The 72,089-nt window shown below is 34.3% G+C and overlaps 6 protein-coding genes across 13 annotated transcripts; 5 read left to right on the top strand and 1 right to left on the bottom strand.

The window, feature by feature from the left end:
- The first annotated feature begins 11,734 nt into the window (after nt 1-11,734).
- On the top strand, nt 11,735-20,368 carry LOC145015355 (uncharacterized). 8 transcript variants are annotated; one of them, XM_078973820.1, is made up of 8 exons: nt 11,735-11,893; nt 12,831-13,105; nt 13,180-13,401; nt 13,485-16,589; nt 16,685-16,869; nt 16,957-17,108; nt 17,812-17,863; nt 20,142-20,368. In XM_078973820.1, exons 2-6 carry the CDS (start codon nt 12,899-12,901, stop codon nt 17,036-17,038), a joined length of 3,801 nt encoding a protein of 1,266 aa, XP_078829946.1. In that variant the 5' UTR covers nt 11,735-11,893; nt 12,831-12,898; the 3' UTR covers nt 17,039-17,108; nt 17,812-17,863; nt 20,142-20,368. The 8 variants fall into 8 exon arrangements, with proteins under 8 accessions (XP_078829946.1, XP_078829945.1, XP_078829948.1 ...); XM_078973819.1 differs by having other exon boundaries at nt 20,113-20,368; XM_078973822.1 differs by having other exon boundaries at nt 17,809-17,863.
- A 14,677-nt stretch (nt 20,369-35,045) lies between these two features.
- LOC145016064 (uncharacterized) lies at nt 35,046-35,688 on the bottom strand. The gene is made up of 3 exons (XM_078974493.1): nt 35,641-35,688; nt 35,246-35,533; nt 35,046-35,156 (listed from the first exon to the last, which is right to left on the bottom strand). Exons 1-3 carry the CDS (start codon nt 35,686-35,688, stop codon nt 35,046-35,048), a joined length of 447 nt encoding a protein of 148 aa, XP_078830619.1.
- Nucleotides 35,689-40,752: 5,064 nt separating this feature from the next.
- LOC145018275 (tubulin beta-1 chain-like) lies at nt 40,753-42,977 on the top strand. Its single transcript, XM_078976174.1, has 3 exons — nt 40,753-41,249; nt 41,768-42,037; nt 42,112-42,977. The coding sequence occupies exons 1-3, from the start codon at nt 40,856-40,858 to the stop codon at nt 42,786-42,788; spliced, it is 1,341 nt and encodes a 446-aa protein (XP_078832300.1). The 5' UTR covers nt 40,753-40,855; the 3' UTR covers nt 42,789-42,977.
- An 8,175-nt stretch (nt 42,978-51,152) lies between these two features.
- On the top strand, nt 51,153-52,395 carry LOC145014234 (uncharacterized). The gene is made up of 3 exons (XM_078972611.1): nt 51,153-51,490; nt 51,741-51,783; nt 52,047-52,395. The coding sequence occupies exons 1-3, from the start codon at nt 51,221-51,223 to the stop codon at nt 52,187-52,189; spliced, it is 456 nt and encodes a 151-aa protein (XP_078828737.1). The 5' UTR covers nt 51,153-51,220; the 3' UTR covers nt 52,190-52,395.
- Nucleotides 52,396-56,852: 4,457 nt separating this feature from the next.
- LOC145016063 (uncharacterized) lies at nt 56,853-57,614 on the top strand. Its single transcript, XM_078974492.1, has 3 exons — nt 56,853-56,954; nt 57,032-57,358; nt 57,430-57,614. The coding sequence occupies exons 1-3, from the start codon at nt 56,903-56,905 to the stop codon at nt 57,612-57,614; spliced, it is 564 nt and encodes a 187-aa protein (XP_078830618.1). The 5' UTR covers nt 56,853-56,902.
- A 6,948-nt stretch (nt 57,615-64,562) lies between these two features.
- On the top strand, nt 64,563-66,123 carry LOC145018395 (uncharacterized). The gene is made up of 2 exons (XM_078976286.1): nt 64,563-65,248; nt 65,728-66,123. The coding sequence occupies exons 1-2, from the start codon at nt 64,797-64,799 to the stop codon at nt 65,981-65,983; spliced, it is 708 nt and encodes a 235-aa protein (XP_078832412.1). The 5' UTR covers nt 64,563-64,796; the 3' UTR covers nt 65,984-66,123.
- Nucleotides 66,124-72,089: the final 5,966 nt, after the last annotated feature.

Here is a 72,089-nt window from a genome sequence, read left to right as displayed (position 1 = left end):
ATGTGTGAAGAAAATGAGGGTGGGAGAGGTTCTATTTATAGGGTAAAAAATGACTGAACTTGGTGTCACATGTCACCATCTAGTGGCAAGACTTTGGGAGAAAACAATGATCAAGATTGTGCAACATCACCAATTTTCGCACAACATACTTCCGACTTCTAAAATCCGTAACTTTCACATACGACCTCCGTTTTTGACGTTCTTCATTTCCACGCGTAGGTAAAAATAAGATCTACAACTTTCGTTTTGACTCTGTCCGCTAATTCTCGACCAATCTTAAATTTAACTGTACGAGGAGATTATACTGTTAAATGTCTATGTAAAATTCATAACTTCTACATACGGACTCTGTTATCGTCTGTCTTTTTACCGTTGAGTTCCTATTAATGAGATCTTCAATTCTCATTTAGGTTGCGTAGGCCAAAAACTGCTCGATCTAAAATTCGAGTTTCAGGTTGTGCACTGCTAAGCCAAATCTTAGGGAACTCATAACTTCCTCATACGAAGTCAGATTTGGGCGTTCTTTTTTTGTATGTTCTTGGTTTAACGTATACTACAACTTTTGTTTAGATTTATAAGGCTAAAAAGTCCTCCATCGTAAATTCACTATTTACGTCTTCCGGTATCTTGCCGGTTTTGCTGTAAAACTTCGACGAACCATAACTTCTTCGTTATAACTCGGATTTCAACGTTCTTTATATGTACGAAACCCTTGAGATGTATTATAAAACTTGGTTAAGATTATTTATTCTAAATAATATTTTGTCAAAAAATCATTTTCGACCCCAATTATCTTTAAATTGACTAGCTCGGATCTACGGGCGTTACACATGTTGGATTAGTGTCTAAGTCCATAACTATTTTGGTATGTACTTGACCCGATGGTGCATGGTCCTTTTGGGTTGCCTTCACCAAAGCAACTTGATTGGAGAAATGAATAAAGAGAGAGAGGATAATATGATTTATTAATATGTTATAAGAATAATATATTAAAGGAGAAATCATATTTGTTTAATTAATATTGATCAATAATTAATTAAGAATTAGTTTTGTGATCAAATGTAATTAATTAAACTAGAGGGGCTGATTTGTAATTATGTGATAGTTACAAAACAAGGTAAGGATTATCTTATTTATATGGTGGACGAATTTAAGGTTGGAAAGCCTTAGAATTCGAGTATGATAAGGATTCAAGGATTATCTTATTGGTTGCTTAATGGATAATCAACTAGATAAGGATAATGACTGAAACCCTATCTCTACACCTATATAAACACCCCTAGGGTCATGAATTCGTGTATCCCTTCCCAAGAGGTCCTAGATACGAATTCTAACCTCTCACCTCTCTCTTTATAGCTTCTCCATTTGCTTATGGTGTTTGTAAGCCATTAGAGGAGTGACACTTGTGACTCTAAGCATTCCAAAGTCAATCCAAGGTGGAGTTGTGATTGTTATTGCTATATAACAATCAAGGTATGTTCTTAAACCTAATTATATGTTAATGTCGATTTCCATATGTTAGAATTAGGGTTTATAGTCTTTGATTCAAAGCATGTACAATAGAGAAACCTAGATCCAAGCATTAGGGTTTGTATGAGCACATAGGATGTCTTATGACCAAAACCCATCAACACATTGGGTCCACTAAGACCCAAATCCATTGGGTCCACTAAGACCCAATATACAACCCTATGCCCAATAGGGCAAGACCAACAAGGAATCTAAACTACCGATCCCAAAACCCAAAAATCAAGTCCAAGGAAAGAGTCCAAGAAGTCCATTGATGATCTGAACATGCTGCGTTCCCTGGTGGAGTGTTGGGCGTTTGCCACCAACCCAGACCTTATAATTAAAGATAATTATCAATTAACAAGATAATTAAAGATATATATGACTATATTCTTGATCTAATTAAAGATAATTATCAATTAACAAGATAATTGTTTCCTTATAAGATAATTGATTAATTATTTTGAGTAAATTGATAAATTGTTTTGCAAGAAATCATTAAATAAATCAAATATGGATAATTATGTGATTAAATGTTAATTTAAAATTATTTGTTATTTGATCCTTGTTGTTATGAAAGGTTTCATATTTTCCCTTTTACGTTTTATAGTTTAAATTTGAACCCAAAAGTTTTGGAGTTTTGAAATTTAAATAGTTAAAACCCTAATGTTTTGAAAAAGGTTTCAAAATTTGCCCTCAAGTTTTGGAATTTAAAAGTTGATTAAAAGTTTAATTAGAAATGTTAAATTCTAAAACCCTAGTAATGTTTTGAAAAGTTCAAATCACACCCTTATGGTTTTATTAATTAATTAAGGAGTATAATTAAAAGAGATTTAATAAATTCATAAAAGTTTAGGTTAACCATTTAATTGAATTAAAAGTATAATTGTTAAAGTTAACCACATAGTATTTAAAAAGTGTAAAATACATCCTATACTATATATATAACATTAAAAGTCTAACATTATATATAAAAGTCAGTCTTACCGTTAGTAGGCCTCATTCACGAAGCTGGTCTATAAGGGGTGTTTAAGGAAATTGCCTATAAAATGGCGATTGAATGGGTATCCACTCTTACCCACCGCACTCTTGACTAGTGGAAGGTCGTTAGCCGAACGGGTAGGATAGGACGAAACCTTCCATTATAAGTATAATGAAATACAAAGTAACTAAATGGTTTTCAAATTCCCAACCTTAGTTACTTAGGCAAAAGTGAATTGATGCAATTCCATGAAATTACACTTTGTGCCCTTGCGAAGATGTTAGTGGAGCGTGTGTGGTTTACCGACACACTAAATGGTTCTAAGCAAAGGTAGCAAAGGGTGACTCAATGTTTGTCATAGTTCGGTGGAGCGTGTGTGGTTTACCGGCACATCGAATAGGTGATAGGTCTTAATGATTAAGAACCATATCTCAATTGATCCTCTAAGTGAGTCTTGGTACAATTGTATGTCCAAGAAGAGGAATCAAAGATTGAAGAAATGGTCAAATCAAGAAGTCAATCATGCTTCGTTCCAAAACAAGTCTTAAAGTCAAGATTGTGACATTGAGTGAATAGTATATTAAGAAGGTTTATAACATTCATTAATTATGGAAAGTTGTGATGTCTTGAATAAGACAAAGACCAACTTGGACCAATTTATGAAGTGTTTTGATAAAAGCTACACTAACTCTTGAATATTTGGTTGTCAACAAATGTTTATTGACAAGAGAATCTTATATGTCAAGGAGTCAGTGGGAGTCTTAATGGTCTTGAAAAGTTTCAAGAACAAATCAAATAAACCTTATCGATTATCACTAGCACACGAGTTGAGGTTTACAACCTATCGTGAAGAGATTATTTTGTTTCTGTGCCAATCCAATCGAGTTAATTATGCATGTGAGTCCTATGAGTTCTCATTTGAATGCATAAAAGGCAAGGACCTTGATCAATGGAAAGTACATTGATAGGAAAAGGTGAGCTGCTTAACTACTTGGAAGACGTGGTGGGCAGCTGTGCTACCATAAGGCAAGAAATCAAGATTAAGGAAGTTCGATCCATATGAGTTTGAATTTGTCGTAAACTTTGGTTTTTAACAAATTCACATGGATAGGAACGCATACACCGTTTAAATCTAAGTGTCATAAGATTTCCTCCTTCATGAAAATGATTGTGAGGAAATGCTTTCACTAAGAAAGATTTTAAAAGATAGTGATTGTAATATTGCATTCTCGAATTCGATCATGGTTACGGCATCCCTTTCCATAATTTGAATTGTGAGGTTTGGCAATTAGTCTTAATTGTTAAGACACACATATGAACTATCTAAGGCAAAAGTGTATAAGTTCAAGAAGCCTTGATAAAAGATTATCAAAGCACTAAGTATTAGAAACATGAACTTAAGAAATTCAATAAGTATTGTTTTTCTGAAAGTTAAGATGTTTATGAATACATGTCGAAGCTAGTGGGAGTATAAGTGTTATGTTTTATAATAATCATCATGATAGTGGGAGCATAAATGTTATGATTGTATGATTATTAAGGCAAGTATTGCATAGTTGGCAATATTAATTATAGAAAACAAGAGTCATACTTTGCAAAGTTGTAAGAATTGAAAGGTTGTTTTGCTATAATTAAGGGAGAGAATATTATGCTTCATTTCAAATCTAAAGGATTAGGTTGTGAAATGTTGATAAATTTAGTCAAAGGTACATAGTGTGTTCTTAAAGTTTCGATTATGATTACGGCATTCCTCTTCACAATTCGAATTTTGAGAACATAGAAAATAAAACATTGTGCGTCGTGTCCCATACGCTTCGGGTATAGGATCGATTGCAAATGCTTTAATATTTGATCATTCTAAAATTTTCCAAATGTCCAGCGCATTTAGAGGGAAAAGAGACTAGAATTGGTTCTGACTAAAATAATTAAACAACTATCAAAGGAAGATTCGAAGTTCGACGAGAATTGGTCGCCTGTGAGTAGTTGGAAGTATAGTATTGGAAATTATGGAAATGTTTCCATATTGGATGGACAATATCGACATCATTACGAATAGATAAGATTCTATTAAGAAATTAGTTGTCATATGGAAAATATGAAAGCGTATCCATATTGGGAAGTAAATATTAAAAATCTATGACTAGATTAGAAACCTTTATGCAAAAGGATGTTCAAAGGAATGTGCTTTGAGTGAGGGACATCGTATCTAAGGAATTGTCTTGTAACAATCTCCGATAGAGGACTTTGTAATATCATTGGCAATAGTCTTTGAGCCTTTGGTGCAGTGACATTACAAAAGGATCATTGCATAAAGTGTTAGAATCTAGTATATTTTATAAGTAACAAGAATTTGATATTCTTACACTTAAGAAAATGGATTTGGAGTTGTGAAATGAGAATGATTGGAAATGTGTTCAATTTGTCTATTTCACAAAAGTAAGAACCATAGGTAAACATTGTGTGCATGCTAGGAGCATGGGACAAGTGTAATGATTCAAGTAAAAAGTTGATTACCCGAAACGACAAATAATGAGTAATCGATATGGTGATAAATAAAACGTGTTTTGTTTATACTCAAAGGTTTGAGGCCATATGGGATTAGTATTATTCTTGTGTTTCACTTTGCATGTTTTGACTTCCAGAATAATTGAGTTTATTAAGAATAATCGAATTATTCAAACGGGCCACAGTCGTTCATATGTTGGAAGTAGATATGAATGAAGACTGTCATGAATTGGTGTGTGGATTGTCTAGAAAAGTATTAGACATAAGCAAATGTTTGCTGCAATGTTCACGAGTGCTTATGAATATGATTTGAGCATTGGATTAAACCCACACTCACTTGGATCACTATCTCGAGTGATTAGTGAGACAATAACATCTTATATTCTTGAAACCGAGATGTGTGAGTTGTATCTTGCGAATCGGTTGCACATTGATAATATGTAAACGCACTAGTAACTTGGTGTTATAAAACATATTGTTGTGTGTGATTCGGTGAGTGAGTGCAAGCAAGCATTGTATCAAAGTTTATCCGTTCCTTTTATTCAAAGAATAAAAGCGATATCTTTGGGCCCCTCGATAGTTTAGTGATGACATACGTAAATGCTCGGCCGGGCTAGGGCTAATTTGATTTGTTCAATTAGTCTGTCGTCATAAATCGGAAATCGAGATATAGTACAAAGAGAATGATTTGAAATCATATCTCATACGATATCTAGAATGGAGGAATATATGATCCCTTATCTAAGGACACGCGTATCTGATATGATCAGAGTTGACAACGGCTTTGGAAAGCTACGATTGCAGATCAGGATCTGAATTCATACGCAGAATAGTTGTTAGACTTATCCAAGTGGGAGACTGTTGGATTAGTGTCCAAATCCATAACTATTTTGGTATGTACTTGACCCGATGGTGCATGGTCCTTTTGGGTTGCCTTCACCAAAGCAACTTGATTGGAGAAATGAATAAAGAGAGAGAGGATAATATGATTTATTAATATGTTATAAGAATAATATATTAAAGGAGAAATCATATTTGTTTAATTAATATTGGTCAATAATTAATTAAGAATTAGTTTTGTGATCAAATGTAATTAATTAAACTAGAGGGGCTGATTTGTAATTATGTGATAGTTACAAAACAAGGTAAGGATTATCTTATTTATATGGTGGACGAATTTAAGGTTGGAAAGCCTTAGAATTCGAGTATGATAAGGAATCAAGGATTATCTTATTGGTTGCTTAATGGATAATCAACTAGATAAGGATAATGACTGAAACCCTATCTCTACACCTATATAAACACCCCTAGGGTCATGAATTCGTGTATCCCTTCCCAAGAGGTCCTAGATACGAATTCTAACCTCTCACCTCTCTCTTTATACCTTCTCCATTTGCTTATGGTGTTTGTAAGCCATTAGAGGAGTGACACTTGTGACTCTAAGCATTCCAAAGTCAATCCAAGGTGGAGTTGTGATTGTTATTGCTATATAACAATCAAGGTATGTTCTTAAACCTAATTATATGTTAATGTCGATTTCCATATGTTAGAATTAGGGTTTATAGTCTTGGATTCAAAGCATGTACAATAGAGAAACCTAGATCCAAGCATTAGGGTTTGTATGAGCACATAGGATGTCTTATGACCAAAACCCATCAACACATTGGGTCCACTAAGACCCAATATACAACCCTATGCCCAATAGGGCAAGACCAACAAGGAATCTAAACTACCGATCCCAAAACCCAAAAATCAAGTCCAAGGAAAGAGTCCAAGAAGTCCATTGATGATCTGAACATGCTGCGTTCCCTGGTGGAGTGTTGGGCGTTTGCCACCAACCCAGACCGCGAACCTTAGCCGAAACGTTGGGCGTTCCTCGACCAAACGCATGACGTTTGCATGCTGACTTCAAAAAGAAGAATATTAAGCACTTAATGCTTAAAGCCACTCGACCAAGTCATGGATACAGATCCTAAAGAGCATCTGTCACTGACCTGGTGACTTTGTATGCCCCAAAAGTTTCCAACTCCAAAATATAGCATTCAACTTCCATAAAAAGGATAATCTCATGCATGAGGCTTATACAACTCTAAATATGCAAACTTTATGAATCTTCAATCTCACAAACGCCAAGAGGAGCAACTCAAAGCCTTAAGAGTGATCACAAACTACTATATCTCAACTCTGGGACCAAAGAGGGAATAACATCGATAAAGACCTAGATCTAAACTTTGCATGAGCAAGAATAGAGCTTTATACCTCAAATCAGTTGGAAATAAAGTAGAGAACCAAGATATATTAGCCCCTTCTTGAACCACCACCTTGCACCAAGCTTCTCTTCCTTGAATGAGCTTCAAGCACACACCATAACATGCACAATAGACTCACAACACTCTTGGAGTCTCTAGGGTTTCAAGATTAGGGCTTAGGAGCTATGGAGGCAGGAAATGAGGCCAACACCTAGGACTTAAGGTGTTTAAATAGGTCTTAAACCATAAATATTAGGGTTTGATCTCCACGCGTGAACTCCCTACGTTCCCCAAGAGAACGCCTCGCGTTTGAGCTCTGCCTCCAAAAGTCCGATTTTGGCAAAAATAGTCCCTCCTCCCATTCAAACTTGTAAAACAAAGCCAAAAGAAATATATATATATATATAGATAAATACCTTGGCATTGCACTTCTCCACTACTTGAATTAGACTTTGTCCTCGAAGTCTGCTGCAACAAACAGATCCGGGTAATACTCCCGCATCTCAGATTCTGGCTCCCATGTCCACTCGGAACCCCTCCCATGCTGCCATCATACCTTCACCAGAGGTACTTCCTTACTCCGCAAAACCTTTACCTTTCTCTTCAAAGGAGTTACGAGCTTCTCAACATAGTTCAGGTGTTCATCGACCTGAATTTCATCCAATGACACCACTGCATCCTCATCTAACACACACTTCCGTAGCTGTGAAACATGGAAAGTACTATGGATCTGACTGAGCTTCTCAAGAAGTTTCAACCTGTAAGCAACCTTGCCAACCCTAATAATAACCCGGAATGGTCCAATATATCGGGGACCCGATTTCCCCCTCTTTCTGAAACGAATCACACATTTACAATGTGAGACTTTCAACAACACCATGTCACCAACCTGAAATTCCAACTCAGATCGGAGCCGGTCGGCATAGATTTTCTCTACCTGCAATCTGCTGAATCATCTCGGTGGTCTGAAGAACCACCTCGGTTCGAAGCATGAACCTATGACCCACCTTGCCCCAACAAACTAGGGTACGACACCTCCATCCATACAAAAGCTCAAAGGGCAGAGCACCAATGTTAGAGTGGAAACTATTATTGGAGGAGAACTCTTCAAGAGTTAGGTAGGAGTCCCAACTCCCACCGAAATTTGTGACACATGCTCGCAACATGTCCTTGAGAGTCTGAATCGTATGCTCGCTCTGACCGTCGGTTTGCGGATGATACGATGTGATGAAGTGTAGCCTCGTACACAGTTCTTAATGGAACTTCTTCCCAAAACGAGAGGTGAACCGAACATCACGGTATGAAACAATGGAGACCAAAACCCCATGGCGAGCAACGATCTCACAAATATACACATCAACCAATTTCTCGGCCGACGAGCTATCCCGAATTGCGAGGAAATGGGCACTTTTGGTCAATCGATCCATGATGACCCATATAGCATCAAAACGAGACTTACGAGCCTCCTCCAACACAATCTGTCTAACCCCACCAGACATGGGAACCAATGCCCGACCGCAATCGGTCAACAAACCACGGTTGTTTAGAACAAACCTGGTGATCTCGCCCCTAATCCTCTCAATCTTCCAATTCTCTTCCCGAACACCCTCGACCTGGGCCTCCCTAATCAACCCCATAATCGGATAATCCACATATATCCTCATATATAACACCCTGACAGAATGTCCAACTGACTCGCGGCTTAAGGCATCCGCCACCACGTTTGCTTTATCCATATGGTAAAGGATCTCATAGTTATAATCATTGACCACGTCCAGCCACCTGCGCTGCCTCATGTTCAGGTTCGGCTAATCCATAATATGCCTCAAACTCTTGTGATCTGTGTATATAGCAAAACGGACCCCATAAAGGTAATGCATCCAAATTTTGAGGGCAAAAACCACCACCCCCAACTCAAGATCACGCATGGGATATCTCGTCTCATGCGACTTCAGCTATCGTGAAGCATAAGCTATCACTCATCCTCTCTACATGAGAATTGATCCTACTGGATTTGACATACACACAAAACTCATATTCACTTCTAGAATAACCAATATTTCTTGACTTTTCAATGGAAACAAAGATTCCAACTGCGAGATGCTTGCTTCAATCTATAAATGGATTTCTCAACCTTACATACCTTATTAGGAAACTTGCCATCAACAAAACCCTCTGGCTGACTCATGTAAACATCTTCAACCAACTTTCCATTAACAAAATCAGTATTGCCATCCATCTTCCATATTTCATAGTCATGAAATGCAACAATGACAAGCATAATCTTAATATATCTAATCGTAGCCACTGGTGAGAAGGTCTCGTCATAGTCAATCCCTTGGGTTTGAGTAAAGCCCTTCGCAACCAGTCCTTCCTTGAAAGTATGAACCTTTCCACCCATGTTTTTCTTCTTCTAGAAGATCCATTTGCACCCAACTGTCTTACGACTAGGCACATGGTCAACCAAATTCCAAACTTGGTTGTCATACATGGACTTGGTATCACTCTCCATTGCCTCTTTCCACTTTGCAGCCTCAGGGTCCGCCATCGCTTCCTTGTTAGTAGCCGACTCATCCAAATTTACTAGTGTGTTATCACTGATAAACATATCACCCTCTGTGGTTATATGGAAACCATAAAGTCGAGGTGGCATGCTGACTTTACTGGAACGACGAAGAGGTAACAACATGTCAACTGGTACAACAGGATCTTCTTCCTCTGGTTGAGTGCCAACACCTTCGGAGGTTCCTTCATCGGTTTGTTCTTGAATTTCTTCAAGATCAATAGTGCTCCCACTCTCCCATTTGAATATGAGCTCTCTCTCAAGAAAGACTCTTATTCGAGCTACGAAGACCACGTTGTCACTAGGTATGTAGAACAAGTATCCAAAAGATTTTTATGGGTAACCAATGAACAAACACTTTTCACTTCTAGGTTCGAGCTTGCCGTAAGTTTCTTGTTTAACGAAAACTTCACAACCCCAAACCTTAACGTAAGCTAACGAGGGAACTTTCCCTATCCACATTTCGTGAGGTCTTTTGGCAACCTTCTTGGTAGGGAATAAATTAAGGATATGGACGGCTGTATCTAAGGCATACCCCAATAAATGGATTGAAATAGTAGCTCTACTCATCATGGAACGAACCATGTCCAATAAGTTTCGATTGCGCCTTTCAGCCACATCATTAAGTTGTGGTGTCCTTGGAGGAGTCACTTGTGAAACTATTCCACATTCCTTGAGGTAGTCGTGGAACTCGATACTAAGATACTATTCGCATCTATCAGATCAGAGCATCTTTATCTTCCTTCCTAATTGATTCTCAACTTCATGTTTAAACTCTGTGAAATTTTCAAAGGTTTGTAACATTTCTAAAAAGATAATTTCATTTTTAACCCTAGCCATGAGAAATCTTAGCAATAATGGTCCCATGTGATAATTTCGACTAAGGGTTCTTAGAGGCTAGTTTTTTTTTTTTTTTTTTTTTTTTTTTCAAAAACCCCTAAGACAAAAACCTTAATCAAAATTTCTTGGCCTTTAGTGTTTAATTTATATAAACCCTAATTTAGTCAATTCAATAACTATAACAATTCTATTGAAAACAAAACTGAGGCTCTGATACCACTGATAAATTTTAGGCGCAACAATAAACAAGAAACATTTCCTAGGTTTACATGCAACCTGATTTGGATCTATGTTTTCACTATAGAACATATAATAAGAATTAACAAAAAGAAACCTGCAAACCCTAAGGTATTTTCGAGTACCTAAAAGAAGGTGTAAAATTAAATACATTCAATTTGGAGAAGATGATATCAACAATTTGATCTAAAGGTGGAAAACATAAAATTAAAATACAATCAAGGGCTCTGATTGTTTCGTTGGTGAATTAATGGTTCTCTTTTAATAATATTTAGAGATTACTTGATTGAATGGGATTTACCTTATAGAATAGAAAATTTTGTTTGATAATTGAGAAATTTTTATTGGAATTAAATACATTACATTTCAACGAATGTAAGTTAATTTTATTTGACAATTGAAAAACTTTTATTAAAATTAAATACATTTTATTTTGGAAAGATGATGTCAACAACTTAAAATATAAGATTAAAATACAATAAAAAACCGTAATTGATTAGTTTTTTTTTTTTTTTTTTTTTTTTTTCTAAACGGCAAATCTAACCTACTCCTAAAGTACACCTTAAATCCACCTATGTCCACAACGGGACTTGAACCCTCAAACTCAAAGAGGGAGAGCAACACCAGATACCGCTGGGCTAGAAACCCTTTGGTTGATTAGTTGATTTATGTATATAATTTTTTCTAAACAACACCAATGAATATATATATTTTTATTTATATTTATTTATTTATTTATTTTTTTAAACGAAGGCCAGGCGCATGACGGCATCGGCCACGACTTACATAAATCACCCCATAGTTCCACATATTTACAAAACCATCCTCCTCCCTCTACTTATCTGGCACTCAGGGGGGCTAGGGCATCTGTAGTAGTAACGCCCCACTGCCACCAATATACCCTTTCTTCGCTTCTAACTGATCACGTTGACACCGTCGCGCATCAATCCAGATTTTCATAAACGAGGCCAGAAGAGATCGTAGCTGGTCGTCCTCATCGTCATCAAGGTTTGATTCTCTGGTTGCCAAAACCCTAGTGTTTGGTTTTCGTACTACCGGTTTTTTCCTTTTGTTCATACGGAAATATCGCTCTGTTCCGCCCTCATGTTACTTCGTTAGGCGGTGGTTTTGTTAAGCTTTTATGTATCAAAAAGTCGTTCACTAGCTGATCGTCCATCACGATCAATGTTTTCCTTCCGTACTGCTTAAATCCGATGGTTTTATTTGTTCCATCATTTCATTAACTCCCTTAGCTATCGAAGATAGAATTGACATTTACTCGTATATGATTTCCTTCGAGCTAATGTACCCAAGTATGTTGGTGGTTGAGTGAAGTTTTTGTGCCATTCTAAAAACAAAAGCTTAATACATTCAGAAAGTATGAAAACCTTTATACATTAGGTTTGGTTATGTCTAGTGTGCTGCATAGAGTGGCCAAGGTTTTGATTTTCATGCATATCAAAGCCCAGTTTTGATTTTATTTGACTTTGTTTTCTTGATGATCAATTTTTGTTACTAGTTCTCCTTGATGCCGAGCCAAGCAAGGAGGTTATTTGATAACTCTACGAAGAATTAGAAGCGTTATTAAACAAGCATATTATGTCTGTTAATGCAGTTCACAATTGATGGTGTTCTAGGGTTAATTTTGGTGTTATATCTGTGTTTCATGACTATACCTGGGTTGGTTGGTGTCATTTAAGAAGGGGTAGGGGTCTAGCACTTGATGATGTGTTATTCTGTCCATGTATTGCTGTAGTTTAATATGCAATTTCTTACTTTCTGTAGAAATTAGTTCACCTCGTTCCACAAAAGCTAAAGAATTTGCAGTAATATAATACACGATGTTTCCATAATTGTAATGGGTTTGCTTTGTATGATTTAGGCAGGGTAGTTAAAGCAGACCTACATCTGTATAGCGATCTAACTGGTTGGTTTCTATGTGCAGCAAAAACTGCTCATTTTGAGGTTAGTGTTGATATACTGTGAATGCCCTCGAGGGTATTCTGATGCAACATGGGTTTTGACAATGAGTGCATATTAAACATCCAATCTCTTGCTGGCGAATACTTTTGTCCTGTTTGTCGAACCCTCGTGTATCCACATGAAGCACTCCAGACACAGTGCACTCATCTATACTGCAAGCCCTGTCTGGCATATGTTGTAGGCAGCACTCAGGCCTGCCCTTATGATGGATACTTGGTAACCGAAGCTGGTTCAAAGGTAAGTTTTTTTGTTATTATTCTTGCATTAATTGACTTGTGATTATAACCTTCTTATGCTAATCCTTGTTTCAGCCACTCATGGAATCTAACAAGGCATTGGCAGAAACCATTGGGAAAACCTCTGTACATTGCCTCTATCATAGGAGTGGCTGTGTGTGGCAAGGTGCTTTATCAGAGTGCACATCTCACTGTTCAGGATGTGCCTTTGGCAATTCTCCAGTTGTATGCAACCGATGTGGACTTCAAATTGTGCATCGCCAAGTACAGGAACATGCTCAGACCTGTAATGTCAATGTAATGAGACGTTTTCTTTTTAGCCCTTAAGAAACGGTTTCTCTGTTTTGTTTTCATAACTTGTGCTAATGTGATTGCCACAGGGTACAAATAATCAACCACAAGGGTCTGACACTGCACAGGATGCTGCTGTATCAGTTGATCAAAGCAAAATTGCTAATCAAACAGCAGCACCAGCTTCCCAGCCACATCAAGTGGCAGCTCAGCCTCAGACTGCTACCGCTTCTTCCAATGTTCAGAACCTGAATCAGACTCCACCAACTAATCCTCTACCCCAAGTTGCACCTGCAACTGCTGTGCCAGCACCTGAACAATGGTATCAACAACAACAACAACAACAACAGTATCAGCAATATTACCAACAATACCCTGGTTATGATCCATATCAGCAGCAGACTTATCAACAATACTACCCGTATCAACAGCAGCCACAAAACCAGCCTCCTGTTCAGCCACAGCCTCAATCTCAGCCTCAAATCCAAGCCCCTGTACAACCTCAGCCACAAATCCAACCCCAACCCCAGCCACAGGCCCAAGTTCCACAACAATTTCAGATGTACTCTCAAGCTCAGCCACAAATTCCATCGAATGTACAGCCTCAACCTCTCTATTCTCAGGCTGCAGTGGTTGGCTCAAGTCAAAACCAGGCTCAAGTTAATCCACAACAGCAAGTTCATCCAGGAGCTCAGATTCAGTCACAGAATCAGCCCCTTGCTCATGGGCACATGCCTCCTCAGTCATACCCACAAGTTCAACCACATCCTGTTCAAAGTCACGCCCAATCACAACCACAACCACAACCACAATCACAAATGCAAGTGCCTCAATATCAGCAACCTCATTCACAGATGCACTATTCTCAGCCTCCTCAAGTGCTTCCTCAAGCACATCCACCTTTTCAACCACTTCCTCTTCCTCCACCTCAGTCCCAACCTATGAATCCTCAGCATCCCCCAGTTCACTCTTTGTCTGGTCATCCCTCTTATCCCTCACAACCACACCAACCAATCCAGCATGCTCCACCTATGCAAGTGCAACCACCAACTGGGTCTTTACCACCTACTCAGTTTCCACAACCACCTCCTCATATGCGTCCTACTCAACCTCCTCATATGTTGCCTTCACAAGCCCCACCCACACAGCAGCTCATCCATCCTCATAATCAACCAGCTCATCCGCGTCCTATTGTGCATCAGGTTCAGCAACCAACACCTCAGCAGTATGTGCAGCAACCACAAGCATTTCCAGGACAACTACACCATGCTGGTCCTTTCGCTCAGGTGCAACCACAGCCTATGCAGCAACCTAGTCATGGCTTTGTTCAACCATCGCAGGGTACTGCATTGCCACCTCAAAGCTATATGGGAAGACCACCTATGTTGAATCAGGGAGGCCAGTCACAGCAGTTCACTCAACCCCAATCTTCTGGAATACCAGGTATTCCACCTCATGCCAGACCACCACAGTATGGTCCAAGCCAGCCTTTGGTAAACATGACAAACCAACCACATGTGTATCCGGAGCAGCAACTTAACCAATACGCACCACCTTTGGGTGGTGCATTGGTGGACAGGAAAGGCGATCCGACATTTGAAAGAAGGGTGGAACAACAAGAAGATAAATCACCCTCGCTAAAGAAGTCTGATGAATTCAGAGCTAATTTCAATGAAGTAAAACCTGAAACAGGCATCAACGATGAATTGAAAACTGGAAATGGCGGTGATGATGACCACAGGAAAGATGAAAAGGATGGTGTTTCTGAGTTGCATCAGGTCCAAGGGGTTCCAGGTGATTCTGGCATTGTACAAAGAGTGAAAGAAGAGAGCAAGGATGGTGTTTCAGATCACAACAAAGCAGAGGACGGGGGAGTTGCGACCAGAGACTCCATGAAACAAGGGGAAGCACAGAGTTCTTCTGAAGTCGATAATGGGTCACTTGGTGTTCCTCCTGGAAGTTGTATCCAACAGGGGCATCATGAGAGAAGCTTTAGTCAATCCCAAACTCCCCCTCAAGGCCAGATTGGTGATATGTCAGGTGGGTTTCCAAGCAACCCTGCTCCTCTTACCGAACAGGGAAGATCTCCACATCCTCAGGTGCCATATCCGCCATCTGGGCAGCAACAGAGACCTGCTGGAACACCAGGGAATCCCCCAAGCCATTTAAGGCCTCCTGGGCATGGTTATTTGCCTCATGGACCTCATCCAGGCGATCATTTCCAGCCACCTGGTTCTTTCCATCCTGATTTTCCATTGGGTGGACCACCTAACAATAGTAGCAGCAGGGGATATGAACCACAATACAATGGCAGGCTTAATAATAGGATGTCTCAAGGTGAGCCATTGGGACCATCACTGCCACATGGTCCTGATGGCCAAAACGCCCCTCGTCATCCTGGTCCAATGGAATCTGATATATACCATGACCAGAGGCCATCTCATTTCAACAGTAGACGACTGGATTCTCATATACCTGGAAATGTAGACAGGGGACCTTATCCTTTTGGTGGTGAATCTAATTCAATGAGGATAAATGGGGCCCCACCAGTAGGTCTTCTCGACTCCCGTGATGAAAAATTTAGAACTCCTGATACTTTTCCCATGGGTCATCATGAGCAAGGCAGACTGTTTCCTCACTTAGAGGATTCTCCAAAGTATGGGAGTCGCTCATCAAGGGCATTTGGTGGTTATGGAATGGATGGACCATCAAGGTTTTTTGATAAAGATCCCCATGGATACGGATTTGATGGTCCTGGCAGTGGAGGATACTTGCCTCCCTATCATCCCAATGACTCTGGTGGAAGACCACTGGCACTTCATCATGATGATAATATTAATAGGGGAAGGTTTGGGCCTGATTTTCACAGACCAATGCATGGTTTTGGTCGACGTTCATTACACAACTTTGATGTTGATGGCAGAGAGATGGAAAGACATTCAGCTGGTGAAAGATTTGGCCCTCCTGTTCACATGCATAGAGGGGAGTTTGATGGCCCAAGGGGTGGTGAACGTGAACCTTTTGGGCTGAGGAATCGTGGCTCTTTCCAAGATTATGGGGAACCAAATGGGCCTGGGGGATTCTCCCATAAACCGCCTTTTGGTGTCAAGTCAGCTCGTCCACATCTGGGAGAGCCTGGTTTTAGAAGTAGTTATTCTCGCAAGGGATTCCCAAGTGATGGTGGATTTTTTTCAGTAAGCCTTACATCTCAATATCCCATATCTTTATGTAGAGTGAATATGATAATGTACATATTTTAAGTGCTGTATTGGGTATTTTTTATTTTCAGGGTGGGCCTGATTCATTTGATGGGTTAAGGAAGAGAAATACATATAGCATGGGGTGGTGTCGAATTTGCAAAATTGACTGTGAAAGTGTGGAAGGTCTGGATATGCATGGTCAAACGCGTGAGCACCAGAGGATGGCTATGGATATGGTTATTACCATTAAGCAAAAGAATGCTAAGAAACATAAGTAAGCACTAATTTTGTTCTCCCATGCAATAAATAACTGAATTGTTTTTCTTGTTTTTTAAGTCTTTAATTTTTCTCCATGCCCTAGAGCATCTAATGACCATTCTGCACGTGAGGAGCCAAGCAAATTGAGAAATACAGAGGTTCATGCTCGTGTGAATGCATCTTAGAATTGAGAAAGGATCAAAACAATAGCTTCAGATGATCTCTTGGATGGTTTATGCTCGTTTTGTGTTTCAGGTTGCTGCTTTATCTTTCTTTAGTCTTGAATATTCTGCTAATATTGTAATGCATAACCTTAGCTTTGGTGTATGATATGATCCTTATACTTGTTTTCAAGGCTTGGAGTTGTTGGGAAGTAATTGTTGTACTTGCCAATCCATGAGAGCACTTCAGTTTTAGGCTTTTTAGTTACATAAATGGAAGGAATCTTTGATGTCTCAGTTGCATAAATGTTCCAACATAAGTCAGTTCTAATGAAATATGTCAACGAGCTGCTAGTATAGGCTATAGCTGTGTCAAACTACATGGTGTGTGGAATTTAAGGTGGACTAATGGGTGACTGTATTTTGACATTTTGAGCTATGATGCCAACTTGATTTTTCTAGCTTTTACTGATATAGGAATAAATAGATATTAGTTTATCTTTTGCCAGAGATAAAGGGACAGCAAGATATAGGAAAATAAGATTATTACACTCATACATAAATTGCATTCCTTTCTCAATTCGCCCCCTTGCTTTTCCCATGTTACACAGTGTTTTGGAACGATGATAATAAATCAATGATTATTCATTTATTCTGTAGTTGCAAGTAAATGTGTAAATTATCAAATTAAACCTCAAGACTTTCAGTTATGTCAGCTTTTGAGTTTTTATTGTTGTCTTATGTTTTTGTGATAGACTTTCCTGTTGAACCTACCTTTTTTTTTCTTCACAAAGCAGACAACCAAAAGGCTGAAAGTCCAGTGGAGAGGCTTACTTGCATTCTTTGTTGGTAAGGATTTGTTAAATGCAGCCTGATATTGTGAAACTTGTTTTTAATTTTGTAATCTTGTTTTGCGAAGTTGTTTATCGTAGTAGATTGTTGGATGCTATAAATCCTTGGGGTAAAATTTTCAAAGAGTTTCTTTTTACATGTGTTTACCAGAGTTTTTTCATATGCATTTGGTGTGTGATCCGAGCTATTTTCTTAAGCTTGTGTGTATCTTTGTGTGAGAATGGGAGAGTAGAGCTTTTTGTGAAATAAGACAGTTTGCTTGTTGGAGAAATAGGAGAGATGTAGGAATCCCTTAAAGTCAAGTCAACATATATAGTGACCAAATAACAGGCCTGTGGGAATTATTCAGAACTTAGTGTACACACACAAAGTTGAATCCCAGGAAATCCTTTAGGATTGAATCTATATTATATCTCTTGAGCCCAGGGTAAGCTTTTGGTATTTGGTAATCTCGTTCTCATCCAATGTAATGTTACCTTAGGCTAAGGCAGATACGTTCTTCTTGATGATTCATGATTGTAGTTAGAAGCAAACAGCAAACAACTGGATACTAGAGTAGATGCTCTTTTCCAATGAATATAATATAATATATATGCCCTGCCTTGTTACAATCTATACCTTTTTTTTTTGCAGCTACCTTGACAATATTACAATTATGAATCTTATTGTGGATGTTTATGCATTATCATATAAGAAAAAGAAATTTTAAGATAAATATGTTTCCTTTGCCCTCAAATACATACATTAGATTTGTTTACAATACATGGCTGTGTTTAGATAATTTTCTACTTGGAGAGAATCAGATTTCACTAAGGAAGCTGCATTAGAAGGTTTTTAATCGTTGACGATAAGTTTATATACTTGAGAATTGTAGTGTGTGTGTGTGTGTGTGTGTGTATATATATATATATATATGTATATATATGTGTGTATGTATATGTGAGTGAGGTGAAAAATAATAAATTTAGATGGAAAACTTAGCAGTTAGCAGCAGGATCAGGATGTTCGAATAAGAAATGTGGACAAGTTAATGCAAGCTCAATCAAGTAGTACTAGAAAAAGGACTTGATATGTTTGCAAATGTGGATTCTTCCTTCATCTTTGGCATCTTTTACTTGATAGCCAGCCATAGCCCTCACTATTTAGGCCAGTGTGGTGCATTAAATGATTTTATTTTGGGCTCAGTTTCTTGATGAGTGTAGAGACTCGGACTACACAAGACAAGCAGGAAAAGAGAAAAAGTTACCAATTTTTATAATACGGATTTACAAGTTAAATTGGATTCCGGATATAGTTTTGGTCAAGTGTCTCAACTGCTGCAGTTTTTTATTGTGATTTGTAATTGTAATGCATCTCAAGTCATTGTAATTGAGATGCTCAATTAGGCCATAGTCCATTATATATACATATGCTTGTATCTTTACAAAAATAAGGTTATGTGAGGAGGGAGGATGTAGAATGAAGTTGGAGACATTTCAGATAAGATGACAGGAGAGTAGAGATAGTATTAGTTGCTTTGTGAATTGTCATGTAGACTAGAGTGTTGTCAGTTGTGCTAATCAGACTATTTCAAGTCCCCAATAGGATCCACTAGTTTTTAACTGATGACAAGAATTTTGCACTGGTAGCCTGGTGACTCATGTTAACTTCTCTCGAGGATAAATGACCCATTCATTCTACACATATGATAAAGGTTCCAAATCTCCTGGGTTTATGGCATATACTGTTTTAGTGATCAAGTGATCAAATTATGCTAATTCCACCTCATAATCTCTCACTCTTCCCTTTCAAACTCTACACATGCTCTGAAACAAAATCTGTAATTAGGGAGAGCATTTATATATTTAAACTGTAAAATATGCGGATTTGATCTTGTGACACTTGTACCTAAATTTTAATACAAATAGTTATGTAACAACCAAAGGGCTTCTAGCCCCATGGTTGTTCTTCTCTCTCTTTAAGATTAAGGGTTCAGGTTCTGTTGTGTCCATAGATGGAATTAAGGATTAGATTATATTTTGCCATTCAAAGTTCAAAAAAGAGAAGAAAAAGGAAGTTGTGTAGCAACAAGCATTTATTTACCATAAGGGCCCTTGTATATATTATGGATTTTGTAGGTAGTTGGTAGTAGTAGAGCTCAGCTTTAACCTTTTTTTTTTTTATAAAATAACTTTGTGATAACAATATCTAATCTAATTCAACAACGAGTGTGTTGCTTTTGCTTTTGCTTTTGGTTGTGTGTGAAGCAATCTTGTTCGTGGTTTGGTGCACACAGACAGACAGACCCTCAAAAAATGTGGAATTACTACCAAAGTCGTCCACTTCCCTCAACGAATATCATCATTTGTGTATGAAGCTTTGTAATAAGATATTTTGAGAGCAAATCATATGGAATATGGTTTTTTTTGTTTGTAGTCCATAACTTCTGTTATTTAGTTCATGTTTTGTATGTAAACACAATAATTTATCGTCATTAAGTAATTTAATCCGTTCAAAAAACTAGATACTTATGTTTAATCATATTTAAACTAGATACTTATGTTTAATCATATTTAACATTATGTGGTTAGCATGCTCTTATGTATTTATATCTATATCTATCTATATTATATTATAAAAGATTTTCTTTCAACATATTCATTTGAAATTTTTATGATTTTTCTAACTTTTTTATAAGAATAATTATAAATGAGTTAATAATAATAAACAAGTGCAAAAACTAAATTATAATTCTAAATTAACTAAAATTTAATATTGAAATAATATTTTTTACGTATACCTATAAAATTATTTATTTAACTTTAAATATATTATATTTAATTTATTAATTTGATATGTTGTTAATCTTGTCAAACTATTTTTATAATAATTATAATGTTAAAGGGTTAAACTTAAACCAAAATTTAAATTAAACTTAAATCAAAATTTTAAATAAAGCTTAAAATGAAATCCTAAGATTATTTTGTAGATAGTTAAAAACTGTAAATAAATGCAAAACCTAAACTATCTCAAACTAACTAAAAAAAATTCTAAAACTAATTTTAGAATAATTAAAAAAAAAAAACAATGTTTGATTTTTTTAAATAATTACAATGATAAAAATTAAAATGTCAAGTACAATAAAGTTTTTTAAACAATTAATTAATTATAACATGTATAAATATCATTAAACTATATATTTTATTTAATTTTGTTCATGAGTAATCAATGGATAGAGATTATCGAGACGATTAAGATTATATAGTTTTAAAAGATGTTTACATTATTATATAATTCAAAATAAACAATGTTTTATATTAACTTAGTACAAGAATTATTATATCAAAGTTAACAACAATGTTATTATTATATTTAAAAGTATATATTTGTAAAGATTTTTAACTATTTAGTTGTATTCTGTACAACGTTCAAGTAAACACCTAGTAAAACTATAAATGTCAGTTTCGGCCTTCTTAATTGTCATTTATATACAAAATCATTACATTAAAAGTGACGGATAAAATGATTGAAATAGTCAAGCCAACTAACTATTACCATTCTCATTTCTTTCATTTTTTCTACATGGTCGGTAAATAATATATCTTTAATTGCTTTGATTTGATATCTTTCAATAGTACAGATCTCAAATGAAAATAACAAACTACAAAAATAGTAAAGATCTCAAATGAAAATAGTAAACTACATAAATGATCATTATGAATGTTTTCTAAACATAATATCCTTAACTTTGTCATTTGTTATGAGTTTGGTCCAAGTGATTTTTGTTTTCTTTTACATTCTTTTAGTTTTTTTTATACATAATTGTAAAATTACATCAATGCTCTCTCTGTTTATATAACATCAATGCTCTCTCTGTTTATATGTTTCTTTTGCTTGTCTAAGTTTTTTTTAACCATATAAATGGACTAAAACGTTTCTATTTAACATTTATTTTTGTTAAATGTGGCCTCAATGCCCTCTATTTTATCTTATTCACAATGGTTGCAAAACGATCCTATGTCACATGAATTATTGATGGTGGTTCCAAACTGTTGGAGTTGATGAGGTGGATGGTTAGAGGATTATTCAACAAGTAGACTACGAGAATGGATATGATTACAAAGAGAAAGCAAAAACACATGTCTTGTTTTAATGCTTGAATAAAGATAACAAAAATATGGTTATAAGGAGAAGCAATGAGACATGGTTGATGAGATACTCGTAGGATTGTTTTGTCGACACATCTTATTGTTCTCACATCCCAAAAGCCTTGTGTTCGAAGTTAAGATCTTTGATACATCTTATTTAGGCGAAGAAACATGTTTACCACATCCATTACAATATCTACCACCAAGCCCTGATATGATAATAGATGTTAGAGATCTTGTCAAGTTGGTCATTTTCTCGGCCATAGACTCTTTTGTTTGATTAACCTTTAGACATCGATATTTTGATTGTTAATTGCAGCTTTTTTGCACTAACTCTTTTGATTTTGCCATGGTTGTTAACAAATAACAAATATAAGATGAGTAGTAATGTCAACAATTATAACTTGTCAACACTCTTCCTCCGGGTTCTGTTTTCGACACAATCAAATGATCACCAAAACACCATACATCATCCAATTTTTTTCTCCTTGTGACGTACACACATAAAAAACAAGTCGTCTCCTTCTCGCTTCTTTCGTAGTGATCCCAAATAATTCTCACAAAGGCTCTAGGCTTGTAAAAGAAGGTAGGATGCGTGGATGGAGGGAGAAAAAGAAGGATATGGGGAGGTGTGTGGCCCATTTTACATAAGGGTTCAGTTGTCAAAACAAATTCTATATTCTAGGATTGCAATTTCGAAACAGCCATAGGACCATTTATGAAATTTACTATTTAGAAAATTATATATAGCAGGTTTCATCGGCTATAGCATGTAAAAAAGACCACATCGGTACAAAAAAAAGTTTAACGACCATGTAGACAAAAAATAAATAATAAAAGACTGAAATAAAATGAGATTGAAACAATAGTCATCTAGACTATTTTAATTTTTTCCTAAAATTAATGATTGCAAATGCTTGGTGTTAGTTTATAGTGTATTATACGAATGTATGGGAACTTTCCGACCCACTTTGGGTCTAGGTTTCATTACCATTTGGTACATTGTATTTTTGTATATTCAGTGTGGATTAATGCAATAAAAGATTCATAGTAAAATTATATTGTTTGTGGTATCAAAGCTAAAACTCTAGACCTATTTCCTTTTATATTCCCTCTCGCTCATGTCGCATCCACCTTTATATTGATGCCTCTATATCTTTATTAGTCACTATAACCACTGATACTAACTCCTCCAAGCACATAACTCCATCGAGAAACCATATAAGATTCTGTTAGTCCTTGATCTCAATTGCTTGAACTATGACACACTAAGTGAGGTCTCTAAAACCTGTGATATTAGGTTTAGTGTTATTGATCACATTGAATATGATATCCAATATAACATGATTCGTTCATTTATGTATATATATGATGATGACATAGTTTATTATAGTGACATCTAATATAACAAAATTATCCGGTCGAAATTCATTCTTGTAACAAGAAGTAAAAATGTTTTTTTACCTAGTGAGTATTAAAAGGATAAATAACTAAAAGCAAACATTATACTATTACTTTCATTGTTACAACATTTATTTTAAATAAAAGCAAACTTGATGATATTAGGACTGTCAGCATATAATGCATAGATACTATAAATTAGTATCTTGATAGTAGGGTTGTTTATTATTTAGATAAAATCGAATTGTTTAATTGGACAATTTGAATTGGACTATTTGGTTTGAATATTTGGATTTTTGGATTGGTTACAAGCAAAACCGAATTATTATTTTGATTTATAAAATAAGAACCGAATAATCCAAAAAAAAACCGAATAACAACTTATTATTTATATTTTATATATCTCTTTAATAATTTATCACTTTACTAAAGTAATTTTTAATTATTAGAAACTTTCATCCAATATAATACATTAATATATACTTCTTATAAAAAAGGTTTTTATCAATGATATATTAACTATAATATATTTTTTGGTAGCTATTTTTAAATTATAATTCGTAACTAAATATTTTTTTTAGTTTTTGTTGGTTAATATTCAAGTTATATATTTTTTAATATGTTTCATCTCTAAAAAACCGAATTGTAAAAACCGATCAAACCAAATTTTAATTTGATCGGAACGGATCTGATTTAAGTTTAGTTTGGACTATTCAGATATATGTATTGAAAACCTAAATCTATTTGGATTTGCTTGATTGGATCGGATCAAACCGATGCATCCAAAAAGATGGTATAATTATTGCATGCAATTGTGGTAGTTTGTTTGAAGTTTATGATAAAAGTTTTTAATTGATAGATTATAATATTATATGTATTCTAAGGACATATTTATAACTAATTATTGTATATTTTTGATTATATGTAACGTTTTGGGGTTCTATTTTAATAATTTTACCAAGTATTTTTATTAGAAGAAGCCAAATGAAAATGACTTGTGCCAGTACTCCGTAGTCACGGTGAGTAGTGATGAAGGTGGCCAGGATAAACGGGAATCCGATGTTATTCTTCTGACATGATACCATTAATTTAAGGATCGTCGGGTGAATTTTGCATCGATTGATGAACAGGAAGCAATTAAAAAAGAAAAAAGAGAGTAACAACAATAACATCGAGTACAATCCCGGAATATCTTTCTTTATAAAACCAAGGAAGAAATCCCAGAGACCAACGGAAGACTGGTGCTTCCTCCGATTGGAAATCTTGATTGATAATGGAAGGGAGCTACAACAGGCCAAGTAACTTCCAGTACCAGAGTGACAGGAGGATGGAGATTGTAAGTGGGAAGGGAAACCAGATTTACGGCGGCGGAGGTATTATTAGGTCACCGGCGAGAACGTCAACGTCGTCGTCGAAGCCGTGGGGAGGGATGACTGATCCGGAGAGCAAGAGGAGGAAGAGGATCGCCCACTACAAAGTGTATACGATTGAAGGCAGGGTGAAGTCTTCTTTCAGGAAAGGCATTCGCTGGATCAAATCCAAGTGCTCTGATTTTATCCATGGCTTCTAAATTCGAATTGAGTCAGTGAGTATCATCGAAATGGAAACTTTTACCCTTTTTTCTTGTTTTTCCTTGTTAATTCTTTTCAGCTTTAATTGATTCTTAGATACTTCGACATTTTAAAATCTGCATCCTCAAATTTTCCATTATCCTTGAGAGATTTCAGTTTGGAGATAATATTTGGGATATCAAAATGATATTTTTATATATTTTATACAAATTTCCAGAAGAAATAAAGATTGAAAGTACAAAGCTCAAATTTGGTAAAATTTCTAAAGTATGTACCTTAATAAGAAAAAGAAAGGAAAGTACATCACTATTTCTTGCATTTAACCTTTGAATATAAAAGAGAAGAAAGTTGTGCAAGGATCGAAAGCCATTTTGATAATATAAATTCATTTTGTTAAAGAAGGGAATGCTTTATAAAATTTGACCTCAAAAGTTCATCTCTTGAGGCATCATGAAATATTATGCAGAACCTCAAAACATTTTCAACTAGATACATTGATGATTTCTTAGAACAAAATAAAATTTGAAAAGAATATTTCAAGGCATTAAATTAACATACATTACATAATGTGCCATAAAGCCCTTTTGGACAAGATTTTTCAACGACTGTTCCAAACAAATAATTTCACCATACCACTTTCATTTCCACTCACCCTATATAAAAAAAAAGATTAACATTTTAAATCAGACAAAAAAAATTATTTTATCTATTATGAATATGTTCCAACATATGACAAAAGAATAAGAGCATAGATATCAAAGTCTTTGAAAAAGTATCCAATTATAATAGTAAAAATTGCTTTGCCTTTTTTTTTTTTTTTTTATGTGGACAGTTTATAAACACTACCCCCATTCTACAATAGTCGATCTCTACAAAAGTGGCAACAACACTAAAGTGACAACAGAAACAACCTCAAATACTTATTAAACCACTACATAACTTAAATAAATTAAAATTACATCAATCACAAAAATTACTCAAACAAGCATATAAAATGGTTAACATGTTACCAATAATAATCCACTTAGAAGCATCAGGTTTCACTTATCAATGTTATGACTCCTACCTTCCTGTCATTAACGTTAACATTTACATGACATGATAAAGCAAAAGCGCATATGAAAAACATGCATTTTATAACAACATTCTATGACCATCTTGAAAGTAGTTTCTAGCATTGAGTAGTTGTTTGCTTAAGCCAACAACATTGTCTTTTCATGGCACAAATCATAGAAACCTATAATGAAGCGATGTGATACACTACGTCTTATTGTCATTTTAACTTTTTAAATTAAATCGTACCTTAAGAGACTATCCATTATTTTGTACACATTGTTGCGAATTGACATCTTAGAACTAACACACACCGTATTGACTTTAAATCCCGTTTGGTGGATGTGATGTTTTAGTAATATTAAAGTAAAGAGTAAATTGCAAAAAACATCCATATGGTATGATATAAAATGACTAAGCTACCTAATCTCATTTTTAGAGAATTTAAAATAAGTTTTTAAAATTTTTAATTAAAATTTTTATTATTTAAATTAATTTGACCCACCACCCTAACCTACCCCACCTTCTCATTCCTCACCCTTCCCCTCCCATGACGTACTCCTTCTTCTCGACCGCCCCTCCCCTGAAATTATTGTTTCTCTAAAATTCTTGATAACCAAGTAAAAACTAAAACAATGTTTACTAAACATGTATTTCACCGCTTGTATTTCCTTTCTATGTTTTTTTTTATTCTTTGGTCTTGACAACTTAGGGACCACATAACTCAAAAATAAAAATCACCTAGGTTTATGGTTATGTTGACTGACAGTGAGGGGTACAAGGGTTTTGAGATGTTGGATCTATTTAGAGGCGGATGCAAGATCTCCTACTAAGTGTGACATAGAAAAAAAATCTGTCTGTCTGCAGTGACATATTTTTTTATGTAGTTGCACATTTTTTAAGTAGCGGTATAATAGTAGAAAAAAAATTTTAATTTTTTTACACTATATATAGAAAAAGTAGGTGTTATCGGTTGGGTCCACTTGATTTAAATAATAAAGATGTTAATTAAAATTGTTAAAAGCATTTAAAAAAACCAAATAAAAATAATTCACTAATTTTATCTTTGTCACCAAAGTCAAAATAAAATACACTTATAGGGACAATTCGGATTTAGAGATTATTGTAACAAAGGTGATGAATTTAAACTTATAGGGACGAAATCTATATATTGTGACTACATTAACAATTTATATAATTTATTCTAAAATAAATGTAACAAAGGTGATGATATAAAACGGGTCCATTTCATTATAGTTGATGCATCAAACATTTTATTTTTAATCCGCGTCATTTTCAAAAGTTATTTTTCAATATGATAACATTCCTTTATTAATAAGTCAACTAGATGGTTAACCCCGCGTTGCGGGGATCGGATGCGACAAGTCTTTCAGCAAAACTGAAATATAAAAAAAAATAACTTTACATTTTAAGAATGATTTTAAAAAAAAAATTAAATTCCTATTTTTTACATATTCATTTTCACTACAGGATGTAAAAAGTTTTGTTTTTTTATATACATTTTTTTTTAAAAACAAAAATTTCACCTTAAGACGGATTTGAACACAAAATGACCGGGAAAGCGGAACTATTCCCAACACATATCCGCACAAAATATGGGTACTGACATAAAATGATCTAAAGACGGATTTGAACACAAACATATAAACAGATGACCATTTTTACCAAAAATCACATAAGTTTACTATTCCTAAAAAGTATCATCCTTTAATATATATATATATATATATATATATATATATATATATATATATAAAAGAATGTGGAGGTTGTAAATGGTCAACCATTTTGATTTTATCTCATTTGTTTTATTACTAGCGACATTTTTTTCATTGTTAGTTTTACCAGTTTTGATGTAACTCAAAGTCATCCTATTTATTTAATAAAATGCTAGAAACTATTGATTGTAGTAATTTATTTTGAACCTTTTTAGACAAAATGACATACGGTGAGAAAATGAGTTTGTTAAAAAGTGTGAATTAGCTTTTTGATGAGAAAAATCAATAAGTTGTTTTTAAAAAAGTGTTTATCTTAACTTAACGGTTGTTTGGTTTCCCTTCTAATTGGGTCCGAAGCTAGGACTCGGTCCTCAGTCTCAAGTTAGCATATCTGTTTCCCTTCAGCACCATTGGACTCGATCCCCATTTTTTTTATTGATTCGGTCCCTATTGTTTTTCCCTCATGGACCAATTTGTTCTTCATTTTACTTCTGATCAACCCCTCCCTTGGACTCGGTCCCTATCCCACAAGTTTGGTGTTCTGTTTTGCAATCAATCCGGTCCAAACCTCTAACTCAGTTAGCTATAACTCAGTTATCAACTATCAAACGACTTCTCATGAAGACAGTGATTAAGTTAGAGGTACTATGGGTACCTCCAAGAGCAATACCCCTCACCGTGCAATACCACTCATTTCCTATCTTTAACGAGTTGAGGAACCCGAACATAATCCCTGTCTCTCTCTACGTTTTTCTATTATACCATAGGCTTAAGAAGTTGTATCTTATATTGTTTTGTATGTTTTTAATTTAGTGGGTTGTGAAATATGTTATTTTCATGTGTTGTGGATTGAAAAAGATGAAAAAAAAAGAGATAAAGAAAAGCTGATGTAACAATTGGTTAAGTGGGTTGCGGAGGAACCACTCCTACCTCCATTACACATGTTTTAAAATGTATTTTTCTTTTACAACCTAAAAAGTTATAAGGAGTTTTGAAAAGTTAAAAATCTTAACTTATTGAAATCTTCTTTTTGAAAGGTTGGTGAGAAATTATTCTAAAGTTATTTTTATATTGTCAAAATTTTTTTTTTGACTTTTTGATTTTTCAAAAAGGCAATAAACAAATAAGTTAGTTTTAAATGAAATAAACACCCTCTAAGATGCATAACCAATATAAACATGAGATTTGTTGATTGCTATAGTTTTTGAATAACCAAAGTTAGTTTACAAGATTCTAAGGGTTGTTTGGTAGTGTGTTAACTTTTCAATTAAAAGATAACCTTTTAATTTTTAAGATTCAAAGCATTTGACACCCTTTTAACAAAACCTTTTCCTTATCATTTTTCTATTTCACACGACCGCTTCCCCATTATTGTTCACTATCTTTTCTATTCTTTTAAAATTTCAGAACCATTTAAAAATTCATAGTTATTAAAAACTCAACTTTTTTCGAACAGCCTAAACCTAACATCTGCTGACTCATGCTTTTCTTTTCTACAAAATTAAATATCATTGAACACATATGTAACATTCCAAAAATAAGACCCGAAAATTTCATATTTAATTTAGTAAAACCATTATTTTCAAAACATCATCCATACAAACCAAACAAAACAACGTGTCAACATCATAACAGTCAGAGTAAACATAAAAATCGAAACGAGGTGGTGTGTGCTCTGCAATCGTCCCGAGCCCTTCCTATTGGAACTGGAAGTACGTGAAACATAAACTAAAACCGTAAGCACAAAGCTTAGTGAGTTCCCCAAGATACCTCATACCAAACATATAACACATATTGTGCCCCGCCTAAAGAGTATAACAGGACCCTCCCTAACTCGCATAATGGGCCCTACCCAATGAGTATATCGTGCCCCACCCTAACTGTAACCCCCTGTTTATTTAAATAAATTAATAAATGTAACTCCCAGACTAATTTGTGAATAATTTTGATAGTTGGGGGGTTTTTTAGTAAGTTACGGAGTTGTTTTGAGAAGAATTATAGAAACAAGGGTATATTTGGTAATTATTGGGTTAAAATTGAGAAGATTTTATGGGCCAGGGGCTAAAGTGTAAGTTATGGGCTTGATTTGAAAGGAATTTAAGAGGGCAGGGTCGAATTAGTAAATTATGGACTAAGTTTAAAAATAAATCTGGATGTGAGGGGTAGTTTATGTCATTATTAAGTGTAGTTTATGTAAACCAGGTATTTAACCTCCAGCTACCGTTCAACCCTAACCCTAACGTTATTTCCTCCAGCCACCATGCGAGACTTCTCATCTTCCACCCCCTTTACTTCGTCCATTTTCTGATAATACAAGTCTGGCGTCGCCACCCTTATTCCTCCATACAGTCGCTGTCTCCGTAAGACCATGGCGAACCACCAAGACCGGTCGAACGAAGCAACAATGGTTATAGTTTGGAGAAGTTTCCATCGTTGTGGAACCGTAAACCACCAGAAGTGCCGCTCCTTCGCCGTCTAAGCATCACAACAGCCTCACTATCGAAGAAGTCGTGTACACTGGAGAACCGCCGAGACCAAGGAATACCGGTCACATTCGTCGTTGTGTGATTTTTGAGCAACAGGAAGCTCTTGTGACTGAGTTGGGGAATGTTCGGTCTTCAGATCGTGGTTGCGTCCTGATTCCGAGCAAAGAAGTGTCGAGGAGTGTTGCTGCTTGTCGGAGAACCAGAAAGAAGCCACCACCACCACCAAGAGGTGGTGGTTGACAACCCAAAAACTATTCCGACGTCGCCTTGAGCCACCAGGTGGGTGGCTAGATTGTAGTATGCAATATGAAGTATAGGAGTGTGTGTTTTGTCTAGCCGGAAAGTTGGGAATAGCCACCGCCACCACAAGCCACTGCCGGCCACCACTAGGGGGGTTGTGTGTGTGTGTTTATTTGTGTAATAAAAGCTTGTAATTGTAATTAGCAAAAGATGTAATGATAAGAACCATAACCACCACCTTACGCCGTCGTGAGCCGCCATTGACCACCACTACCCGGGGTGGTAGTGGGTGGTGCCTCACTAGCAAAACCCTAATTGACCTAGCAAAACCCTAATGGTCTTAAAGATTAATTTTGGGCCTATTGGGCTATTATAGGTTGGAAACCCTAATTAGGGTTTGGAAAACCCTAATGCCATGAAACCCTAATTTGGGACTTATCGGGACCGTATCGGGCTTATTTAATAAACTTAAAATATTAATTAATAACCAATTGCAATAAACTAAGGCCAGGTGTGACTTAATGGATTAAGTCCTTAATGGGTTAAGCAGGGACACTTAACCCTAATCATCGTTTCTTGGGAAAACCATAATTTCACTTGGGTTTATTGTTGGGCCTTTCTTTTGGGCCTTGATGATTGGATTATTAATGGGCCATCGAAGAGTACTCATACAGACTATAATATGTTTATGGGTTTAGGGTAAGGCCCATATGAGGGTTTGGGTGGGTCACAGTTTGGGCCTTAATGATTATATGATATTGGGCCATTAGAATGTCAAAAGTTGGGCTGGAATAAATGGTTGGGCCTTAAAGTGAGACCATGTAAAGGTTTGGGCCCAATTTGGGAAATTGGTCCATATGTTGGGCTTTGATTCCTAGCTTGGCTTTTGGGTCTATGGATTGGGCCTTGGGCTTGAATCAAGCCAAGATGGGATAATGTAGCCTGTTACTCCAAGAACTTATGGTTATGTGTTGGGACCCAAATATTAATTGGGTATTGTTTGATGTTGGTAGTTTAGGAATCTGTCAACCATCAGCTGGATTTGCATCTGTGGGACTTCAGCACTGCCAGGTGAGTCTCCTCACTATACCAATGGGTCTAAGGCATGTTAGCTGGTTATGTGCTAGGAAGTATGTTAGTGATATATGTGTTATGCTTGTTTGAAGGCCATGGGAGAGCCTATGACACCTGTATGTAAGACCATGTGGAGAATCAATGGCTTTCCTACTATGTTGTAGTGTTTATTGTAGATTCACTATTGAAATGTTTGGTATGCATGTATATATGATATGCTAGTGATCATGTGGTATGCTAATTGTCTTTGTGATATTTGCATGGAAGACCATGGGAGAGCCCATGACACCTGGATGTAAGACCATGTGGAGAGCCCATGGCTTTCCTATCAAAGAAAATGGGAGATCCCATAGCACTTAGGTGTAAGACCATGTGGAGAGCCCATGACATCCTGGAGTAAGACCTTGGGGACGAACCCACGACATCCGTATATGTTTCTAGGCACGGCTTATGTGATTGATATGGTTTTTCTACATGTTATAGCTAGTATGGATTATGTGGTTATGTAGATTGTGTGGGTTATGCACTGGGGAACTCACTAAACTTCATGTTTACAGTTTTGTTTATTGGTTTCAGGTACTTCATTTTCAAAGGAAAGGAGTCGGCTCGATCGCTGCGCATCACACTATATTTCCACATATGAGATCTTCGGGATTACACTTTGATACTGTTTTATGATAACATGTTTTGATTATTTTGTACTTTGGTTCTTGACATGAGATGTTATTATGGATGTTTTGTTACATATGGTTTTATAATAACTTAATTAAAAACAAAATTTTTGGTCTCTAATTCTGGGATGTTACACTAACTCGCATAACGGGCCCCGCCCAATAAGTATAACGGGCCCACCCTAACTCTTAATGGGTCTCGCCCTAACTTGCATAATGGGCCCCACTCACATACAATTCATATTACATATCAAGTAATAGCATATAGAATAATCGGTGGGCCCTGTCCAATAAGCATACAAGCACATGTACATACTAGTGTCACATAAACAATGAGTAATCTAACATAACAGATCGTGGGTCGGCATTGGTGCCTTCGACCCACTAAATATGGTGAGGAAACTCACCTCGCAACCATGTGTTGATTGTCCTCGGTGGAAGGTCATGAAGCCAATCTTTTGTTGAGTCTTGCACTATAAAAAGGAATGCCCCAATCTTGATTTGATCCTCCGTGACATTGTGTAGTTTCATGCCAACACACACAACATGGAACTCTGTGACGAACTTGTGCGGATCTTCATTTTCTAGGCCTCTAAAGGTTGGGAGGATGTGGATAATACCAAATTTTAGTTCAAGGTTTGTGGTTGTTGGATAGGTGATGCAAAGAGGTTGTTGAGTAACCTCTTGCCTCGCCCATTGGCAAAGGGTTTGTTTGGGTGGTGGATTTGGAGAACTGTCATTCCCTACATGATTATCTCCCATGGTATGAGTAGGAATTAAGGTTTTTATGGGTGTGGAGTTTGGGATGTTATGAGTAGGTGAAGTGGGTGGAGTGGTATTTTTGGATGAGGATGGTTGAGGTGAGAGTGAGAGGGTTTATGTTTTAGTTTCTGACACACTTTAGAGGGGTATGTCCTCCCAAATATTGATGACCATAGGGGTAGATGATGAAGAAGTCCCATAACCCAGCTGCTTCTTACGAAGCTTGGCTTGCTTCCGTAACCTATTTGTAGTATTATCTATCTCTGAGTCATTTGGCAGTGGTGTACATATACAGAAGGATCTGGGCATAAATAATTAGCAACATCGTGTCCCCGACAAACAACGCCAATTTTTTAGGCATGTCAAACCCAACATATAATAGGAGTACAACAAACTCCAAATACACTACTTTAATGTACTAAAAAAATCGTACAAGGTACTTTGGTCACAAAGGGGGTTTTGTTTGCAAAAGTGAAATAATAAAATAACAATCTACTTTAAAACATGCAAAAAATGAAATAACTTGTAAAAAAAATTGATTGAATGATTGTAGTTCTAGTTCTCAATGTTGTTGTTCAACTTGATTATGACTTGATGTAATTCATGATTGCTATTATAAGTTGGTACTGAAAGACATTAACACGCTCTAATACCTCTCGCTTGCCAAATTATCTAACCAAAACACGCTCTTTTACTAGACCTAGATTTACTAATTCAACCTAAACACACTCTTAGATTGTATTGAAAAATTGCATTAAGTTTTGTACAAGCTTCCCAACAATGTTCATTTCTTCTCTTACGCTCGCAAGTGTGAAAACATGTGACATATGTTTTACAATAAGAAAACTTATTGTTTGTTACCAATTATTAACTTCAAAGATTCTAGTTTAAACAAAAACATAATCACTAGAATAGAATCACAAATCAAACATCAAATCATATGCTTCAAGTTAAGCAATCAACATGTTTTGAACAAGAACTATAAATTAGGGTTTCAGAACAAATCAAATAAGAATAAAGATGAAATTGAAATGTTTAACGCTTACTAAAATGAAATCAAAAGTGTTTGGAATGATTTGGTCTTCTCAAAAGCTCCAAGAATTCTCCCAAACTTGTTCCAGAAACCATGTGTTTTAGCATGGTCATGCCTTTTGCCCGTAAAATGACATTTTCCCTTGTTTTATTAAGGATCACGTGCTTTACATAAGACCATGCTTTTTTAGCATGATGATGCCTTTTGCCCATGTGTTTTTGGCATGACCATTTATCTTGAGCATGTGTTTTTGTCATGGCCCATGCTTTTTACTAGAAGTCCAAAAGACTTCATTGTTGGCTCCATCTTCAGTCTAGCTTCACCACAAGTCATGTTGCTTAAATATAAGATGAGAAAGGACAAACACGACCTGTGTCGGTGTGACATGAATCGTGTTTGAAATGTAGTCCTTTGCTATGATGATAATGTAACAATGACTCATGTTATGTCTTCATGTTCTCTTCCATGGCATGACCGATACATATTCTTTTCATGCTCCAAAGCTCCATGCTCCATAATCCAAAGCTCCATGCTCCATAATGCCTACAAAATAAATCAAAAATACTGAAGTACCAGACATTCTTAATAAAATATGCAATTGCCCAATTGATTAACTAAATGCAACAATTGTGAATTAGAATGCTATGAAATGGTGGGAATAAACATGCTAAATAGGTGCATAAAATGTACTTATCAACATCCAACAACCACATACCATATAAAACACTAGCAACACATACAATACAAACACTTGCACCCATGCAAATGAAAATAAACGTATGGGACCACACACATATTAGTCCTCACAAACAACCAACATAGTACTATAAGAAACAAACTTATATAAGCCATTAAAAAACCAACTTGGTCTTAATAAACAACCAACAAGCACTTATCCCTATTCAATATTCATTGGATTTTCACCTAAATTTCATTCTCCATTTTCCCCCTTCAACGCTTTTAGCCAATTTTTTCTTTATAATCCTCTCAGATTGCTTCCGTTTACGTGCACATGTTGTTTTTCAACTACTTCCTTCCTCTTCATTACCACATTTAGTAGTTGGTCTCTTTTTCTTCACCTTGAGTTTTTTGGGCCTCTCAACTTGAGGACATGTAACCTTATTGTGACCAACCTGTTTACACACAATGCAAATAATTTTCTTCCAACCTATGACATAGTGTGTCTAGTAGTCTTTTTACCTGGGTCCTTCCTTCTATTGACTTTAGGCCTGCCTGGAATTTTCCTCTTCAAAGGTGGCAATGGTGATATGAATTCAGTACTTGGCCACATAGTGTTGTCATTCATCCCTTTCATTGGATACTTGTAAGTGTTTTTGTAAACAGCTCCAAAGAACATAGGATCCGCATAACTTCCCACATATCTGTTTAGGTAAGAGATAGTTGCAACTGAGTGCACACATCCATAGCCATTTAATTTCCATACTCTACAAGAACATTTCTTCTTGTCTAAATCCACCAAATAAGACTCTGCTAAGTTTCGTATCTCAAACTGGTTCAAACCAGTTGGTAAAACCTTTCAATATCTAATAACACCGTGTAAAAGTTAGTCTATGTTTAGTATTTATGTTGATGTTAAGAAATTAAAACTAAGTTTACCTTTGAACTTTTTTCAATTGATTCAGTAAGGATGTAATTGCTGGACATGGTTGAAAATCTGGCCATGAACTGCCTTTCATGCTCAAATGAAACTGCCTTTCCATAACATACAATCTAATATCTTCAAGCATTATGATGATTGTTTTTTTTTCCTTTCATCGATTTCTTATCACATTGTTAAATCTCTTCGACAATCCATTTTCTATAACATCACACATCTTGCCCTCCTGAAAGAAAGCTCTACACCATGATTGTGGGTTCTTCTCCGTTAGATACTCAAAGGCTGAAGGATTGAGAAGTTGTATTTCCTTCATTGTTGCATTGTGTAAAGGCTCAGTAGATGCCTTGCATGCCTTCTGTGACATCCCCAAAATCACGGTCAGAAAAGACCGGTTTTGTTTATACTTTGTTTAAAAATCAGAGTACTATTTTAAATAAAAGAGTTGCAGAATTTGTCTCGAAGACAAAATATGATAAAGATTTATCAAAGCATTTCCGTAGAAATTTATTTCATTAAAAGACTCGGGATGTCAAGTTCGATACATATCAAAAGTATAAACAGTACAATATAAGCCTTACTACATTATTTCATATCTACAGGCTTATATACGTAATCCCTCATCCAAAACATCACATTTATGCTCTAACGCCACTACCTGTAATTCAAGAAACTGAGTGGGTCGGGCTTGGGATCCTAGTGAGCACATATAGTTTTTAACCCACAATAAATAAGTTTATTAAATTCATCAACCAACAATAACCTGATTACTCGTTCCCGTTATCCTCACATTATGTCCCTAAACACCTATCATAAGGGACCTATCCTAAGGATTATCATCGGGATGGACACTATTGCTAAGGGGGTTCTTTAGCAATAAATGTCCTAAAGGCAACCATGTGGGGGATGGAGTACACCGGTGAACACATTGTTCACAAACACCTACAGGTTGCGAGCCTGCCAGCATTCCACTGGACTATCTAGAAGAGTATGTGGTCTTCATCTATACTCTGCTAGATGATTGGATCACCAACAACATCGAGGTTTCTCATCAATTTATTTCACCACACCAACTATTACATCTACCCATGTTTTACCCAACACATTTTGTAGATATAAAATAAATATACAGTTTATATCATTTGAAAACATGTATAAAATCATTCATCCAACATAGATAACAAGTATTCAGGAAATATGCACACATAGCACGTAATTTATATTAAATACTTCATATCTATGTGTAAGATGAAAGTAACTATGCACTCAACTGAGAAGGTGGTGACTCGGCACTTGGACAACACTTCGTTACTCTTAACACAAATTTCCTTCGCCAAAACCTTGTATCATTACCACTAGGGTTTAGTCTAATATTCATCGAGACTAATTAATAGTCTAGCTATTATTACTATTATATAAGCGTTAAACGATACTTATATAACCCATAATAATAACTCAAGTACTTATTATAAGGTCATAATAACATATTATATTAAAACATAAACTATACTAAAGATAGGTTAGGCGTAGCTCACTTACAACGGGTTTTTTTCAAAATCGGGGCTTTCGCCTCCTGCTAGGGGGTCCCATAGGCTTTTTGGGGGGTTTCGGGGCTGAGAGAGAGAGAGAAAGAGAGAGAGAGAGAGAGAGAGAGAGTATATAGAGATTAATGAACGGTTAAGGTGTGAGGAATGAAGGAGAGGGGCGTTTTTATTTATAGGAGGCTGAAGAGGCTCCCACGTCGTGGCCATTTGATGCCCACGTTGTGGCCAGCTGGGTACAACCAAGCACAATCCGGTGCTGACACGTGGCATTGCACACATGGTGGAAATCAGTTGATTTTCAAAAATTTATAACTTTCACATACAAAATTTGTTTTTAACGTTCTTTATATCTACGTGTAGGTAAAGTCAAGGTCTACAACTTTCATTTAGACTCCGTTGGCTAATTCTCGACCGATCTTAAATTTAACAGTAGGAGGATATTAGATTGCTAAATGACCGCAAAGAATTCGTAACTCCTTCATACAGACTCCGTTTTCGTCTGTCTTTTTACCGTTGAGTTCCTATTAATGAGATCTTCAACTCTCATTTAGGTCTCTAAGTCGGAAATCCCTCGAACTAAAATTCGAGTTTCGGGTTGTACACTGCTAAGCCGAAACTTTGAAAAAATCATAATTTCCTCATACGAAGTTAGATTTGGGCGTTCTTTTTATGGATTTTCTCGGTTTAACATACTCTATGACTTTGGTTTAGATTACTAAGGCTAAAAAGTCTTTCTATCGTAAATTCACTTTTTACGCTTCCCGGTGCCGTGCCGATTCCGTCGCGAAACTTCGACGGGTCATAACTTCTTCGTTATAAATCGGATTTCGACGTTCTTTATATCCCCGAAATCCTTGTTTTGATCACTACAACTTTTTGTAAAGATATTGGACTTATATCACACTTTATTTTGACGCTTATGTTTATTCTTTATTAATTATATCTTTATAATTAAGTAATAAGCACACAAATACACATAATTCACATAGAATTCAAATATTTTATCTTTATTGCTTCAAAAATAGTTACAATAGTTGACCAAGACTACTACATCGCCCAAAAAATGCTTAGCCCTGAAACCCGGGCGTTACACCTTCCAAAATATCTTCTCATAACGTACTCTGGGGAATCTTTTCCTGAAGTTGGCAACAATATGCCTTGCACACTGTCTCTGTTTAACACTAGGTAAAATCTATTTCATAGCTTGCAATAGTCCCTTCACATTTAGAGTTGAATTGATATAACAATACAAGTAAATAACATTTATAAATAGAATACAAGTAAGTAACATACCTTATGCTGATCTAACATCAATGTAAATCCAAAACCATTTGCCATTCCTAAGTCATCTTTTAAATTATCCAAAAACCATTTTCAAATCTCTTTGTTTTCCACACGAACAACTGCCTATGCAATTGTGAATATATGATTACTAGCATCCCTTCCAACTACACTAATTAACTATCCAGTACATAACCCCTTAAGGAAACACTCATCCAGGTTAATTACTCTTCTACAACTACCCATCTAACCTTGCTTTAGTCCCTTAAAACATACATAAAACTTACTAAAATAAGTTTTCCCATCCGACATACTATTGACATCCATTTTCACAGTTGATCCAAGGTTTGATATTCTTATCTCCTCACCATAAGCTTTGAATAATGCTCAACCAATGTGCCTTCAATTAGCTCAACAACATGCTTTTTTTGCTATCCTACACTGACCCATACTTACATCAATACCAAAAGTCTTTTCACCTCTTCCCTGAGCATCCTAACACTGATTTCCGGTTTTTGTAAGAACTTAGTTGTGAAATGGATGCCAATCTAAGCATAGCTAACAATTAATCCAAGTTTGAAATTTCTTGCACAATTATGCTCATCTATAGAGGACTTAATCTGGAAAGAGTTTTCTTCACTCATCCATGAAGCCCACAACCTAAACTTACACTGGCTAGAACAACATTTAACTAAAAGTCTTCTACTGCCATTTTTTTTGTAGCACAACTGATATCCATTAACAACAACATAATTACATAACGTAAGCTTTAACTGTTTTGGACTATCAAATCACATTCCTAACACGTGTTTTTGTTTTTTCCAATGCACATTTTGATTATTTGTAGTAACCTCTTCAAGATTTACCTCATTGTATTATATTTGAAGATATGGATCCTCATGAGGTGGACTGTTTGGGGTTGACTGTACCTTTGGGGATAGCTTGTTCAAAAACACATCGTCCATGGTCTTAGTCATTGGATTATAATCTACGTGTTCAAGGTCATCATGGATATTACCATGCACTTAATCAAGGTCATTATGCATAACTCCCTCAGAATGATTGTCTTCCACAACGCTCCCATCAAGTTGCTTATTGATAATCCATTGATGCACATTCACACCTAGATGATCCATGTATACATCCAGGACACAACCAACAACATACCCAACTTTAATGAAGTCTTGGTAGTTAATTTCAGTAGCTAATATCATCAATCCATCAGGAAAGTCTATGTCAGACATGCAAAAGTAAATATTTACACACATTTCATTTGCAAATCTTTGCATGACCAACATACTAGTTGTCGTCCATTCCAACAAAACCAACATCTTTGCACCTTTGTTTCGCTCCATACGTATAACTAAGTTCGGGGTATCTTATAAAAAACCCAACAAAGTGAAGTTCGATCTTCATGTAAACCGCCATGACAATGATTTTTTAGAGAAAAAGTACGACAAAAAGGGGGAAGAAGACAACCGAAGGGTTTTTTATAAAATGTTTTGTAGGGAAAGCTCATTAAACGAGAAAGTGACATGGCAGCTTATGTGGATTAATTTCGATTATGTGTGTATAAATAATGGTGAGTAGGACAAGGTTTACCGACTAAATCCTTCCACTTTGAACAAAATGGCTTTAAGCATCGTTACTTTCAAATGTAAAAAAAGGGACCATTTACACCAAAATTTGTAAGATGGTTGGGTTATAGTAGCATTTATCCATTAAAGAAAAATAGAAAATAAATACCCCATATGTATTAAAGTCGTTGACGTTTGAATTAAATGTCAAAAAAAATGAATTTTTTGCAGTTTTATCTAATTTTTATTCTAACAAAATAAACAGATGTTAGCTTTTAATATAATTTTTTTGTATTTTTATTATTTTAGACAAAATATTTTAAGATATTTAAAAAGTATTTTAGGTAATCTTTTTTTGTTCAAAAAAAGACACTTTTAGTGAAATATAAATACTTTTTTTTGTATCCGTTGTAACTTTGTTTAAACTATCGACATAATATTTCACAGCAACCGTTAGGTCTTACAAGTTCAAACAAAATTTACCCGTCCACTGTTTCATGCACCAATTTGAATTTCAAAATCAAAAACTTTCTAGAGCCGTGTGAGGGGACATAAAATTAACTTTTCCAGATAACAAAACACTAATTTCATACCCAAAACAATAAACCGAATTGTACGTCACGCATCAAAGTTGAGCGTACATTGTATTCAACACTTTTAGCTCTTGAAAAAGTATTATCCTATCGTCCAAGACTTTATAAATACCCCTTTCTTCACTACAGTTTCACTCTCTACTCGAAACCCTAATCTCTCTCTCTCTTCTGCAACTTTGTCTCTTACCCCTAGTTTCTTCGTTCCTTCATTTCCATTTGAAAATGCGTGAGATTCTTCACATTCAAGGTGGCCAATGTGGTAACCAGATTGGTGCCAAGTTTTGGGAGGTCGTGTGTGCAGAGCACGGCATCGATGTCACCGGGAAGTATACCGGAGACTCTGAACTCCAGCTTGAGAGGATCAACGTTTATTACAATGAGGCTAGTGGCGGAAGGTTTGTTCCACGCGCGGTGCTCATGGATCTGGAGCCTGGTACCATGGACAGTCTCAGATCTGGTGCTTACGGACAGATCTTCAGGCCTGATAACTTTGTTTTTGGCCAGTCCGGCGCTGGTAACAATTGGGCGAAAGGACACTATACTGAGGGTGCTGAATTGATCGATTCGGTTCTGGACGTCGTTAGGAAGGAGGCCGAGAACTGTGATTGCTTGCAAGGTATATATTCAAATCTGGACGTTTATGCTCGTTTCTGCTTTGTTTTTTGAAAATTTTAAATTGCTCTTTGAAACGACAGATCTGCTTTCTGTATGTATCATATGTTGGATTCTGTGAATTCACTTAGCGATGTGGTTTAGATTTATTTTCCTGTGTCTAAGGCTCGACCTTTAAGGCGTTTTTTCGTACTTGTCTAGATGGATCATGGTTGGTTTGAATTTCAAAATTCTGTGTATATCTATAATGATAGAAATTCTAGATCTACTGTCTACATGTACTGTATATACAGTTTAGAGTAACTATATTCTATGATAACGTGTGAAATCAGTTAGCAAATTGTTTTAGAGTTGGTTTTATACCTCGTATAATGAATGGGTGTGAATTTGGGGTTGGTTTATCGCATCTATATATTTGTAGTTGCTTAACATAATTGTGAAATTGTTTTGATTTGTCATTTTCGTTTGATGATTGATGAGTGGTTTATAAGATAGAGTATTTAATCATCAAATTAACTGCAGGTTTCCAAGTTTGCCATTCCCTTGGTGGTGGAACAGGATCAGGAATGGGAACTCTTCTGATCTCAAAGATCAGAGAAGAATACCCCGATAGAATGATGATGACTTTCTCTGTATTCCCTTCTCCCAAGGTTTCTGATACAGTTGTCGAGCCCTACAATGCCACATTATCTGTCCACCAGCTTGTTGAAAACGCAGATGAGTGCATGGTTCTTGACAACGAAGCACTCTACGATATCTGCTTCAGAACACTAAAGCTCACAACTCCAAGCTGTAAGTTCCTCCATTTCCTCTTCCTCTTTTTATCTTTAGTTTTATCAACTAACCAACCAAAATTTTTCCAACAGTTGGTGATCTTAATCATCTCATCTCTGCAACCATGTCCGGTGTCACCTGCTGTCTAAGGTTTCCAGGACAACTCAATTCCGACCTAAGAAAGCTCGCTGTGAATCTGATTCCATTCCCGCGTCTCCACTTCTTCATGGTCGGATTCGCCCCTCTCACCTCCCGTGGGTCACAACAATACCGTGCCCTAACCGTCCCGGAACTCACCCAACAAATGTGGGACTCCAAAAACATGATGTGCGCCGCCGACCCCCGACACGGCCGCTACCTCACCGCCTCCGCCATCTACCGTGGTAAAATGAGCACCAAAGAAGTGGATGAGCAAATGCTAAATGTTCAAAACAAGAACTCTTCATACTTTGTGGAGTGGATCCCAAACAATGTGAAGTCAACTGTTTGTGATATCCCTCCAACTGGGTTGAAGATGGCGTCTACTTTCATTGGGAATTCAACTTCCATTCAGGAGATGTTTAGGCGTGTGAGTGAACAGTTTACTGCTATGTTTAGGAGGAAGGCTTTCTTGCATTGGTACACTGGTGAAGGTATGGATGAGATGGAGTTTACTGAGGCTGAGAGTAATATGAATGATTTGGTGTCGGAGTATCAGCAGTATCAAGATGCGACTGCTGATGAAGAGGGTGAGTATGAGGAGGAAGAGGAGTATGAAGAGGAGGCGTAATTTGAATTATGTGGGTAATGTGTATTATGTGGTTGTAATCTCAACTACCATTTATGATATTTCTAGTTATTAGCTGTGGAAACAATTTAAAGAAAGCAGATGTTTGTGCTATGAATTACTGGGTGATTTTTGTTCCACCTAAAGAATCTTGGGTTGCTGTTTAATATGGTTTGATTTATGTTTGCGTAAGATTTTGCCTTTCAACCTGCTCTCCTACTACATGAAAAATCAGACTCATGTGTCGTCGAAATGTGAGTTCGTTTACTTTGATAGATTAAGCACTAGCACATGTTGATAGATTAAGCACTAGCACATGTTGGTCATTTCCTAGTGCCGAAGAACCATTATCATTGTACATTCTTGCAGGGTTCCCTGCCACCATGGTGAATCTTTAATGAAAACATGATGTTATTGCCAAGCAAAATGATGCAATCCAACAACCATCCGAGGCAAAAACTAAATTGATAAATTGAAGTGTAATTTGACTTAGTTTTTTACGATCTAAAAGTTTTTTTTGGAAAAATTACAAAAAATCAGGTTTTCTGACTTTTTCAAACAAGTTTCTGATTTTTTCAAAAAGTTTATTTTCTTTGTATCAAAACTCTGAAAATAGCTTTTAAAACTAGTTTTATTAGCCATCTTTTTGTTTTTTTTTTCTTTTCCAAAAAGGAATTTTGGCTGTGAAAAATTAAATCAAACACCTCTTTTGTCTAGTAACAAATGAGGGGAATGATGCCATGCTTTAAGCAATCTTCGGAGATATTTGTGTCATGGTACAAGCGTAGGTTTTGTAAAAAAAACATAGATGAGATTTTGTTCCTATCAGCTAAACAATCTTGTTTTTTTAACATTAAATAAAAAAGCTATTGCGATTGTTAGAAATACTAGGACTACTAAAGACACAAAAACAAAGGGAAAATTAATAGTTGTCTAGTATTCCACAAATTAGTAACCCAAGATTTCATATTTTTTTGAATCGAGAGAAATTCAGATATGCAAAATACAAAGAATGAGTTTTATTCTTTATTTATTTACTTTTTTTTTTTTTTTTGATTTTTTTCCATCTTTGAATTGTTAACGAACCCATCACATTCGTCGACCCTATGTAATCTAATATTTCTCTCATGCCTTAGTTTTATTACAAGTTATTCAACCTATTAAATTAGAAAAAAAAAATATAGAAAGACGAAAAATTGGAATGGATAAATAATCAAAAAATAATGTTTACCTATATCTCAATTGATCAAATTTGAAGCACGTATCACCTTTCAATGAATGCCCAAAAAAAAATTGAAATGATGAATAATATTATTCAGATTTTGAGGCGAAAGAACTCATTTTCTATCATTATATAAAAATCTCTTTTATTTCGAAAAAATTAAACTTACTATGCGTAGTGTAACACCCGAAACCCAGAAGGCCAAATAAATGAAAGGAAAACCCTAAGTCAAGAAAGCAACTCGTTGAGTCTGGGGGATGACTCGACGAGTAAGAGCGAGTTTTGGTACGCGGGTAGAAGGACCTACTCGATGAGTTGGTGGACCAACTCGACGAGTTGGTCTGGGTTTGGGAAACCCTTAATTCGGGTCTTTGTACTCTATTTAAGCATTTTATTCTCCCCCATCAGCCCCATTTACAGTCTCCAAGTCCTAAACCCTAATCCACGAAACCCTAAAGCATTTTGGGAGTGTGTGAGCCATCTTTGAGTGGTTTGTGTGTTCTTGAAGCCTAAAAGAAGAAGAAGCAGCCTGAAGGTTCAAGGAGAATTTTATAGATCCATGGATTTCGTTCCATTCTCATCACTTTATGGTAATCAAGCTCCTAATATGCCTTGTAGTTCCTTAGATCTCTTTATGGTCACTTTTATGGGGTTTTTGTCTAAGAAGTATGATTTATGAGTCATGGATGTCCCAAGTTGATTATACTTTCAGATCTAGAGTCATTAAGGGTTATAAAGGTATAAAGGTGTAAACTTTATTCTATTGAAGTCCCATGCAAACCCTAAGGATATTGTTATGGCCTTTTAAGCCCCAAAGGGTCGTGCATGGAAGTAAAGTTTGAGGCCTTACGAGGTTGGTGGGTGTCTAGGGCCTAGATCTTGGTTCTCATGCCTTGCGAAGGAGTAATAAGGGTTTTGGACAAAGAATTAAGTTTTAAGGAGCTAGGGTTTGAGCTAAACCCATTAAGAAAGATTGGGAGTGGATAAAGTTGGAAACTTTACCGTTAAGAGGTCATTCCAGTTTGTGGACGAATATTGAGACTTAGAACTGAAGTGTAGGGGCTTAATCTGTTAAGATGGTCCAACCAGACTGAGGGACTCGGCGAGTCAAGGGAGGGACTCGACGAGTTGAAGTGAGTTGTCCCGATTCTGTTCTCGGTAGAACTCGACGAGTCAGAGGAATGACTCGACAAGTTGATTCGATAAATCGCTACCATAAGTAGCCAGGGGACTCGACGAGTCAGGGATTGACTCGACGAGTTGGATCGCAATTTTAGGATTCTTAGTTTTAGAAATCGACGAGTTGATAGAGCAACTCGGCGTTTTGAGTCAACTCAGAGCGTTGACTTTGGCCATTGATTTTGACCTTGACTAAGGTTGACCTTGGTTGACTTGTGAGGGCATTTTGGGACTAAGTGTTCTTTTGGTACTGATAGCTCAGTGAGTTGGGTGATCAACAGGTCGGGGATCTGCCAGCTAGCAGCAAGGGGTTTATTTGCGGGATTTTGCAATCAGCGTATGAGGTGAGTGTTCTCCAGTAGAAATGGGTTGAAGGCACCAATGTCGACATGTTTATGTATGTTAGTCTATACCAGATTTAGATATGATGTCGGGGTTAGCCCGATGTAGTTTATATGCTTCCGGATTACGGTCCGATGCCAGGCGGGGCCCGAGGAAGGTTTATATGTATGTTTTCGAACTATGGTTCGATGTCGGGTGGTACCTGATGAAGGAATGTGTAACGCCTGTAGATTCGGGATAATTAAATTAGAGACGATAAGCATCAAAAATGACTTTTTGATAGAAGATTATTTAGAAGGATTAATATTAACCAAGTTTTAGTATATGCCACAAGGTTTCCGTGCATATAAAGAACGCCAAAATCCGAGTTATAATGAAGAACTTATGACCTATCGAAGTTTCGCGACAGAACCGACATGACCTAGCGCGACGTAAATAGTGAATTTAAGGTAGATAGATATCTATCCTTAGTGATCTAAACAAGAGTTGAAGATTTATTCGATAGTAGTCGAACGATAAAAAGACAGATGAAAACGGAGTTCAGATGAAGGAGTTATGAATTTCGAACGAAGTTTTCCTATCCCGGCCTACTATAGATAATATATAAGTAATATACTTATAATATATTAAAAATAAACTCAAAATTAGCCAATGGAGTCTGAACGAGAATTGTAGATCATAATCTCACCTTCGCGTCGATATAAAGAACGTCGAAAACGGAGTTCATATGCGAAAGTTATGAATTTCTGAAGTTCGGGGCGCGAACCCCAAAGCTGTGTCAGAGACCGCGACGTGGCAAGCAGTGCCACGACGTGGCAAATCTCCTGACAGCTCCGGGAGTCCCCGATATGCAACTTGGGATGACGCATGCAGTGACGATCAAGCCCACGACGTGGCAAGGGCCAAATTTGCCCTATAAATAGATTTGAAGGGCCAGCCGACTATGGTTGATCCATCCCTTCTCTCCCACTCCCGATACACCCTGTAAGCCCTATTTTAACCCCCCGAAGTCCCGGTATCAACCCCGAGACCCGAAGCAAGTCCCGAAGCCCGAAGATCTCGAGAAGAAAAGAGTTTCTGAGTCGAAGCTCTGCCCGCGAGAAACTAGGTGTGTGAAGTGATCCCGGTTTCACCGAAGAATACTACTTCTACAAGGCGTAGTGCTATCCAATCATCTTCTGATCAGGTGAGTGTATAGTCCCTTTCATAAAGTCGATAATAATACAAGTATTGTTTGAATGTATTAAGTATATTGTTGTTTATATGTGTAAGTGTGTGGTCATTTTCTTCTAACACATAAATATTAAGTATTTGCTATGAAATACGTGCTATGTGTATAATATAAAGTTGTTTATATGCGTGGGTGTATAGTCCCTTTCATAAACACGATTTTAATACAAGTATTGTTTGAATGTATTAAGTATATGTTGAGTGTGAGTGTGTGGTCACTTTCTCCTAACACATAAATATTAAGTATTTGCTACGAAATATGTGTTATGTGTTTATATATTGTTGTTTATTTGAGATAAGCATGGAATGGATGTTTTATATATGTTTTAAATGAGTTAAACTGTGGTAGCTATGGATTTAGTACCATATAGACGAACGCTGGTAGCAATGGATTTAGTATTGTATAGATAAACTTTGGTAGCTATGGATTTAGTACCGTATAGACGAACGCTGGTAGCTATGGATTTAGTATTGTATAGATAAACCTTGGTACCTATGGATTTAGTACCGTATAGACGAATGCTGGTAGCTATGGATTTAGTACTGTATAGATAAACCTTGGTAGCTATGGATTTAGTACCGTATAGACGAATGTTGGTAGCTATGGATTTAGTATTGTATAGATAAACCTTGGTTGCTATGGATTTAGTACCGTATAGACGAACGCTGGTAGCTATGGATTTAGTACTGTATAGATAAACATTGGTAGCTATGGATTTAGTACCGTATAGACGAACACTGGTAGCTATGGATTTAGTACTGTATAGATAAACCTTGGTAGCTATGGATTTAGTACCGTATAGATGAACGCTGGTAGATATGGATTTAGTACTGTTAGATAGACGATGATAGCTATGGACTTAGTACCTACACTGGTAGCTATAGATTTAGTACCCGATGAATGAACCATAGCAACTATGGAATTAGTGCTCTATGAAGGAGCCTTAGCAGCTATTGTCTTAGTGCCTAATAAAGAACCCTGGCAGCTATTGTCTTAGTGCCTAATACGGAGTGAACGAATAGATGATTCTTAGGGTAGACCTTTAAGAGTAAGGAAGATAATGGGGATGAGTAATTGGGTTGATTGTTTGATAATTAAATATAATAATTATATTATTGTGGATTGAAACCCTATATGCTCACCAGGCTCCCAAGCCTGACCCACTCAGTTTAATTGTATCACAGGTATCAATACGAAGCTGCTTTGCACTGAGAGATTAAAGGAGATGTAAATCACTAAAGTAAATAAATGTATGTTCTATTTATTCTTATGTGTTTGTATCGGAACATTAAATCCTGAGGTTTTATTATTTAATGAAAATAAATTCTCTTTGAGAAATGTTTTGATAAGTTTTTATCATATCTTGTTTTGGGAACAAATTCCGCAACCGTTTTCTTTAAACAAATACTCTGATTTATAAAACAAAGCATAAACAAATCGGTCTTTTCTGACCGTAAAATTGGGGATGTCACAGAATGCGTGTATACTTATACTTATTGTCTTTGTGATACTTGTATGTGCCTGGTAGAGAGATGAGTGTGGGCAGGGGTCCGCATCTCATCACTAGCTGAGTGTGGACGGGGTTCCATATCTCATTAGTAACAGAGTAGGGTATTGTGTTTGCTTGTTATGTACTAGCTTGATTATGATTATATGTTTGTATGTGTATAGCGGGCGGGGCCCAGAGACAGACGGGGCCTAGTAGAAACAAATATATATACCGAGCGGGGCTCGATGTCAGTCGGGGCCCGAGGTAGTGGGCTAGGCCCAATGTTTGCAGTATGAGTTTATGTGTATGATATTTGGTAGTTTGGGGAGACTCACTAAGATTCGTGCTTACAGTTTTCATTTTTGTTTTCAGGTACTTCAGCTAGTCAGGGGAAAAGCTTGGGATGACTGCATGGCACACACCACAATTTTCAATCTGGGATATTTTAGACTCTGATATTTTGATACATGAATTTGATACAATATTTTGATATGATGTTTGAGATACACAACATGTGATTTTATTATGTTATTTTACGAGTTATGAGTTTTTCTTTAATGATTTAAAACGCAAATTTTGGACTATATTTTTGGGATGTTTCACGTAGTCAGAGATAGAATAATTGAGGGAAATTTCTGAAGAATATTATGAAAAATGAGTGGTAAAAAACAACATAAACTTGCTAATTTTCATTATAAGAGATTCGAATAAGGGGCAAAAAAAGTATAAAAGAAACTTCGAAAAAATTATAAGATATAATCTCTAAAGTCTCAAATCCAACAAGTTAACAATATGTATTTTTTTTTTTAATTTCTAAATGCTTGATTATGAGATATTTCGATTTGTTTTTATTTTTTTAATAAATTTAGTTATGAATATTTTGATACATCTAAAAGATCCCAAAAACAGTTTTATTTATTTATTTATTTTAATACTTGTTTTATATATGTTTGCTTTGAATCGAGTCAATGTTCTGAAGAAACCTCAACTAAGTTACGTTATTGAAAAAAAGCATTCTTCCGTTTGTGCTCTCCAGCTGAAAAAGCATTCTGTCCGACTCATTTCTTAAAATACTTCAATGGGTACACGCAAAAAATAGGTAAATTCAGCAACTTTTTGTTCCATTTTCCATGGAATAAAATTCTCATCAGTCTGAGTCAATGGAATGGCTCCCGGACTCTAATATCCATATAAAGGAAACGACGAGCATAAATACCTTATTTCACTTCTATTCTGAAAGATTTAATATCTTTTATAAGAAATCAGAGGAAGACCCGACGATTGTTTTCCAGGAAATCCCCATCAAAAGATACACACCATTCCGTCTTTTCTATCAAATCGATCATAACCACTACCTACATTCCACGAAATTGCGCACCATAAATATGAGCTAAGGGTAAAGGGAGTGATGACATGCTTAGCATGTTACCACATCATATTTTTGTATGCCACATCATATTTTTTGAAGTCACATAGGTTAGGAAGTGTGTTAGCATTCAAAGTGTAAAAAAGTAAAGAGTGATAGTTTGTGAGTTTAATGGGTTTTTTTTAAAAAAAAATTAAAAAAAAAGTATAAACTTGGATCAACCAAATTGGAACACATTATTCATGTTTCTCTCTCCTCTCCCCTGTCATTAAGGCCATAGCGAGCCTTCCTTAGCGAGGCTAGTAGCATTTTGATGGGGGTGGTGTTTAGCACCTATAACACTTCATTGGTGAGGGTTATAATGTACTCACTTTTATCAGCCTAATAAAAGACCCACAATTCAGTAGAAATACATCACAATTCCTTATGGAAAAAAAAACTATTTCCTGAGACGGAAATAAAGATATCAAATTTCTACCAAGATAACTCGATATTCCAATAACAAGAATCCCAATGAGCCTAAAAAAGGATAACAACCCAACAAAAACTACTTGTTTTTCGAACCCCTGTTGTAGGTTCTATCCATATATGTTTTAATTGACAACTCATACTTGATCCAGTTGATTTTTTTTGAATCAGGAGAATGCCCAAATGAATTTGACTTTAGTCATTATTTTCTAAAGTAATTTGTATCAACTAGCACTAGTTTGATGTGATATTTTAGGAGTAATTCATTAAATTTGTTATATCTAAACTAATAACACTTATACTTATCTATCTATTTTTTGTGTTTTGACAAAAATAATTAATAAGTTGGAATCTCTCATAAATCAATTCTATGTGAGTGGTCAAATTGGTGAACAAAAACTCACTTGAATTAAATGGAAAAAAGGATGACAATAATTGTAGAAGCAAATGAACACCTAGATGTTCGGCGATGTTAAGCCTTCAAACGTTCTTATATCTGATTACATTTTAACACAATTTTTTTTTTTTTTTTTTTATATATATATTTTTTTTTATGGATTTCTCATAGGAGCTCTAAGCTTATCATTAATTGGGTAGCTTGGTTGCAAAACCCAATTACTACTATTTGGTCTTTGTAATATCTTTTTTAGTTCCTTGTTAGTTTTTAATTCAATTCTACGTTTTAAAAAACCATGTTTGTTTTCATTTTTCTTTAATTTGTATTCAATAGACAATTGTAATTTTTTCGGTTTCTCAATAGATCATTGGATTAAATTTCAGTCGGGTTGACTAACATTAAATTTTACATAATATCTATTGTGAAATTCAATAGATATTATGATGATGCTCGTCCAAAACAGTAAACTTGAGGGACTTAAATAAGCAAAGATAATATTTGGGATCCAAATTACTAAAAGTGTTAAAGTTGTAGGTATAATATGCAAGTAGCAGAAACTTAAGGGACTTAAATAAGCAAGGATAATATTTGGGATCCAAATGACTAAAAGTGTTAAAAGTTGTAGGCATAATATGCGACTAGCAGAAACTTCAAGGGATATAACAAACAATTGAGAATGAAGGTATCAAAAGGGAAATCGCCGAACAGGAAGAACGAAGGGGCCGCAACCAGCACCTGAACATGGCGAGCAGATCAATCGCTTCGATTGGTAGTTCATGGAAGCAGTTGTCTTTTAACATAACCAGAAGAACCTTGAGCACATCTTCGCCTGCTTCTGCATCGCCTTCTGCTTCAAACCCTAGCACATCAGTTTCAAAATCGAAAAGAAAGAAGAAGAAGAACTTGTTTGAGGTGGCCCAGTTTCTTCCTAATTGGGGAATCGGTTATCAAATGGCTAAGACGCACTGGTCTGGCGTCGCCTATCAGATCACCAAGATCAATCTCTACAAGGTCTGTCTCCCCCCTCTCTCCGCTTATCTCTCGCTAACAGATTCAAATCGTGTCTATTTTTAGGTTTATTGGTATGTTGTGATGCATCGGGCGTTTCTTTTTTGAGAGGGTTTTGTTTCGTTAGTTACTTCCAAACAATGAGCTCCACTTCCACTTGTGCAGAATCGATATAATTTATCTTGCATTTCAAATGTTATTCTATTTTCACTGAAAATTCTGCTAACTGTTTGTAAATTTGTTGTTTTTTCAGGATGGTAGGCATGGGAAGGCTTGGGGAATTGTTCACAAAGACGGTGAGTTCTGAATTCTCTTTCGGTAACTGTTACATTTTTTCCCAGTTCGTTTTTGGTTTTGATGGTTTGATGAATGTGAAAAAGTTAAGGATAATGATGGGATGCAATACATGTTCTTCACATTTGAATTCAATACTCAAACAGAAGGATTATGACATGCTTGATGATATCAATTAGTTTAACTTTCTCCTATTTTAGTGAAATTAGGTAAACATAAATGACCAATTTGATTATAACTGATGTCAAACATTGGTGATATGCAGGTATAGCAGCTGCTGATGCTCCAAAGAAAATTAGTGGTGTTCACAAGCGCTGTTGGAAGTACATTCCTAACTCAAATAAAACTCAACAAATCATCACACCACAATCTCAATCAGAAACACAAGTTCAAAATCAAGCCACATGATTATTAGTTACCCTATTATGCCAACTTAGAGGATCATTTTCTTAGAGAAATCACACAAGCTTAGATGCAATTGATGTTTCCTTTTCTTGAAAAATCTTATTTTTTATCTTTAATCTTTTGCTAGCAATGAGGTTGCATGTTAAACCTCTTTTTCATGTTCCTACATTTGGTATTTATCAAAGTCTCAAGCTTTGCTTTTGATGGCATTGAAACGTTTTTATCTATCTGCTTTAAGTCATATGCTCTATGCTAGTTGTGATGTTTGTTGCTACTTATCATAAACTGCCAATTTAATGATAAATTTACGAAAATGTCTCACAATAATACTGATAGATACAAACAACATAAAAAAAAAAAAAACTCATCTCATACACAAGAGTACACGTATATTTTTGTCACATAATTAATAAACAAACTATTTTTCTTCTCTCGATCTAATTACATGGGAGCTTCAGCATGATAAAAACCTGATGATTCACTGGAGATTGGACCATTGGCAGCTGAGTACGTGGATGGAGATGAAGCTTCTCCAGAGCTTAAAACTTGTGACATCATCACACGTCGTGCCATTGTCCTTTGTACTTTGCATAATTCCGGCAAATAAACTCCTGAAAATTTAAAGAATCGTATATAACAAATTACAAATCATTGTTTTTCTTTCACTTATTATATTGTTGTCTTGATTGACAAAATAAAGTCAAATTATCGCATTTGTTTAATAGAGGAAATGTTTGTTAGTTATTACCTTCACCTAATGCCAAGTTATAGTAAAGATCAACAATGTTGGGGCAATTTTGGAGACATTCGGTGGAGCAAATCTTGGTAGTCAACTTAAGGTCAAGGAGGGAATCTGAAGATATTCCAATTGTTTTTCTATCAACCCCACATGCATTTGTGCAATCATCGCTCTCAATTAATTCCCACATCCCTTTCACAACAATCTCAGATGTCTTACACTGGAAATCAATTCCACCATTGTTGGACTCGTAATTCTCTAAGACACAACGCTTCCCAGAAGATGAAATAGAGAAAGAACACATTCCCACTGGTAATTCCTCACATATAATTTCACCTATACAAGTAAAAATTATTAATTTTTTTGTTTTATATATATAAACTGGAAAAATGACAAGTAAAATAGAGGTGAAATTACCAAAAGCTCCTTGTAGGAAGAGAGTGAAAACAAGGAATAGGACCAATTTCATTTTTGGTGCGGGGAATGAACTAAGAAAATGTGTTGTCTTTGTTTTGTTAAGCGCAGACAAAGATTGGTGGTGACTTTGAAATTTTATATTTGATGTTGTGGGGTTTCTCTTTATATATACAATTGAAGAGGAGAATTTAGTCATTTACATGGGCATGAAAATATAAAATAACATATTTAAGATTAAAAGAGGGGTGCATACGTTGTTTAGGACCTTGATCAGCATATTGTGAACTGCTTATTTGACTTTTATTGACAAGAAGAGGGGGTGTTGAAATTTGAGATGACAAGTGTCCCTAAATGTCTCTTTCTAAAGTTGGAATGCAGAATTCTGTTAAGGATGTTTATGAAAACTACAAAATTGCAATATACGTGAACGCAGTTATGTTTTCTTTAACAAGAATTAAATTCATTTGAAATGTCCAAAAATCTAACTTTTTCTTATACATCTTCCAACAAATATGAATAACAAGTCAGCTGCTTCCAAATTTCATTTATTCATATCTTCATTTATACGTGACAAGTTGCAAAAAAACATTGTAGTTTGGTTTAGACTAAAAAAAAACATTGTAGTTTGGTTTAGGGTTTAGTCTGTAGTATAACCATTGCTACTCTTTTTTAATTAAATCGTAAATTCTTAAGATATGTTTTTCAAATTAATTGTTATCACTTATAACCCTAGGTTTAAGTTTAACTGATTTTCTTGGCTTATACAAAATCTCACTAAATGACATAGAACTCGAACCATCTTTTTTGGAAACGGCGAATTTATAAAATCAATCAAACAAACAAGGCCGAGCAAGCAAAACATAAGACAACATTACAAGATATTAAAAGGGCAACAAATCCGGCCGGCCCAATTACAAACACTCGAATTGCCCCAAAATTTGATCCAATTGAACCATCTTTTAAGACATTGAATGTGTAAATAGACAAATTCCAAAAAAGGAAGGGTTTCAAAGGAACCACGGAATGTATTCAACGTACGATTGAATGTGCATAATCAGTATTAATTATAACTCCTTTTTGGAATCTTAATGCTTTCCTTCTAATTTATGTTTTAGAATGTTAATGCATGTCGATTCTTACACACATTGCATGGTGTTTATGTCTTGAACCATAAGATTGTTACATATAGAGGGCGTAAATATGGGATCTTGTTCAAAGAGATGGAATATTAGTTGTGAGAGTGAGCATTGACCCTTCATATAACGAGAGTGACCATGATAGTGATGTTTATTAGATTGTGAACTAGAGAGGGAGTTAAAGGAATCAATGAACAATATCACCACTGATAACTTTATGAACCTATTATGCGACTCCCAAATGCCGGGAGATGAAGGTGATCATTGTGCAAATAAGGTTGAAAAGGATGGTCTACATGATAAAAAGGATTGCTTTGATATGAATGATTTAGAAGATAATAAGTTGAATATTATTACAATTCATTGATGAAATGGAATATGGTCAGCCAATCAAATGAGAGAAATACTATATCGATGCACAACCTACGATTTTTTTTTTTGACTAAGAGTAACAAATGATTACAAGTTATATTTTACAATGTGTGAGGGCATCTACAATGCAAGTTGTATAAGAGTTGAATAAGACGATGGCTAGGATTGAATGTGTGCTTAATGGAGTGTGGGTGATGACATGAAGTGGAGTTGAATGATCATTCAACTTTTCAATAAGGATTCAATAGAGAAAATTAAATGGTAATTATGATTGAATATTTGTTTAATGGGTTGTGGTTGTTAAAAAGTAAAGTCGATGAATGATGCAACAATCCATTAAACTTTATAAAGACCAATGAATTGTGGATGCTCAGAAGATATGGCTTTGGTAACAAAATGAATCACAGTTAGAGAGCAAAGTATTATACGATGGACATCATTGCCAAGCCCAACACTACTTTGTAGGGTTTGCAAGCTCATATGCACCAGTAGAAAAACTGGGATATCATATGTACTTGGTGTAAAATCCGTAGGTTATACGTGTTGATTAAAAAAAATAAAATATTAAAATATAAATAATAAGTATTTTTTAAAATAAAATTTTGAAATAAGAAATGAAGAATAATATTAATTGCAATTAATTATAATATTTATTACATTTGATACTTTACATATATAAGTATAAGATTATCTGGTTTTTTAATTTTAAAAGTTGAATAAAACCATAAATTGACATGTAAATATTATTTATTTAAAAAATATCACAAAATGATAAGTGTCAAAACTTATTAGAGATTGACATGTGGCAAAAAAAACTTTTATTTATTAAAAATGATATACCAGTTGTGATCACGAATGACACTTTATGGTTACCCGGAAACATTTTTGATAAGATTTAATTATTCTTGATTAACGAGCTAACTCCACAATTTGATTTCAAAGGACATAAATCTAAACTCAATATCAATTTAGATTTTTCCACTCTTGTCCAACTTTTCCACTATACTCGTAGTTTGAAAACCCATTTAGGTTTTTTGTCGTTCCCCTTGACTCAGATTCGTGATCATGTATTCATGTTTGGAATCAAACTAGTTGTGTTATGTGCGATGCACCTCCGAGCATAACTTAAAATCCCACTTGGTAATCATGTAAATTCCAATCATCTAAAATTATTGATGACAATGTTAAGAGCATATTATTGAATCAAATAGTTTATAGCCTACTGGTATCGAGAGTTGATAGATATGTGTATCTTAGCCACAAGTTGAGGGTTCAAGTATCACAACGACAAGTTGGGGGTTCAAGTATCACATGATACGAAAAAATATAGATTTAATAGTAAAATAATGGGTGCTTGTGTTAGACGTTATAAAAAATGCATGCTACTGAAATAATCTAAATAGATAATCATTGTATTTCTTTTAATCATATTAACAAGTTGAAATTAGTTTAACATATATTAGTAAGTTATAAACACGAAAAAGAAGTGAAAACATATGCATTATACTTTTTTTTGAAACGATAAATGTAACCTACTCCTAAACTACTCCTTAAATCCACCTATGTCTACGACGTACGTGACTTGAACCTCAACCTCAATGAGGAACAACAACATTGGATACCGTTGAGCTAGAGGTGACAAAATAGATTGGATTGGATAAATATTATCAAAATTCCGGGGTTGAGCAACAAGTATTTTTTTTTCATTTTTAAAATTTTATAAATAATGAATATACAAAGAATCATTAGAAAACTATATTACATAATAATTTAACCTCTTTAATAGAACAATTTACGAAACAACTTTAAAGAAGTCTCCACTGTCTTTTTACTCGTTAATTTACGGTGTGAATGCATATGTAAATATGAAAAGGATCAACCATTGTACGTTGGATTTCTTTTACCACTAAATCAGCTCAAGAAGACTCCTTTATCTTTTTGCAACGTGTACATGTATATATATTATAGCCTCCAATAACTCATCAAGTCATTCAAACACATACACTTTCAATACTTTCTTCGAAGGAAAAATAAGAAGAAAAGATAAATTAAATGGCGTTCATTCTCTTCTTTTTATCGTCACTCCTTCTCCAGGGAGCTCTAGGTACAACCACTATCATCGTAATTTATTTCTGACAATCATTTCCAAATCGTTTCTTAATGGAATCTTCTTTTCATTAGGTGAAATCATCTGCGAGGAATTACCTGTTGGATTGTGCACCTTCTCTATTGCTTCTTCAGGAAAACGATGCATATTAGAGAATTACATAAATCACAAAGAAAACATGGAATACCAGTGCAAGACTTCAGAGATCGTTGTCAAGAACATGAACAACTGGATCGAGAGTGATGAGTGCACGAATGCATGTGGAGTTGACAGGAAATCTGTAGGAATCTCTTCTGACTCCCTCCTTGAGCCTCGTTTCATTGCCAGACTTTGCTCACGTTCATGCTATGATAATTGCGCCAACATTGTTGATCTATATCACAACTTGGCCATTGGAGAAGGTAAGTCTTTGAATTCTCTTTACATAAACTTTTCTCAAGGAATTAGCTTCTTAATTGATCTTAATTTACAGGTGTGTTTCTCGAAAACCTGTGTGAAGTTCATAGGAAGATGCCTCGTCGTGCAATGAGTCAACTTCTAAGTTCTGGAGCAGCCTCGGGTCCCGTTTCTGGCGTAGATGGTTTGATTTCAATGGCAGAAGCTCCATCCTCTGATGAAAAATTTGATTCTGCGGCATATGCTCCTACTTCCATATGAATGTGTTGTTGATTTGTGTCATGAATTTCTTTTGGCTTACGAAATGGTTGTATAGTATGTACAAACAAAAACTTTCATATATAGATATTTGATTATATAAATTACATGCTTTTTGAAGTTCTTCTTCTTCTTATTATTATTTTGTAAATATATAATGTTTTTCATATTATTAAGAGGGTCGGGTTTTGGGCAACAATCTTGCAATATCGAACCACATTGACCTCTTTTTTCATTTTGGTTGTGTTTTGATGGGTCTTTGAACTACCTTTTAATAGAACCAATAAGAGATAGTACAAAAGGACATGCGTTCCATATGAAAACGTATATAACGTGATCTCACTATTTGTTGTTACAATATATTATTTGAACTTATAACTTTTTTGTTTGCCATAGAGAATATATTATTAGTCATCTATTGCGGCAGCTTATGAAGTTATATATGAAAAAACAAATATTTTATGTCAGCTTGTGATTTAAAAAAGTATTTAACATGACACCATATGACAACATGACAAATAAGATTTAACCACCGACCTCGGGTATATATGGTATTAATTATAGTATGATTCACATTAATGTTTATTTACATATGTAGAATCTTATTGTTCATATTATCGATAATTATATTTTATGATCCTACCAATCCTAGTAAAAAAACATCAACTTATGTGATGAACATACAATAACTGAAAATTTCTTACCCATGGGTTTTGAGTTGAACTCGTGTGTCAAAATATACATAGATTACCCTAACATCCACAATTTGCCAAAACATTCATTCTATAGTTTTTAAACAAAAAATAAAATTAACTAAATGTACTATGATAGTCATTCTAAGCATATTAGATGACTTATAAAGAGATTGTAATTGAATTTCATATGGTGGTAAAGCTAATGAGTATGAGTCATACATTTCATGTCATCTTGTTTGACATATCACATTTTATGTCATCTCCATTCCATTCTATAATTACTAGCAAAATACCCACCACACCACGTTAATTTTTATGTGAAGTTGAACCTTTTGCATTAAAAGTTATACATCCATCATAGCATTATTCCTTCATCATGCATTTCTTCACGTTGCCATCTTCACACCATTTAACGCAATGTTTAGATGGGGAGAGGTTAACTGGAATGGCCACAACGTGGAGGAAGTGCCCTCCTCAACCTTCTCCACCGTGTCGATACTAATACCGACTAGCCTAATAGAATTAAGTTTTTTTATAAGCATTACTTACTAAAATGAAATGGTTTGTTATATTATGTGTAAGAGACTTATAGCTTACAAAACTTTGTCATGGTTAATACTAGCAAGTAAGTATGGTTGGCTCCTTTAATTTTATTTATAAATGTTTATCGTATGAAAGTGTTACAAAGTATGTGAAGCTTTATGTTTTATATATATATATATATATATATATATATATATATATATATATATATATATATATATATATATATATATATATATATATATATATATGTTTCTTATATTTATTGTGTGTTAGAATACACCAATATGAATTTAGTAAAATTAAATAACTGTTTAATTCAATAAAGATAGATATTAAATGATTTATATAATTGTATGTATATTAAACGATATCTATAATTATAATTGTCTTTTTATGGAAACTGATTAAATTTGTCATTAATGTCAACAATAACATTATTTGAAAATGAATTTGCATCTACATTTTCTTTTATGGTTCGTGTTTTATTTACGGAAATACTCATTTAATATACAATAAAATTGAATGGAATACGAAGAACGAAAGTATATTCTGCTAGAATACACTCTCATTCTGTTAGAATATACTCTCATGCTTCTAGAATAAACTCTCATTCTATTAAAATACACTCTCGTTCTCCATGTTCCAAACATCTTTTTTGTATATTGATTGAGTGGGTCACGAAACAAAATATAAATCGACACATGAAAACTTATATGCAAATTCATTATGAGAAAATATGATTGTTGTTATTAATGACGAATTTAATTAGTTTCCTTAAAAAAGAAATTATGATTATAGATATCATTTAATATACATATAATTATGGAAATCATTTAATATCTATCTTTATTTAATTAAATAATAATTTAATTTTTACTAAATTTTTATTGGTGAATTCTAGCACATAAGATATGTGAGAAACATTTGAATATATATATATATATATATATATATATATATATATATATATATATATATATATACTACCTTATAAAAGAAATCTTACAATTTCTATAAATATAATCAATATAATAATAATAATTTTTTAAGACATTCAAGTCTTTAAGCTTAAAGTACAACCAACTATTAATATAATAATATTATAATATATATCTTACAAATGATAATGCTAGGGATACAATTATTAAAAACACATTTAAATTAGTATTTTCCTTATTTTAAGGGATTAAATTAGTATTTTCATCAATTTTGTACTCCTAAAATATCTTACAAATGACCAAACTTGTACTCCTAAACTATTAATATAATAATATTATAATATATATCTTACAAATGACCAAACTTGTACTCCTAAAATATCTCTTCTCTGGTATCTGATGCATTCAAAATCTGAAACACTTCTTTTCGACAAATCGTTTGAAATTTAAAAGATCATTCAAATTGGAGTTCCCTAATTTTTTTTTTGCATAAAATATAGTTGACTGGAGACTAATTCAAATCTTCATCTCTTTTACCTCTATGGAATCCACCACCACAATATTTTTTGGTTTTGGTATTGCACTTTTTATTTTTGTGAAACCGATCGATAATGGTGCAAGTGTTCTTAGAAATATAACATGTCTCCGAATGGAAGTAATTGCTTGAAAGAAACTATTCACCGCCGCCGCTTTGCGCGGGCAAACGGTTAGTGTGTGTGTGTGTGTGTGTGTATATATAGTCAAAGAGAGAGAGAAAGAAGAAAAAAGGTTCATTCGTAGCCATACAAATTTTGTGATATATGAGGACCTGATCCTAACTATTCAACTTGGAGATAAAAAAAAAATAAAAATAAAAATTGTAAAATGAAAATTAAAAGGAAAATTTCAAAAATTCTTATATATATATATATATATATATATATATATATATATATAATTATCGATTTTTTAAATATATGTGAAATATTCTAATAAAATATTACATTGTAAATAATCAAATCGAATTTTTAGAATGTTAGAATATATTCTAGTATTCTACTAAAATTGATAGATATATTAAATTAAAATATATTAATATTCTACTAGAATTGTTAGATTTGTTAGTATATTCTAATATTCCATTAGAACTTTTGAATATTTATAGTTTAATATTTTAGTAAAATATTTAACATTATAAAATTTCAATTTGAATAATATTCATTTAGAATATGTCACATATACTTTGAAAAAAAACATTAAATTTTGTTGGATACCATAAATAACGAAAATAATATTTAAAAAATTTCAAAAAAAAGATTTATTTTGTATTTTAAAAATATTTTTTTTATCTCTAAAATAATTGGTTAGGATTGCATCAACATATTTCACAAAATAAAAATATGATGATAAAATAACTAAGTTATAAGTTATACTCATTAAATATTAAATAATGATTCGTTTACTAATTAAAAAATCAATATAAAACATTGTCTTTATCTTAAAACATATGATGAGAAATACGTTTATGAAACGTTACCGTTATCTCAAATTATATTATTGTAATTCACCATAAAATAATTTAAATTCCCATGTTTCAAGAAAAATATTTATCTTGAACTACATAATCTCAATTCCCTAATCCTATAGGTTGTGCGTGAATAAAACAATGTAAATGTTTATTTAATGTTAATTTTAAGTATTATTAAAATTAATTGATTTAAAACTATTAGTTTAGTTATTTTTAGTTCACCTTTCCAAGTACTTATAAGTAGCTAAATTTTTAATTGTATGTAAATATTTGTTAAATATAATTTTTGCTTTTTTAATTGTCATTAATATTAATTAAGTTATAAACTATTGATTTTGGATAATATTCGATTACTATTATATATAGTAAAAAACAATTGATCTATGAATAGTATATTGTTTGGTTTTTGCTTTGGCTACAACAGTTTCATATATTGATTTTTTTTAACAAAAATCCAAATTACTTATAAACTACTGATTAATTACGCATATGTCAACGGCATTACTTGAATCCTCAACCTCAAATAACAAAAGCAATATCTGATAACGTTGGGTTAGAAGCTATTTGGTAACAGATTTGATCAATGTGTACAAAATAAATTATTGAAATTGTCATTGTAATTTATAGAAAATATCCATGTATGTTTTTTTTCACGTTTGAGTTTTAAACTTTGGTCACAATAATAACTTATTTTTTAGTTTTGACTTTCCAAACATTAGTTTTGTATGTTGGCCGATTTGGTCCTATGTAAAAGAGTAAATTACAAAAGATGTCCCTAGATAAATTACAAAAGATGTCCCTGTAGAACTACAAAAGATGTCGGTGTGTTTTTTTTATTATAGAAAATGCTTTTGTGCATTTTTTTTTTGATTTAGACTTTGATTATAATACTTTTGTTGGGATGTTTAGTCAATGTATAGAAAATAAATTACAAAATCTCACACTGTAACTTACAGAAAATATCATTACACATTTTATTTTACAAAAATGTTCAATTTGATTAAATAGTTTACTCTTTGGTCCATGTGTTTAAAAATATTAGAAAAATGGTCTCTGCCTAATAGAAAATGTATAGATTATACCTACGACAAAACAGATATAAGTAGACTTCCGATCTACATCCCCTAAAAAAAAGAGACATTTTCTAGTTATATAAAAATGGTATTTGGATATATGATATTTTAATCTACATTTTATAGTTATATTATATTTATAAAAAATAACTTATTTTTATAAATATTTGGATTTTTTTTTTAGTTTAGCTCCATATATAATCGATAAATTAGATCTATCATATTGGAAGTTGAATACTTGATTTGAAAACTAAATAAATAAAGAAATTTAATATATTTAAATTATTAAATTAACATGATTAAAAATAATTATTTAACTTAAATCATTTTTTGTCAATTCTTATAAGTAATAAGCTAATTGAAAACATTTAACAAAAGAACTTATCGTCTTTTCCGTTTGGGTGATTGATGATTTTTTTTTTCCAGAGCAATAATCCGTTAAAATAATAAAATTGAAATGTAGATATCTTAGACCATCTCTATACATATCCACTACCCTTTCATGGCCACCATGCAAGCCTACAACTATCGTGCACACCACTCCATGTGCATTATGATGGTTGTTGTATAGCCATCGTACTACAACTAATGAGAAAGTTTTGCATGCATTTTAGCTTTGATCAAGCAATGAGAAACTTTTCATTGTTATTATTATTATTATTATATCCAAAAAATGATGTGCGATTATAGGTATACCAAATACATATGATGATTATGTGACGATAAGATGATACTAACATGAAATCTTATCATATTTATTGGAGTGGTAGATATATGACTTTAAATGAAATAAATAAAAACAATTAGAAACTTTATTATATTAGATATAAAGTTTTTAAATTCTATTAGTTTTTTTTTTGGAAGGAAGGTTAACTACCATAAAAAAGACGAAGTCTATTACCTTTTCTAATTTGTCCTTTTTTTTAATAGTTAACAAAAAATGTTTAAAGTTTTTCCTTAGAAAAATGTGAAATCAAAATTTCAAGAGAAAAGTCAAAATAATAATAATAAAGGGAAAATGAGTTATTAAGGCAATTAATTTTTCGTTTTGTTTAGATTTGTGTAAATATCTTATTTATTTATTTTATTATTTTTATTTTTATAATACATATCCAGGTAACAAACTTTTTAAAAGTGTTCACATATGACAATTATGACCGGCTGTAGCATGTTAAATCCAGTCATAATAGTCATATTTGAATACTTCCAAAAAGTTTGTTACCTAGATGTGTACAAAAAAAAAATAGTTATCCAGATGTGAACAAACCGAAAATATAAGAGCAAATTATACAAATGGTCTCTATGGTTTGGGTAATTTGTGTGTTTGGTCCCTAACTTATTTTTTAACTCGGATGATCCCTACTGTTTATTTTTATTGTGTATTTGGTCACTATCTTGCCTCAAAAGACTATCGTGTTATTTTTAATTTATCTTCTTATTTATGTATTTATTTTTTTTATATATTTAAAAAAATTAATAGACCCCACATATCTATATCTCCTCACCCTAAACCTGAAACCATATTTGAAAAATTTAATCTGGGTCTCACCATTCACCGCCCCATCTCTCATCCTCCTCAACTTCTATTCTATTTCCATCTTTAGTGACATCGACGTCTCCATCATCCCTTTTTTCGATCATTCAGTTCCGACGAACCAACACCATAACCCCTTTTCGAAGTACCGAAAAAAGAAGGGATTGTGAAGACGTTGATGCCACTAAAGATGGAAAAGAAATAGAAGTTGAGTAGGATGAGAGATAGGATGGTGACTGGTGGAGCCCAACTTAAATTTCTCAAATGTGGTTTCAGGTTTAAGGTAAAGAGATACATATATGTTGGGTCTATTAATTTTATTAACATATATAAAAAACAAATACATAAATAAGAAAAAAATTTTAAAAAAATTAATTAAAAAAAAAATTAAAAATCGCACAATAGTCTTTTGAGGTAAGACAGAAACAATCGTACAATAAATTAATGACCAAACATATAAATTACCCAAACCATAGGGACCATTCATGTAATTTACTATTACATTTTCGGTTTGTTTACATCTTGGTAACTATGTTTATATATGACAATTATGACCGGATATAACCTGCTACAGCCGATCACAATTTCAAAAAGTTTGTTATTTAAATATATATAAAAAAAAGATAGTTGTTAGACGTGAACAAATTGAAAAAATTAAATTTAATTTTAAATAATAAATAATAATATAAAAACAAAAAGTTAGATTTCGGGCCCACATCTCTTCTTTCCTTTTCTACTAAACTACAAGAGTTCTTTGCATTTCTAAACACTGATAAGAACCTGACACCATTTTCAACCCCACCATGTAAAATTATAAATTTACACACAGCCACACAGGCACGCCTTATTGAGAGAAAAAGCTGTTTCCGAGTACAAAATCCGTATCGAGAAAATGCCAACTATAGGTAGTTTGTCTGGCATGGAGATAACCGGCACCGGCGTTGAAGGTAGTTTTGCTGGTGTTGGTTGGGATCGCCGTCGTAGAGGTCGTCGCTCCAACCGCCGGTGTCGCATCCCAATTGAAATTACAAACGAAGCTTCCTTCAACGACTACATTAGCAGCCTGTCATTCACCGTGGGGTACTCTTGCGGAATCCATTCGTACAATCACACCCCTAGTATACCCATTTCAGAAGAAGTTGATTTGGAGAGTGGTGAATTGGTTTTCTCTGAAAATGATGGAAAACAATGCCGAATTTGTCATCTGAAGTTCGAAGGTGGCGATGATGAAGAGATGGGGGAGGATAACGGCGAGGCTTTGGAATTGGGGTGTGATTGCAAAGGCGATCTGGCTACTGCTCACAAAAAATGTGCACTGACATGGTTTCTGATCAAACAAGACTTGTGAGCTTTCAGATCTTTCTATCTTCCTTTCTTAGTAAATTCAGTGTTTTTCTGTTGTGTTCTTTCAGGAATTTTATGGTGTCTGATTCATGTGTGCATGTGGCTAAAGCATGGGCTCTTCGAGATTCTATCATATGTGTTATTGATTTGCTATTAAGACTTGTACGGTACAACTACCTCTGCAGTTAAGATTGTGCCGTACAAGCACATGACTGAACTTTGAGTTTTCCGGTTAAATCTTCAATGTTTTTCATCATATTTTGCATTTGATTTCAAGATTTTCTTTGGACATTATTTTAGTATATACGTCTAACTCAAAAATCTTGAAATTAAATAAACCGTTTGACCACAAATGGTCAAAACCAATTTTTTGGCGAAGTAAAATTTGAGACAAAAACTGTTACAAAATGAAGTCTAAATGCGGCTTTTCTTCATCTTTCAATCTGACATAGACTTACGTTTAAATATATATGATTCAGGAAATGCGAAATCTGTGGGTCTATAGTGCACAATGTTGGTGCCTTGGTGCAGAATGTTGATTATGAGGCGATAGTGCAGGTAGGGAACAATGGTGAGGATGAAGTTCAGCCTCCCGAATCATTAGCCTCAGTCGTTGATGCTGAAAATGGAAGTTCTACTTCTATGTATGGACGAAGGATTGTGAATGTGATGCTAGGTTGCATGACTTTCGGCTTTGTAATCTCCTGGCTCTTTCACTTCAACGTGTTGCATTGAATTCAGCTTCTTGGATCAACCCAGAATAATTGTGTAGTAGTTGATCAGAGGGAATTGCGTTGCGTTGCTTTCTTTGAAGTTTTCTAATCGTTAAAAAATGATGTTTGGATTGTGGTTTTATTAGGCGATGTGAGGATGAGACGCTGACGTGATTTATACAAATAATATATAATATATAGTTAAAAAATGAGTTTTTAGCCACATCTTTACGAACTTTTTTTTAATGTTCTGTTATTTTGCCAAATACTAAAAAGTATTTATAATGTTTTGATATCTAATCTAAACATTTAAAAAAACATCATACCATTATAAGCTAATAATTAAAAAAAATGTTTTATCAGTTAACATAAGCATTTTCAAACACCATTTTAACATGCTAGCTGGAAACTAATTTTCCCAAGTATCATAAAAATTTGTAAAAGCCACCCTAGTAATGCAATTGGTACCTATTACATACAAAACTTTTATATATATATATATATATATATATATATATATATATATATATATATATATATATATATATATATATATATATATATATATATATATATATATATATATATATTGCATAATAATTATTAAAAAAAATTATGGTTTTTTATATTATTGAAATTTGTAGAAGATACATTGAAATCAATAAATATCTATAATCGTTGAAGGACATTTTTATAGACAACACTTTTTATTTTAATAGTTGAATGATATTTTTCATCATATATGAGTACCTTCAAAATCATAAATAATTACATTATTATAATTTGACGAAAGGCCGATAGGTAAAACATTAAAGATAGAACGATTAGATTTTTTTTAAGAAGATGAATCATCACTTGAATACATAACTTTATTTTAGTGTTACTGTTGCTTATAAAATTTAAATATTAATATATAACATATTGGTAAATTTTATTATTTATTATGATGAAAGTAATAATTATAATGTGGACAAATTATCTAAGAAATAAATGTTTGAAATATTTTGGAGGCAAAAAATCAGTATCACTAAAAAAATTTATATAAGGAGAATAAAAATTTAGATTGAGTGAAATTATGGATGAAATTACATGACAAATATTATTTTGGAGGGAATTGTATTTTGTAAGGTATAATACTATGATAAAATTCGAAATATGTATATTTGTTGTGAAAATTTATAAATTCTATTGTTACTATATAAAGATAAAACAAAGTAGATTGGCATGTTTAATAAAAAAAAATAATCACTTTGTTTTAGTGTTAATGCTATATATATATATATATATATATATATATATATATATATATATATATATATATATATATGGGAAAAATGAATATACCCTTAAGGGTATATAAGCTTAAGTACCCAAACTCACTATACTACATCGTTTTGTATCATATATATACATTGTAATTGTCCAATGTTCTTATAATTCAACTTCTAACTTGATTTACTTTCAAGATTTTTATCAATTTCACATTTATATTTCTCTTACATAATTTTCATTTTCAACTATAATATATATAGCCTAGTAAGTGTTCGGCAAAAAGATATGATGTAAGAGGAAGATAATAATGAAATTTCATTTGAAAGTAAATCAAGTCAAGGGTTGAAGTTTAAGAACATTATAATAAATATATTAAACAAAATGACGTATTATAATGAGTTTGGGTACTTAAGCTTATATACCCTTAAGAGTATATTCACTTTTCCATATATATATATATATATATATATATATATATATATATATATATATATATATATATATATATATATAGGTAAATTTTATTATTTTATATGAGGAGAGTAATAATTATAATTAGACAATATTATCTAAAAATAAATGCTTGAAACATTTTTGGAGGGAAAAATCGTGATCATTAAAAAAATTATATATGAGAAATACAAATTTAAATTGGGAAAAGTTATGGATGAAATTAATGATAATTAAATTGGTAGCTTACGATTAAATCCGGTTTTGAAAAGTTTAAATTTGATAAAGGAAACACGTAAGTTATCAAAATATTTTTTTATGGATATAAGGAAAATATAAATTTAAATTTGATAAAGAAACGTGTAAGAAATAAATGCTTGAAATATTTTTGGAGGGAAAAAATCAGGATCATTAAAAATTTTATATAAGGAAAATACAAATTTAAATTGGGTGAAATTATAAATAAATTAATGACGATTAAATTGGTAGGTTACGATTGGAATCCAATTTTAGAAAATTTAAATTTGATAAAGAAAACGCGTAACTCATCAAAATATAAAATTTTAAATACGGGGGAACATATAAAAAATACATTTAAAGTTATAAAAATTCGACACAATAAAATAAAAAAGTTAAAGCAGCATAAAAGAATATATCATAATAAATACGAATTATTTTTTACATGTCATTTTCTCATTCATTTTGTCGTATGATAATATTTGGTATTTGTGAATTAATTATTTTCCACTTATCATTATTATACGTTATTCAATTATTTAAAAATATTATTTAATTATATTGTTATATAAGCATAAACATTCTAATTAAACGTTCATTCAATGATAAGATTACTTAATTTAAACCAATATTGACCGGTATTTCATTTATTCAAATACAGTCATAGGGTTTTCCATGATCGAGAAATTAGGGATGAGCATCGGAATCGAGTACTCGCTTTTGGAACCGGAACCGCCTCGGAACTGCTGGTTTTGGTTCCTAAAGTTATGGAACCGCCTTAAGCGGTTCCGGTTCCAGTCCTCGTTTTTTCGGAACCGTCGCTACCTGCTGGATACCCGCCGGAACCGGTTTATATATATATATATATATATATATATATATATATATATATATATATATATATATATATATATATATATATATATATATATATTTCGTATAAATGTGTGTTACTTAGAGCGGTTTAGAATATATTGGTCTGATTTTGTCCGTCTTTGGTCCAAATTGATTTGATTTGGATCGAACTAAATTGCGGTTTTGTCGAAAAAAGTTAACAAAATTTATGCGACCGGGTTATCCGCTCCCAGAACCGGAACCGCCGGTTCCGGGACTGGTTCCAAACATTTAAGAACTGCCTAGAGCGGTTCCGGTTCCAATTCTAACTTTCTAGGAACCGCCGGTTCCGGTTTCGGTTCCGGTTCATGGCGGGTACCCGCCTATGCTCATCCCTACAAGATATGACATTTCAAAGACAGGAACATATTAGGAAAAAAATATTGAAATAAGAATTTTGGCTTTTTAAATAAAAAACCACATATACACATTAATGTTAACTAAATATGTTAAAAACAAAATAGAAATTATAATGCACTTTGTATCCACTGAACACAGTTACAACTACTCAAAAGAAATTTAGAAATTGTAATTCAAAATATTATAGATTAAAGGCAAAATACATTGTTATTAACTAAATCTTTTAAAAACCAAGAATTATGGATAAATGTGTCAAACTAATAACAATATAATATTGATAACTAAAAACACTGAAGGGTAAATTGTAGTTTTCAATCATCAACTACCGTGCAATCCAAACAATCTTAGAAAATTTTAATGAAGACACACATACATATATACACTTAATCAAAAGTCATTGTGTTTTTCCCATGGACATTTTATGAAACATGTAGAGTGCAGCATCAAATGCAATGTTAAAAGACAAAAGTAAAAGATTGAAAAACTAATACTAACATTTATAATAAAGTTATTAATGCATTCAAAGATCACAGTCAACTACAACACTAATGAGAATCAAAAAATCGAATACAATTAATAAAAATTAAGAACGTCATATTAAAGAAGGAACCCTGATGATGAACATGATGCTGCAAAGGGATTCGGACACACCCTCGGGGGTGTCTGGACTCAAACCGTGGGGCTAAAGGATTTTTTTCTAAAGAAATGGTTTTCTAAACCTAAGAAAAAGAGTTTGAGAAACAACAATGTGTGTGATGCGGGCGACTGGCCGAGCTCAAGTAAGTTTTCCCCAAGATACCCATACTTGTTATGTTATGTTATATGATATATGACCCTAAGAATTGCATGCTAGATTAGGGCTGAGGATTTAGGAAGGATGCCTTATATGCATGTTGTATAAGCTTCATGCTAGGACTACCTAGTCAGCAATAGGATGGCCTGGTTAGGTAATGCTTGATATGGTTACTCGATGCACGAATGTTGCTTGCTTTGTGCTATAAGGGTCCTGGCTAACTTCAACTAACTAGTGAGATGATATCTAACAGTATCTGCAAGCTAGTTAGGGGAGGATGGTAAGGACTCCTGGTGCAGCTGATGGCGGATAGTAGGTCGGAGAGTGCCCTAGGAAAGCCTAGGATCAGCATAGTTGGAAAGGGATATTGGTTAAGGGACTTGGTGAATTCGAAGCAATCCTTGAGGAAAGTACGAATAGATGTGGAAGGTAGTATGGGCTCGTACTACTGAAAGCAGAGGATCCGTACTCGAGTCAAGGAGGGCCGAGATGGAACCAGGAATCTTGGGTAATGTGTGAGACCTCTCGGGGAATGTTTTGTTCCTAACATTTATGTGTTTATTTTCAGTATGGTGACCACACGACATGGAGCAGGAGGCTCAGGATCTGGGTCAGGATCGGGATCGGGCTTGGGCGTTGGATCCGAGCAGGTTGATGATGGGATACACGAGTTCATCGCATCTGAGATTACGAGAGGCATCCTTGAGGCGACCCCGATCATCTTCGGGTCGATCAAGGAGGGGATCATTGAGCTGATGGAGGATCGCCTCCGGGCATTTAGGAGTGATTTAGTGTCTGGCTAGGCGAGTACGTGCACACTGTCCTTCAAGGACTTCAGAAGGAGTGGTGCGCCGGATTTTCACGGGGTGAATGTAACAACCCGAAATTTTCATTCGTGCAAACCCTAAGGTCAAGCACATCAATTAAAAGTTAAATACTTTTCTGCTATTTTTTAGCCCGTTTAAAGTCCGTTTGAGTATTTTATTAATTATTCATGAAACGAACGGATAAAAGGAAGTAATTTCTAGAATGTTGGGGTAGCAATGGAACAATCAACACCTTGGTAAGGTGTTCACGGCCAAACAAGGAGGGGTTGGGCTGTGAAATATCTTTAGGCCGCAAACACATACCTTAGGCATGAGTTTACTCCCTATTTCTTTCATTTCCCAACTTCCAAACTCAAGAACACTTACCATTCTCTCTCAAGTATCATCCCACTTTTCACCCGATCTTCCGAAAACGTAAGTGTTTCTTAACTTGATTTGTTGTTATAACCCAACATCTAGTTGTTATACATCATTTCATCCATTCATTATTGATTTTTACTTAGATCTTCAAGTGTTCTTAAAAACACCAAGAACACACACTAGTGTTCTTGGACCTTAAATACCCAATCAAGCTTCTATCTTGGAAGTACACTTATCCTAGCTTACTGTATGCTTGATATGAACTTGTTTACACTTGGAAAACACCAAGAAACATAAGATCAAAGGTGTTTACGGCCAAGGGATGTTCTTGGGCCGTAAACCCTTAGTCCCTTCCTAAGCCATGGATGCTAGTCTGGATCCTTCCTTGAAGTGTTTAGGACCTTAAACAACAAAGAAACCATGTCCCCATAAGATTTTACGGCCGTAAACACATAAGGAAATGGTCCTTAGGCCGTAAACTCTATCATGAAGTGATATTGTGCCCCTAATGCTTCCTAAGGCTTGGACTTGATCAATGGATGCTCAATCATGACTTGTAAGACCTCAAAACACCAAATGACACTTAGTACTATGAGTTTACGACCATAAAATCATGGGGAAATGACCTTGGGCCGTAAACTCCACAAGGAGTGGTCCTTGGGCCATAAACTCCAATGCCATGCCATACAACCTTTAGATGCAACCCTTTGGTACCTATAACACTTGAATCAAAGTGTTTCCATGTCCTAGGGTGTCTTAAATTGGTTAATTAGTTGTTAAATGACTAATTAGACACATATATGTTTTATTATATGTTAATTAGGATCATTGTGTGTGTTTAAGTCTTCACTTGACACCTAGCACCTTATCCAACACTTCCGTACAATCCACTCACTACAGGTGAGTTCATGCCCCTTAATTAACCTTTTAAATGT

Source organism: Lactuca saligna, chromosome 9, assembly GCF_052625555.1.
Source record: "Lactuca saligna cultivar CGN05327 chromosome 9, ASM5262555v1, whole genome shotgun sequence".
In the NCBI taxonomy this organism is placed as follows: Eukaryota; Viridiplantae; Streptophyta; class Magnoliopsida; order Asterales; family Asteraceae; genus Lactuca; species Lactuca saligna.
The sequence above is the reverse complement of the archived record's forward strand: the minus strand, read 5'-3'. Positions and strand labels throughout refer to the sequence as shown.

Coding starts and splice junctions, on each gene's coding strand:
- LOC145014234 (XM_078972611.1), top strand. CDS start 51,221: ATGGCGAGCAGATCAATCGCTTCGATTGGTAGTTCATGGAAGCAGTTG. Junction 51,491..51,740: donor CCAAGATCAATCTCTACAAG/GTCTGTCTCCCC, acceptor TTGTTTTTTCAG/GATGGTAGGCATGGGAAGGC. Junction 51,784..52,046: donor GGGAATTGTTCACAAAGACG/GTGAGTTCTGAA, acceptor GGTGATATGCAG/GTATAGCAGCTGCTGATGCT.
- LOC145016064 (XM_078974493.1), bottom strand. CDS start 35,688: ATGTCCAGCAATTACATCCTTACTGAATCAATTGAAAAAAGTTCAAAG. Junction 35,534..35,640: donor CAATTGAAAAAAGTTCAAAG/GTAAACTTAGTT, acceptor GGTTTGAACCAG/TTTGAGATACGAAACTTAGC. Junction 35,157..35,245: donor AAATTCCAGGCAGGCCTAAA/GTCAATAGAAGG, acceptor GTGTGTAAACAG/GTTGGTCACAATAAGGTTAC.
- LOC145015355 (XM_078973820.1), top strand. CDS start 12,899: ATGGGTTTTGACAATGAGTGCATATTAAACATCCAATCTCTTGCTGGC. Junction 13,106..13,179: donor TAACCGAAGCTGGTTCAAAG/GTAAGTTTTTTT, acceptor TCCTTGTTTCAG/CCACTCATGGAATCTAACAA. Junction 13,402..13,484: donor CTCAGACCTGTAATGTCAAT/GTAATGAGACGT, acceptor TGATTGCCACAG/GGTACAAATAATCAACCACA.
- LOC145018275 (XM_078976174.1), top strand. CDS start 40,856: ATGCGTGAGATTCTTCACATTCAAGGTGGCCAATGTGGTAACCAGATT. Junction 41,250..41,767: donor GAACTGTGATTGCTTGCAAG/GTATATATTCAA, acceptor AATTAACTGCAG/GTTTCCAAGTTTGCCATTCC. Junction 42,038..42,111: donor AAAGCTCACAACTCCAAGCT/GTAAGTTCCTCC, acceptor TTTTTCCAACAG/TTGGTGATCTTAATCATCTC.
- LOC145016063 (XM_078974492.1), top strand. CDS start 56,903: ATGGCGTTCATTCTCTTCTTTTTATCGTCACTCCTTCTCCAGGGAGCT. Junction 56,955..57,031: donor CCTTCTCCAGGGAGCTCTAG/GTACAACCACTA, acceptor TCTTTTCATTAG/GTGAAATCATCTGCGAGGAA. Junction 57,359..57,429: donor CAACTTGGCCATTGGAGAAG/GTAAGTCTTTGA, acceptor CTTAATTTACAG/GTGTGTTTCTCGAAAACCTG.
- LOC145018395 (XM_078976286.1), top strand. CDS start 64,797: ATGCCAACTATAGGTAGTTTGTCTGGCATGGAGATAACCGGCACCGGC. Junction 65,249..65,727: donor TTTCTGATCAAACAAGACTT/GTGAGCTTTCAG, acceptor TATATGATTCAG/GAAATGCGAAATCTGTGGGT.